The sequence below is a fragment of the Cornus florida genome, unplaced genomic scaffold (assembly GCF_030987335.1).
Source record: "Cornus florida cultivar Cherokee Brave unplaced genomic scaffold, ASM3098733v1 CherokeeBrave_3.0.0_Hap2_Chr10, whole genome shotgun sequence".
Lineage (NCBI taxonomy): Eukaryota > Viridiplantae > Streptophyta > Magnoliopsida > Cornales > Cornaceae > Cornus > Cornus florida.
The window spans coordinates 115,764,943-115,829,144 of record NW_026775580.1 but is presented as its reverse complement, the minus strand read 5'-3'; the positions used below and the strand labels follow the sequence as shown (position 1 = coordinate 115,829,144).

The 64,202-nt window shown below is 36.0% G+C and overlaps 3 protein-coding genes across 3 annotated transcripts; all 3 read right to left on the bottom strand.

The window, feature by feature from the left end:
- Positions 1-36,019: 36,019 nt before the first annotated feature.
- On the bottom strand, positions 36,020-38,199 carry LOC132277794 (coniferyl alcohol acyltransferase-like). The gene is made up of 2 exons (XM_059779641.1): positions 37,665-38,199; positions 36,020-37,131 (listed from the first exon to the last, which is right to left on the bottom strand). The coding sequence occupies exons 1-2, from the start codon at positions 38,100-38,102 to the stop codon at positions 36,175-36,177; spliced, it is 1,395 nt and encodes a 464-aa protein (XP_059635624.1). The 5' UTR covers positions 38,103-38,199; the 3' UTR covers positions 36,020-36,174.
- Positions 38,200-44,410: 6,211 nt separating this feature from the next.
- Positions 44,411-52,200, bottom strand: LOC132277793 (eukaryotic translation initiation factor 5A-like). Its single transcript, XM_059779640.1, has 5 exons — positions 51,873-52,200; positions 45,629-45,751; positions 45,444-45,500; positions 44,927-45,001; positions 44,411-44,798 (listed from the first exon to the last, which is right to left on the bottom strand). The coding sequence occupies exons 1-5, from the start codon at positions 51,993-51,995 to the stop codon at positions 44,694-44,696; spliced, it is 483 nt and encodes a 160-aa protein (XP_059635623.1). The 5' UTR covers positions 51,996-52,200; the 3' UTR covers positions 44,411-44,693.
- Positions 52,201-54,837: 2,637 nt separating this feature from the next.
- LOC132277778 (probable LRR receptor-like serine/threonine-protein kinase At2g24230) lies at positions 54,838-58,356 on the bottom strand. The gene is made up of 2 exons (XM_059779626.1): positions 58,012-58,356; positions 54,838-57,798 (listed from the first exon to the last, which is right to left on the bottom strand). Exon 2 carries the CDS (start codon positions 57,657-57,659, stop codon positions 55,080-55,082), a length of 2,580 nt encoding a protein of 859 aa, XP_059635609.1. The 5' UTR covers positions 57,660-57,798; positions 58,012-58,356; the 3' UTR covers positions 54,838-55,079.
- Between the last annotated feature and the right edge of the window lie 5,846 nt (positions 58,357-64,202).

Sequence of the window (64,202 nt, the reverse complement as noted above, 5' to 3'; positions counted from 1 at the left end):
TCTATATCATTCATGCATCTATACTTTAAGGACTTGCCATGAACTTCATGCTTAATTTGCTAACAATATATTACACGGTTTACACCATATATAAAAAGAGGCAAAAGTTGAATAGGTCAATCAGGCACGTGACTGACTGAGTGGCGACAGGGTATATATATCATCGTAAGTATATATATATATGTATAATTATAAATTTATAGTGTATTTAGGAATATTGTAATCTTTTTATTTAATTGTTTTGGTTAGAGAGTACTTTTAACCAAATTAAAGGGTACTTAAGTCATATTACATAGTATCAAAGTTAAGAACATAACAATTAAGGTGTGAGTGAAAGACGAAACAAATATTTATAGTTTGAATAATAATAATTTTAACAAAATATTTGAGTGTAGTATTTAGCAAATCAGAAGAGAGAGTGAAATTAATCTAATTATAAAATACTCAGCTGTCCGTATTAGGTAAGTTTATTAAGTATTTTTTGTTTTTGTTTTGGAGCGGGGAGTACTCGTGTGTGCGTGTGTGTGTGTGTATATATACGGTAAACTCAGATTTAGATTGATGCCATGGTTTTGCGTGAGAGCTAATGTCCACTACTTTATTTCCTGCCATATATATGCAGCTAAAAGAGTACAAATTGTATTTTAGCGGTAGCAGTTCTACATTTTTTATTTTGTTATCACAATAATCTACCCTCCGTCCCAAATTAAATATTTTTATTAAAAACTCAATTTTGAATACTTAATTTGGGACGAAGGTCCTATCGAAGACACTTAATTTGAAATCAAAGGAGTATACAGGATTTAGAGATTTTATTGAACCTCTCAATAACAGAATTCGTGGCCAGATTTTCTTGGCCCTCCACGATTTTATTTGAGAGGGCCAGATTTTCTTGACCCTCTCAGATTTTGCTGCCTTTTGTTAAAACTTGGATCTCTCAATTCCACCTTATATAAAAAAATAACTTGGCCCTCTCAGATTTTGCAGCAGGCCAGAAAAAAAATTAATTCCTTAATTTTACTTGCGTGATACTAGTTCAAATTTCAAATATGATATCTGAGTGTACACTCCTTATATTATTAATTAAAAAAAAAAACAAAAAAAAATTAATATCACACCAAGTGAACCAATTTTTTTCCTCTGGGTTGACAATAAAACCCGACCATACTATATTTAACTTTTTACTACAACTCAAATCAAGAAAATTAACAAATCAGCAATTACATGGGATTTTGTTTCATCATTTGACTATAGTCCACATTTATACGAATTTAAGATTTCCTATCCTCTTCCTGCTTTGTAATTGGACACACTGAAATGTAGCCCGCCCTTGTTTTTTTCCGGCTGTGTAAATATAACACGTTAAGCACAATATATTTTTATTTTATTCTTTTATTTGTTAGCACAAAAAATTGTGAGTAACAAAATAGGCTGTCTTCATAATTTCATATATATATAAGCACCAATGTGGTAATTAAGCCTCTTCTGGAAAATTATACTGTAATTAAGCCTCTTCTGGAAAATTATACTATTTGGATTAAGTTAATCCAAATAAAAAAGAAGAAGAAAAGACTAAGTTAATTACCCAAATATAGATACAGATTGCTGGGTCAAATACAGGGCCGGCTCGAGCCTTAGGCGACTTAGGTGGTTGCCTAAGACCCCAGCCAATAAGAAGGCCCTCAAATATTTATATCCTATATATAATTGTATAAGTGAATCGCCTATATATATATCTTGCTTTTAGATGCAACGAGAATTTTAGAAGGTTTCTTTATGTTTGATTAAGGCTCTGGCTTTTCTTTCCAAATTCTTCATTTGTCTTTATATTTTATTTTTATAAAATAATAATTTTGTTTTCTCCTTGTATAAAATATAATATATTACTGTATAGTATTATAATACAAGAACATTATTATTTTTTAAAACTCAAAGTCATATTTAGCTGTCCACGAATAATTTTATAAAATGTCAAAATAGAATAATTTACTCAAATGTAATTTTTGTAAAACGCCTCATCCTTCTTAATAGTATTCTTTATTTTATTTTATTTATTTATGGGTCAAAGTCTAACTTGTAAATTGGCATATACTTGATGGGACAAATTAAGCATCATTTGACTCGGCATTCTTTTGGCATGTCGGTCGTTTTCATAATTTGGAAGATTTTCAGATAGATACCATCATATCAACTGTCAATCAAGCAAACATTTTTCGTTGTCAAATGACTCAATGGTAATAAATCTAAACCACTATAAAACATTACATTGTTCGATTAGTGAAAATATTATCAATTTCAGTATTAATGTCCCATTTGGAAAATGCTTGACAAACAAGGAGCAAATTATTAATTTTTTTTCTTTTTTTTTTTTTTTGGGGGGGATCTATTTTATATATGAAAAGGTTCCAGTTAGAAATTTCAAGTTAAGATATTAAATCCATGCCTTGCCAATCTAATTATAACCATACATATCAAGGAAACTGACAATGGTATTTAATTCTTTTGAAAAAATACAGGTATTACAAGTTTGACTCCAAAATATCTAAACCGATAAAAAAAAAAAAGAAAAGTAAATGATATTAAAATTAACTTGTTCAATTAATATTTGATAATTAATTTTAAGAATTTTCAAGTATCCATCATTAATTAGAATTTCATATTTTACACAGTAGATTCTAGGACCTTTTTTTTTTTTTTGGGAATGATTCTAAAACTTTTAGGCATCATCGTTGTTTTATAAGAAAATCAAGTGCTTATAATTGAAACATTTCTGTGCTTGTTGGGTTAAATTAAATACGTTTGATTAAGTACAATTAATTATCATTTAATAGAAAATTTTAGTTGAAAGGGTTTTCAATTAAGTTATAAAGATTTATTTTCAATGTATTACTAGGTGAAAGGTGATTTTAAACTCTAATCCAAACCTTCAAATCTATACTTTAATTTTTAATTCTTCACATGCAGTATCTTAAAGTATTTACAACCACAAATTTTGTACTATAATTTTTTCAATATTTAATATTATGATTTATGAAAAATATTAGACAAGCATGCTCTGAATCTTTACATTATCTATAACGAACACTTTCCCTGTGTAGCAAATTGATGAAATTTCTCTATTATTTTAGAAATTTTGAACTATTAAACAAAATAAAAAATAAAAAAAAATTCCCAGTAAATAACCACTCTTTGTTGTAATTCAGATGGATATATATTTGGTGATTTTTAATGGGAAAAGTTGATGGTAGTGAGTTGATAATCAAGTTTCTACAATTTGAGATATTAACAAATGAAATGTAATTATGATTCCATTGTGAAAGATGCCAAATAGTAAAAAGATTATTTTCAACTCACACAAATCTGATCGTTTTGAATATGCAAAGATCTTGGGATGATTATTAATGAGAAAAAAACACAGAGTTGGGGACTTCTGTATGCAAAACTAAATTCATGTGAAACGAAGAATGTCGGGGCGAATGAAGAAAGATTCCTAATAAAATTGGCCATGGATTGGGTTGGAAAAATTGGCTAAGGTAGTTTCAAAAGTAACCAATAAATAATGGAGGCATTAGCAGTGTTTCTCTCCCTTGTTAGTCTACTTTGCCGGTTGGTGGTGGTGGCCAAATGAGTGGTCATCGTCCTAATAACTTCTTTTTCTTTGGTTGCCATTATCACACACACACACACAGATATATATATATATATATATATATATATATATATATATATATATATAAAAGAATGTGTTTGAAAACAATGGTGAAATTGGTCGTCTCTTTTTGGAGTCCCAATCTCTTTTTCCAATGGTCGAATAGAGAAAAATAATTACATGGTCCAGACCGGTCACTCTTTAACACCCTCCAATAAGGATTTGCACCAAGATTACCGGATAACTAATGTTCCTTTTTAACCTTTCTCAAAATTTGCACAGTTGAATCAATCTTATTGTTGGAAACGGGGAATTAAAAACATGAACTTTGGATGAGATTTGAAATAAATTCCGCTAATAATTTTTTGCGGATCTCTAAACAAGCGCGTTTCTCTTCGTAAGGAGATGAACGTGGTATATTTACTTTCTCAAATCCGTTTCCGGATAAATGAGAAATTAGCATCAAAGTGTGGTATTTTGATAAGCCTAAATGGATATGCAAATGTGGGAAGTATTTGTCCCACATGGAAAAAATGTTGAAACTAATTGAAATTTAAATAAGCCAAATTTGGGCTTGAGCTTGGGCCTAATTGTAAAGTCCAATTATTTTTTTTACTAAATGGAATATTGGATTGGGCCTTTAATTGGGCTAGGCTTATTTAAATGGATGGATAGTTTTTGAATTAAAATTAAAAGTTAGTTTTTTTTTTTTTTTTTTTTTTTTTTTTTTTTTTTTTTTTAACAAAGGATTGTATCTATTTCTAAAGGATTGCATCTGTTTTTCAAAGAGTTACATCTGTTTCTAAAGGGTTGCAACTTAAAACCAACAGACATAACTATTCATGTGAACCATTGTAACCTATTGGAGTGGATGTGTCTATTGGTGAATAGACACCATGTGAACCATTGCAACTTATTGGAGTGGATGTGTCTATTGGTGAACAGACACTATGTGAACCATTGCACCCAATCCGAAAAGGCACATTAATTAAAAACTACTTTTTAGTTTTTTTCAAAGGGTTGCACCCAATCCGAAAAGACATATTGTTGCCTATAAATACCCCCCCTTTGGATCATTTGCAAATCATTCATTTTCATTTTCTTCTATCTCCCTCTCTAGGCTTGAACCCAACCCAAGTGGGTTCAAACCATAGGTTAAGTGGTCCGAACCACTTAGACCCTAATCCAATTTCATCGAGCCATATTAAGATTGGTTCGAACCATTTGGTTCGGATTGCACTCAATTCAACATTTATATAGTATAAATGCATTTTTGAGTTAGAGAGAGTATTACACGGAGAATGTTCGCCGTATCCACGAGTTTGTAGTGCTGCTACTGGTGGATGTAAATCGTTGTATCATGGGAGATAGACGCCACTGAGTCCGTAAGCACCATAACGGGACAAATCTGTCTTAAGGACATAGTATCCAATACTAGCCTCGGTCCAGGTTCTTTCTTTATTATTATTACTTTATTACTTTATTTTGCATATTTAATTAAATATAGAGTTGCATATTTAATTAATGATTTCTTAGCATATTGTTAATTATCTCGTGACATATTAGTATAAGGTTTGTTATATCTTAAATTGTGTAAAAGGCACTGACATGCTATCACACTAAGCAAGTTATAGGTGCACAGTCCCATACCACCTACGTAAGGGAACGGTTAAGTGATGTTATGTAGTGGTGTTATCTCCAATTGGTATGAGGCATTTTGAGATAAAACCCAATAACAAAATCTTGCGGGCTTGATCCCAAAGCGGACAATATCATACTATGTGATGGAGTGGATCGTTACATAAAACCTTTGATAGGTTATGCTCATAACATCAGTGCATATCATTTTCTTGTGGGCTAGAACGTCTACATTTTTTGGTCCTGATTTTCTAGCATGTTTATTGGAGAATGAGGCACAAAGTTTTGAGAAAACAAAGTCTTCTCCTGAATATTATTATTTTTTAAATTAGTTATGTGATATAATTAATCATGTGGTATAATATTATTTATGTGAGTTCAATATTATTTATATAAGTGCTTACTTTTAATTGAGATTATAATATTACTTAATGTGCATAGTAATTTAATTTTACAATATAGTTGATTTAATGTGTGATATTATTAATTTTGTATGAGTTCATGACTGGTTTGTGTATTTAATACAACAGACAAAAATTGACTAGTCTAGCTATGTCAATTCTCCCTATAGTCAAGGGAAAAAGATCTATATTAGTGTTTAAAGACACGTATAACTGTAAATGGGCTGAATAAGATAAGATTTTTTGATAACTTTAAAGTGTTTAATGGAAATGTTATGGATACAATAAACAAGTACACTGAGACAAGCTAAATCAAGCTAGTTAGTTATAATGTACAATTTAGCTAAAAACTAAAATGTTACTGAGTTGCAAATTAGTTAGCTTAGCCATAAGTTAAAATGATTAATGAGGTGCACAGAACCTAAGAGGAAGATGAAAATCTGTTAGTTGGTTCTTGTTCTTCTACTTGCTAGTAAAAAACACGAGGGTGATGAGTAGCTATTTTAGCCATAAGCTATTTGAGCTATACATCATATCTGCTCATGTAGGAGTGAATAATACTACTTGTAAAGTGGTAGTTTTTGAAGAATATTCTTCAAAACAAATTACTCAACTACCAAGGTAGACTACTTAGATAAGTGTGTACTAAAGTTATGAACTACTAGAATTGATAGCTAAACAAACTTAACTTCAAGCTAGCGGTAATAGCTAAAAAATGGGTGCTTATCATAACCTAGTAGTGAGATATGAGAAGAGTGCACTTAATCTAAGCTAGTAATGATAACTAATAATTCACTTTTAACTAGTAATGATAGCTGAGAAGTGAGTGCTCACTCTGTGGTGATTTATCCAAAGCTTAAATAATAAGATAATTATTTACTTAAATGATTGAGTTATGTGATGTGTGACACATGAAAGGTTATGACATATTAATATGACTAACTTAACATGAACCTAAATATGAATAACTCAATTCATAAATACAAGAGATGTAGAAACAAATATTAATTTGAGCCCATTGTAATTAATATCTATAGCATTAATTCACAGTAACATCTGTGACATATTATAAGAACAAACTAGAGATGAAGTGAATACAGATGCACTAGAGACTGTTATACATGCTTGTTGAGAAGCGAATATAGAACCTTGAAAAAGTAGATGAGGTGAAATATTTAACATATGTGTAATACCCCGATAATTTTAAAAGATTTATTAATTAGGATTAATTATTTTATTTTATTTTTCAATGATTTATTTTATTTTATTGAGTGCTAGATTAATTATCTTATTTTAATTAAGTTATATTTCGTGATTATGTATGATGATTGATTGTTTGTGTGGTTGATTATTGATTGAATATTGGTGAAGACGTGGATGATTTGTCAAAACTTGGATTTTGGATATGTGATTTAAACAATTAAAATCATTATCGGGTTGGGATTAAATAGAGTATTTCTTTTATTATAATTTGTTGTTTAAATGATTAGACAACTGACTAGGATGGGATTAAGGTCAAAGGAGTTTTTATAAAATGAAATGGTAGATTGGTCTAGGTATGAATATTATTTTAATAATTATTTAATAGGTATGGAAATTTAATAAACCTATTAATGGATGTGATTAGTATAGTATATATAATTATATATAGACATGTATATCGTGTTTTATTAAAGTTAAAACTTTATTAGGTTTGGTTTTGATCAGAGATGATCTGCTTATTGGTTTTCAGAGGCCTGATAGAGTGAACTTGCTCGTAGGGTTTAACCCACGATTTATTTTTCAGGTTATTAGAGGTTCCAGTCTCGAGGTTGAGGATCCGCAGCTGGGAGACTGTCATTCGTCTATTCATCTTGTGTACTTTTAAATAGTATTGGATTATTGGATAATGTTTTAAGGGGTCCTTGGGTTATGGGATTTCCGAATTGTAATTGTTGGAGAATCATTAAGTAATATTTATTTATTAGTTTTCTTCAGCGGTTTATTTATTCTTTATTATTCATCTTTGTATTCTGTGCTTGTTAAATACTAAAATTGTTTTGATACTCCTTGATTTTGTGCGCGGACTTGATCAATCCGTGTTCCAAAATTAGGGGGTATCACAGTTGGTATCAGAGCCAGGTTCAAGTGTCCCTAGGGTGTTTTTCGTTGTGTGACTTCCGCGTTGTGTACTCTTTTACTTAGAGCTTAAGTTTAGGATTCATTGTATTCTATATTCGGTCCGTTAGTGTGTCGTAATGGTAAATCATTGAGTCTTATCAGGAAAATGGTAAGACACCGATTTAGAAGGTATTGGTAAATCGTTGAGTCTTCCCCTAATTTTGAAGTATGGGTTTTATGGATTTATGCACCAATAAAATAATATGGAGGTATTTTAGGGACGGATTAACGGAATGGTTAAGTCTTACCTATTTATTTATGAATTGTATAGTTTAATACACCGGTATGGGACGGTGGTATTTCAGGGACGGATTAACCAAAGAAGTTAAGTCCTACCTATATATTTATAAGGGAACGGATTAACCATAGCGTTAAGTCCTACTTATTCGTGTCAGGTCAACGGAATAGTTGGATGGTATGCCATTGAAATAATATGGTTGGATAGTTTACTTTTATGTGGATATAATGGATTATATATATATATATATATATATATATATATATATATATATACATACACACATACACACACACATATAAACTTTTATTTTTCAATGATTTATTTTATTTTATTGAGTGCTAGATTAATTATCTTATTTTAATTAAGTTATATTTCGTGATTATGTATGATGATTGATTGTTTGTGTGGTTGATTATTGATTGAATATTGGTGAAGACGTGGATGATTTGTCAAAACTTGGATTTTGGATATGTGATTTAAACAATTAAAATCATTATCGGGTTGGGATTAAATAGAGTATTTCTTTTATTATAATTTGTTGTTTAAATGATTAGACAACTGACTAGGATGGGATTAAGGTCAAAGGAGTTTTTATAAAATGAAATGGTAGATTGGTCTAGGTATGAATATTATTTTAATAATTATTTAATAGGTATGGAAATTTAATAAACCTATTAATGGATGTGATTAGTATAGTATATATAATTATATATAGACATGTATATCGTGTTTTATTAAAGTTAAAACTTTATTAGGTTTGGTTTTGATCAGAGATGATCTGCTTATTGGTTTTCAGAGGCCTGATAGAGTGAACTTGCTCGTAGGGTTTAACCCACGATTTATTTTTCAGGTTATTAGAGGTTCCAGTCTCGAGGTTGAGGATCCGCAGCTGGGAGACTGTCATTCGTCTATTCATCTTGTGTACTTTTAAATAGTATTGGATTATTGGATAATGTTTTAAGGGGTCCTTGGGTTATGGGATTTCCGAATTGTAATTGTTGGAGAATCATTAAGTAATATTTATTTATTAGTTTTCTTCAGCGGTTTATTTATTCTTTATTATTCATCTTTGTATTCTGTGCTTGTTAAATACTAAAATTGTTTTGATACTCCTTGATTTTGTGCGCGGACTTGATCAATCCGTGTTCCAAAATTAGGGGGTATCACAATATGGTATTTCAAGAGTTAGAAAATCATAAGAAATATATCATATATAAAATTTCAGAATTATCCTAAAGTTGTGGAAGGAAATTGTCCATAAATGAAATTTGCTACGAGTTACCTTATCAGATAAGAAATACTTATAAATGTAGGGGTTCTTAGTCCTAAGAGCTTTATGATAGAATAAAAAATCATTTATAGTATTATAACAATAGTGTATGCTGTTTCCTATGAGAAAAATATTATAGAACAGCTAGAAGAGTTCTTTTTCCAGTGAAAGAGCTGAGTTATTTGTTCTAATTGAAGAGTAAAGTATGCAAGCTTATAAGTCCTTGAGTGGATTAAAGCTGGTACCAAGACAATGACATAAATGTGATGTATAAGTCATTGTATGTCTTAAAAAATTAATGATATATTAATTAGTATATTTGATATGAAAGATTTAACATCTGATAACATAGTATATTCTCAATAGAGTGAGATTGAGATAATACTAGTTATAATAACAAAAGCCTAGCTAACTTTTGTAGATGTAAATCTCAAATATAAATACTAGTCAAAGTATATCATTGGTTGAGATTGCAAGGCATCTTAATGACTATGTTTAATTACATATTTTCAATCCAGGATAGGATTACTGAAAAGCAATAAATTGGGTAGTTGTGATACACCCCAAGTCTAATATTGCATAGATCGAGGTATCTAACTAAATTGGAGGTATAACAGTGATACAATCTGGATGAGGGATATTAAAGACTCCAAATCTAATAGTGAATATGTTTTTAATATTAAAGGTGTAGTTGTATGTTCTTTTAAAGAATCAAAGTTAAAAACTTTGACTAATCAAATAGAAAAGTTAAAAGATTTAACTTAGAGGACATTTCAAAATAAGTTTATACCTATGCCAATAATAAGCAATTTTAGGGCACAAAGTATACATTTGCTCTCAATTGGGGAAATCTCTGCAGAGTATAATATTTCTATATATAACCATGTGGCCACATATAAAATTAAGGGTTGTACTAGAGAGTAATTGTACAGATCATCGAGGGGAATGGGATTTAAAGCCGAAAGCTAACGAGTCACCTTAATGGAAACCCAACCTAGTTGACTAGGGATCCCAAGATCTAGGTTCAAAGGGACCACAGAAATTCTGAGTGACTCACCAGAAGCACTGGGAAGATATAAATCTTCTACCCATTTCTATGATGAGACAGTGCTACTTACAACGAGAATTAGGATAAACTACGCATTTAATTACTCTTATACCTTGAAAATTCAAATGGGGTATGGTAGGATACTCTTAATAAAAAGTCACCTATATGAGTGTGAAGTGGGGCCGCTTCTATGAGAACTATAAAGGCTAAGTTTTCTGGAGCACTCATTGAATACCAGGAGTTGTTCAGAGCCAAAATGAACACAACAATGAGAACCAACTTTGTGAGGAAATGTACTGTGTGTTTGTTATTGTCTTGGTTTACACAAATGGCTGAACAGTTCAAGACATCGCGTTCACTGGTTAGCCAGTAAATCCGATAGTAATACACTAGGGAAGGTTCAAAGCCAAAAGCTACCTATCCTGATGCAGTAACTTTTCGACTATATTCTCTCTAATGTCTGCATGATCATCTTTTGCATTTTACGCAAATTTCCATTCATGTGGGGGATTGTTGGAAACTGGGGCATTAAAAACATGAACTTTGGATGAGATTTGGAATATATTCCGCTAATAATTTTTTGCGGATCTCTAGACAAGCACGTTCATCTCCGTAAGGAGATGAACGTGGTATATTTACTTTCTCAATTCCGTTTTTGGGTGAATGAGAAATTAGCTCCAAAGTGTGGTATTTTGATAAGCCTAAATGGATATGCAAAATGTGGGAAGTGTTTTTCCCATATGGAAAAAATGTTGAAACTAATTGAAATTTAAATAAGTCAAATTTGGGCTTGGGCTTGAGCCTAATTGTAAAGTCCAATTATTCTTTTTACTAAATGGAATATTGGATTGGGCCTTTAATTTTGGGCTAGGCTTATTTAAATGGATGGATAGTTTTTGAATTAAAATTAAAAGTTAGTTTTTTTTTTTTACAAAGGATTGTATCTATTTCTAAAGGGTTGCATCTGTCTTTCAAAGAGTTACATCTGTTTCTAAAGGGTTGCAACTTAAAACCAACAGACATAACTATTCATGTGAACCATTGCAACCTATTAGAGTGAATGTGTCTATTGGTGAATAGACACCATGTGAACTATTGCAACCTATTGGAGTGGATGTATCTATTGGTGAACAGACACTATGTGAACCATTGCACCCAATCCGAAAAGGCACATTAATTAAAAACTACTTTTTAGTTTTTTTCAAAGGGTTGCACCCAATCCGAAAAGACACTTTGTTGCCTATAAATACCCCCCTTTGGATCATTTGCAAATCATTCATTTTCATTTTCTTCTATCTCCCTCTCTAGGCTTGAACCCAACCCAAGTGGGTTCAAACCATAGGTTAAGTAGTCCGAACCACTTAGACTCTAATCCAATTTCATCGAGTCATATTAAGATTGGTTCGAACCATTTGGTTCAGATTGCACTCAATTCAACATTTATATAGTATAGATGCATTTTTGAGTCAGAGAGAGTATTACACGAAGAATGTTCGCCGTATCCATGAGTTTGTAGTGCTGCTACTGGTGGATGTAAACCGTTGTATCCTGGGAGATAGACGCCACGGAATCCGTAAGCACCATAGCGGGACAAATTTGTCTTAAGGACATAGTATCCAATACTAGCCTGTAATACCCCTAATTTTCAAAAGGATAGTCTCGGTATTTTGATTAATTGTTTTCTTTTCATTAATTGTTTTATTTAATATTTTAATTGGTTTAATTGTAATTAGTTGTTTGGTTGACCTATTTATTGACTTTAATTATTTAATTGTTTTACTTAGTTTAATTTTATTTGCTTAATTGTGTTCTTTAATTCTTTGTTAATTGTTTTATTCAGTTTTTGGTTAATTGGTAATTAAAATAAATTAAAGTTACTTGTTTTCTTAAATTCACGTTACTGTAGGATTGGTGGTAAGTAGCAGACATGCTTATTCACTTTGATGGTGTTATGGGCTGATTAGGGCTTCAGTGAGCTTTAGGTTTTATGTAACCTTATAAATAGACGTAATAAGGCTACCTAGGGTTTTACATACAAATAAATAAAAAAACACAAAGAAAAGAAAACCAACACACGTCTATGGAAGTAGCAGAGAGAGAAACAGAGGAAGTTTACAACAATTGTGTTCGCCGGAGGTCTTAGAAGACGACGTAGAGATTTTGAACAAAGATCTCAAAGGCAAGTTCTATCCTTACTCTCTCCCTTATGTTTCGTGTTCTTTGTATTCTAAAACAATTTTAGGATTAATCGGATCAATTAAAACATTCTTTGTTTGTGCTTAAACTGAAACTGGTCTGTATGTATTTACGCTTTGTAAAACTGTTAAGAACATGTTGTTTGCTTGCATGAATCTCTGTTTGAAGCCATGTGTGTAATGTTAACTAGACTTAAGCATAAACTGGGATGTATTGGGAGTGGGTTACAGTCTCCGGAAATCATGGAGTGAGGTAGTAGAGGCGTGAAATGGAGACAGAAGGCAAAGAGACGAGATAGAGAGGGAGGGAGCCGGCTTCTTTAGGAGTGAAGCCGGATCCTCTTCAAGTGGAGGCGGCTCCAAGGCTTAAAGGAGGCAGCTCCAATTTCTGGAGACGTCTCCTTGCTCAGTTTTTATTTTTTTCTTCGTTCTAGTCAGTTTTGTATGCAATGGTTGATTCTAGAGTTTACAGTTGAGTTCAGGAGTTAAGATGGAAGGTTTAATTGATATATATGGTTGAATTAAGGCCCCAGATGTGGTGTAAATTAATCTCGTTACCTGGAATTTCTTGGACAGTAGAGGAATTAATCATACAATTACATTGTGATTAGATATGGGAAACTGGTAAAGCTTAATTCTCTGTACTAGTAATCTTTTGAGACTGTTAATATAATTGTAACATGCTTAACTGTGTACCATGATCGTGTATTTGAATTATACATAGGTGGGATATGTTAGTGTTAAATGGAACTAAGGTTTTAAATTTAACCCTAATGGAATTTTGTAGAGCAACCAAAACTAAGTATGTATTATATACATATTGTAATTCTATCTAGATGTTCGCACTATTACTGCTAGTATCAACTATTAGAGGAATGAACTTGTTGATGGTTTTTTGAATGGCTGTAGTATCAACTGCTAAGTATTGGATGACAATTTGAAATAATCCTATCACTATACCAGATTTTATGAAACAACCTAAACTGAGTATGTTTATATTTATACTGTGACTATGGTTCTTAATACTTACATTATGCCTGTTAGTATCAGTGTTGGATTTAAAACTGAATCTGTTTATGTATATAGCTGATTCTGTTTATTAATGCTTACACTATGTCTGTTAGTATCAGTAATGGAAATATGGATTTAACGGATGTTTATTTTAATTGTTGATATTATCAATTACTGGATAATTGGATAGTATACACCGGTATGGGACGGTGGTATACTAGGGATGGTTTGGTTTATGTGATACCCCTCGGATCCGAGACGCGGGTTGATCAGGTCCGAGTCCAAACCCGAGAGATATCAAACAATTAAAGTATTTTAAATCGAACACGGAATACAAAGTGAAATAAGAAATAAAATTAAATAGCTAGAAGAAACTAAATTAATAAACCTTGAAATAAAATTATTCAAATCTGATAATATAAAACTCCATAAGTTTACAACTCGAGAATCCATCCAGTGGACCCCTTATTAATATTCTCAATTCAAAACTGAAATGACTGAAATAAAGTCTAAAGCTAATATAGAGAAGATTCCTATATAGTCGGAGGAATGAATATCTGTATCTGCTCTGCACGTCCAAGCTCTAACCCTGGAACTGACGAACACCTGAAAAATAAAGGAGTGGGTTAGGCCCACATGCAAGTCCTGATCTACTACAATCCAAACAGTAATCTGATACGCAGATACATCCTAGGAAGACTCAACAATATCTAGAGTAATCCATATATGTACATAGTACACACTATAGGATGCTCGCTCGTCCAGTAGGTCTGTCTCAGCCTGAATAGAAGGCAACATGCAAATACGCACCCTAAGGTGGGCATGAGTACCTAAACCTATCAGGGAACAACACCTATGTCCAGTTATCCATCCTAGGCGATATACGCACCCTAACCATGGTCCTGAGACTCAGGCTCATACCATGGCATATAAAATAAATACATAAAGTCCGTACTTCCTATACAAAATATCAGTCATCTATGTAGTGGTCTGATATATGTAAACACTCCATCCTAAAACCGTAGTAAGTCTTTCAATTCACAATTGATATGACACATGTAGGTGATGGACTTAACCTTTATGGTTAATCCATACCTTAATCCAGTTTGGGTAGGACTTAGTATTTTGAACTAATCCATTCCCAATATAAGTAGGTCTTAGTATTTTGAACTAAGCCATCCCTAATATGACACCGTCCCATACCGATTCATATATATATATATCCATATAAGTAGGACTTAACTTTTTTTATGGTTAATCCAACTCATTCCAAATTAGGTAGGATTAGTGTTTTAACTAATCCATACCTAGTATGTCACCGTCCCATACCGGTACATACAATCCTCCAGTTAACACAGTTGACCATACCATTATTAAATAGTCATCAACCACATTCCACAATATGCACAAGATAAATTTAATGCATAGACATAAATAATAGGCATTCAATACGGGCCTAAAATCCAATTCCAATTATGTAAAGTGCTACAATAAATTTAAGCATTCACATTCTCCATCATAGTCCAAAAATTGATACAGTTAATAGAAATTTAAGTATCCACTACACCCAAGGTAAGCATAGGAAAATTCAGTTAATTCCCTATACTTCAAATACTATAGAATTATGATTTATATATATATTTAAATCATACACAACAACCTGGCCAAGCTCAGGTATATAAACCTAACAAATCTTCCAATATAGTTCACGAATTGATACCGTTAATAGAAATTTGAGTATCAATTAAACCCAAGGTAAGCATAGGGAATTCTTAGTTAATTCACTATACTTATAATACTATGGAAATATGATATATTTTTATAATTAAATCATATAGACAATCCTTGTTAAGTTTCAGTGCCAATAAAACTTATCCAACCGTGTGCAACCCCTAAGTCTTATTTACTTATATAGTCCATCCTTTAATCCATTTTTGAGTTATTATTTTCCCATGTTATTATAGGTTTATAACAGCCCATACAACACTTAGAATAAGTTAGACGAAGTCCTAATGCACTGTACAGTCCAATTAACGCATAAAAATCATACTGTTTGAGATTTCTGGGCAAGAACAGGCTCTAGAAAAATTGAGCCTGCTCTTTTATGGATTGAGCTGGCTCTAAACAGCCAAGAGCCTGCTCTAAGAATATTAGAGCTGGCTCTTTCCATTTTTGGAGCTTGCTCTTGCTCCCTTGCATGCCGTTGTCCGTTCCGGCTTTATCTTCTTCAACTCTGGTGTTTTCCTACACCCTCTGTGATGTTTTTAATCCTTGTTCTAGGTTCAATCTTAATCCTAGATACATCATAAACCTCTAACATCCAACCATAACATGTGTTGAACACAATATTTGAAACCAACGACAATAGAAAATCAGTTTACAATCTACCGCTTTCCTTAGATTTATTTTGCTCCATTCTTATGCTTAATCATGGATTAATGTTTCCCATAATATATTAAGCCTATTATAGTCCCAAGACATCAATTAAACAATTTATACGAAGTGGTAATCATCTGAACAGTCCATACAGTGCCCAAAGTCCAATTTGTGTGCATTTGGGTGAGAGTAAGCTCCATAAAATTTGAGCCTGCTCTTTTAAATGTTGGAGCCGGCTCCCTAACTTAGGGAGCCTGCTTTTTTCAGCATGGAGCCGGCTCCATGCTCCTTGGAGCCGACTCTTTGTGTGAGGGAGCTGGCTCTCTCATTTTGAGAGCCTGCTCTCTCTTTTTCCGGTGCGTTCTGCGTTTTTTCACTTCATCTTCCTCGCATCCGGCGATACCCAAGCCTCCGTAAATAATTTAATACATGTTCTAGGGTTCCATTAAATGTTCTCTATTAACCCTAAATCCATGGTATACAACCACGACATGAATTGAACACATCGTTTGAAAACTACAACAACAGAATTTTCAGTTAGAAAATTTAACCAATTTCAAAACAGATTAATTCTGTAAACTCCAACCCTATTTTAATACTGGTTCTAGGATTAAATCTTAGACCCAGACAAAATCCTAAACCATGGTTATACATCCACAACATGGATTTAATAGAATCTTTTAAACATAACGGCAACAGAAATTCGACTAGTAACTTTAAGTAAACTCAAACCCAATTATTACAATAAAATTAGATACTGTATGCTCATGCATAAAAGACGGGTTACAACATCTATTTAATCAATTTTAAACCTTATTAAATCCCTGGAGACTACCTAGGCATGCACAGAACACAAATTACAGAGGAAAGAGAAGAACAGATCTTGCCTGCAGTTTCAGATTTTGAAACTGTAAACTAACGTCTCTGGATTTCCCGTCAACGTCCTAGGCTGCCGTTCACCACCTCCGGTGCTCTTGGTTCAACCCAAAAGCACTCCACTCCTTCCTCCTTGAGCCTCTCTATATATTAGTCAGACTCACTCTCTGTTTCTTTGTCTCTCACAACTCTTTTTTTTATGTGAATAGGGTTAACAAAACCCTTGGCAATCCGTACTTATGTATTTATAGGTTTTAATTGAAACCCTAATTTAAATCCTAAACCAAACCCTAAAGTAAAGCCTAAACCAATTATATGTCGGCTCCAATCCTAGACACGATGTAAAACATGAAACCCTAATTACCAAAACAGTGAATTTACATAAGCACGCAATTAATTAAACTTGAGAAATACATTTAAATTAATGAAACAAACCAAAATACAATTTAAGCAATTAATTAAAGAAAACACAATTTAGAACGATTAATGAAAGAAAAACACAATTAATTGAATTAAAAATAAAATAAATCAAATAAGTAAATAATTAATTAATCAAAACAAACAAATAATCAATTAATTTAATAAAAATACAATAAATAATTAAATTAAATTCCAGGACTGTCCTTTTAAAATTAGGGGTATTACAGTTTCAAAATACCAAAACCTACCCACTCTGGATTATGAAATGGATTAACTAAAAGTTAAGTCCTATTAATTGTAGTGTCATGGCAACGACTAGTTGAGCGGCACTACTAGGATTCAGGAGGGACTTTAAATATATTGTTATGATACCTCGATATGAGCTTGAGTCTCAGGATCGACGGTTAGGGAGTGTATATGCATTGGGATACATAGCTGGATACGATGGTTAGAGGTGTACCCTGTTTAGGTTTAGGTACACATGCCCACTTCGTGTGCGTTTTAGCATGTTGCCTCTATTCAAGTTGAGACCGGCCTGTAGTCTAGTGAGAGTCCTTTAGTGTGACTATATATACATTTACGGACTATTAGCTATTGTTGAATTGTTTAGGATGTACATGCGTATCGGACCTCTGTTTGGATTGTAGTAGTATAGAACTTGCGCGTGGGCCTGACCCATTTCGATTTTTCAGGTACACGACAGTTCCAGGTTTAGACGTGTTCGTGCTGAGCACAGCAGAGGTCTCTATTCATTCTTCCGACGATGTAGGATTCTCTCCATAGTTTATTTCTGGATGTTTATTACAGTTGTTTTATTTCAGTCTGGATGTTTAATAGGGGTCCACTAGAGATGGATTCCCGAGTTGTAAACTGATGGAGTTTTGGAGTTTGGGTTGATGGATTTCAATAATTATAATATTTTGCGAATTCTATTTTTAGTTCCTTTCAGCTTTAATTTCATTTCTCAATTCATTTTGTATTCCGTGTTCATTATAAAATATTAATTGTTAGATATTCCCTCGAGTTTGGGTCTGGGCCTGATCAACCCGTGTTTCGGATCCGAGGGGTATCACATAGCCTCGGTCTAGGTTCTTTATTTATTATTATTATTTTATTACTTTATTTTGCATATTTAATTAAATATAGAGTTGCATATTTAATTAATGATTTCTTAGCATATTGTTAATTATCTCGTGATTTATTAATATAAGGTTTGTTATATTTTAGATGTTACATGAAGCATATATATCTTTCCAACACTTATTTGATCATTTCAAAGAGGGAGAAATTAGGATATCACCTTTTTTTTACCTTGCAATGTTTATTAGGGGAGTGGGGAAGATGGACCTAAAACAAGCTATATGGTATTTTATATTTGCAATGTCCTAACACCCCAACATTGTTTGTCTATAATTAAATGCCAACCCGTAAACCCACCCCCAACCTCCGTGTACGAAACCTAATTAGGTCAAGAACTGTCTCACTTTTATTTATTTTTTTCAATGCAAGAAGTGGTACATGTTAGATTAGTACATGCAAAAAGTTGAAACCTGACACTTCAAGATCCATATGAGACACTAATCCACTGGGTTATCGAAGCAACTGGAAGAACCATCTCACTAAATTCAAAATTTTTTTGGCTTTTCATAACTAACCCAATTAGGCAAGTTTGATCACTTCACACCTCACAATATAAGTTAAATTCGGAAAATCCAGAACTTGCTGACGTTTGGCAGTTGTCTCACATGGGTCCCAAAACCCTATGAGACACTTAATTAGATACGAAATATTTAAAACTTACTGTCACAACCCTGTAAGACACTCAACTAGTCAGGGATTGGCAAGTATATCATTGCTTGTTAGATACTTATCATTTAAGGAAAAAATGTAAAAAAAAAAATTTGTATTATGACCAAATTTGTAAATATTCCCCTTGAAGTATATTTTGTGCACAATAGCTATGACACTTTATTATAGAATACCCCTATGTTTGGACTATTTTTCATTAATTGACTACAATGTCATTTTTTTATAATTATAATTAACTTATTTTCTTATTAAAATAAATTATCAAAAAACTCATCCTAAGATGATGACATATTATCCCTTAAATATGCATAAATTTACCGTAATTCTTGAAATAAAAATCTTAAGTAGAAAATTTTAAAACAATTTAAGTTTATATTTTCATTAATGTATGGCATGTAAAGAAGGCATTTTTTGTTTAAGTAGTTTATTAATTTTTAATGAATACATTGTATGGAAAAAAAAAATAATTTTTTATGATAAAAGAATTTAAACCGAGTATATAATAAGTTTTATTATAAATAGTAAAGTTTTAATAATAAGTTAATTGTTTTAGAAAATGGTAGTTACAACTCTTTTTTTTTTCATTTTTTTTTTGATAAATGGTACTAATAATAAAATTAAGGTAAATAGTATAATTAATATTTTGATAATAAAAAGGATAATAAAAATTATTTAATAAGAAATTACAAATTTAATAAAAAAAGATAAAATAATCTTTTGTGATGAGTATGTCCTTAATTGAAACAAATAATTAGTTCAAGGGAGGCGCTTTCTAGTTCATAGGGTTATTTGCAAAAGAGCAATAGTTCAAGCTATTTTTTTTTATTTTTTACTTTAACCCATCATTTAATAATAAACTACTAAATAAGATACTTTTAGCGCTCAGGGTACATTTTATTTGGTAATAAACTATTAATTAGCATACTTTTAATATACTTTTTCATAAGTAGTATACTTACCCTATCACAAAAATTATTCTTCACTTATAATTTAATTATATTACTAAATTATTATTATATACTTAGTTATATTATAAAAAAAATTTCTTTTTATTTTTTTATTTATCAGTCTCAAAATCTTAACCTAAAAATTGGAAGTTAAGACCAAAGTCACAAGGGCAAATTATATATATGTATGTACACATATATATATTACTTTGCGGAAAAATCACACATCTATTTTTGCCTTTACAAAGATTTGAACCATTACTACATGAAAATGTATCATTAAATTACCATTGAGCTTCATTGGGCTCGAATAAAAGGTTGCATTTTATAACCGATTTAAAGCCGCAAGCCCAATACGTGAAGGAGACTGTAACTGGTACTTTGGCCACAAATGGGCTTCAATTAAAACTTGGGCCCCACCAGGTCAAGCCTAAACTGCCCGGCCCAGGGTTTCCAATTAGAATCGTATATCTTTTTCAATTGTTGACCACTCATGCAGTCCTGTCCGTTTGATAAGGAAACTTGCTTCAAACATTTGAAAAGCTATTTCAGACCACAAAAGGATATGCAGATACCTTCAGAGCCATCTTCTCCGTTACAAAGAAAGTTCGCAAATTAGGGAATTTGAAGCCCAATTTTGCAACGAGTAATCTAACAATAATCTGCCATAGAAAGAACCTAAGAAGCATGGATATGGTAACAAATAAAAAGTAAACTAGTAAAAATAATAAGAATCAAAATAATGGTTTACTTTTCAATTTTTTTCTTCTCTCTTTCTTTCATAATGCTTTCTCGATTTCAATTTAAGTGTTGTTTTTGAAGAATAGTAATTTTTAAGGAAACTTTTGGGATATGCATTGTCTCGTTAAAAAGTTACAGACTTACCCTTTTTAATTTTGAGTATTCAAATTTAAAAAACATTACATTATTCGAGATCAAATGATCTCACGCCGTGTAATAGTTTGTCGGTGCCAACCCCCCCCTTTTTTTTTTCTTTTTCTGTTTCTGTTGGCTTATGGAAGTTCCGTGCCATGGTGTTCTCCAACTTGGAATCGGACTGGTGGGTCTACAGCATTGCTTGTTATTTGAATAAAGAAAATTTAAGATAGATAATTGTGAATTTGAAGCGTTGAAAACACTCTTAAAAATTTAAAATATGTTTACAGTGTATATCACACACCTTACGTGCAAAAAATACCTATAAAGTTTCAATTTGATGCAAATATGTTCCTTTGATAAATTTAAACCCTAAATTAATTAAATTACCCTTATTGAACAATTTCATAAAATATATAAAAATAAATAATTTTGTAAAATGACCGAAAAGGACATTATTGGACGATACTTCTCACGTTCAAAAAATACTCCTAAAGTTTCAATTTGGTGCAAATAGGTCCCTCTTACAAATTTAAACCCTAAGTTGATTAAATTACCCTTACTAAACCATTTTATAAAATATATAATTTTATAAAATGACCGAAAAAGACACTATTGGAGGATACTGGCAATGGACAAGTAAAAATAATAATATAAAATAAAAATAAAAGTATAAAAGAAAAGTAAAAATAAAAATAGAAAATAGAAAATAAAATAAAGTGCAAACTAAAAAAACAAATCTGCTCCAACCGAAAAACAGTGCACACTCGATATTGGGAATTTTTTTTTATTTTTTATTTTATTATTATTATTATTTTTAACAGTGTTGGTTAGAAAAAAAAATAATAAAGAAAAAAATTAATAGAAAACAATAAACTGAAATATCAAAAAATTTAAATCCTTATTATACAAATTCTCAAAGTTTCAAAAAAAAAAAAAGTTTAGAGATATATTTAGAGAAAAAAGTTTCAAAATATATATATATAAGGTAATGTATACATACTACCCCTATCATGTAAGATTAGTAACATATATACCCTTAGGCATTTTTGGAAAAGTAAAAAGAAAAACGGGTATTACAATACTAATTTATTTCAGATTCCTGATTGAGGGGTATATTTGCACAATGTGAAAAAGGTTAGGGGTGTTTTTTGTATATTTTTTCAAAAAGAGATAAAAATACTACACGAAGTATACTTTATGGGTGATTTTGCACTTGTCCCAAATTAATTAAGACGTATTTGGTTTAGTTTTTAAAATTTTTTTTTTTTTCAAGAAGAACAGAATTGCTTCATAAAATTAGAAAAGAATATTTATTTGAAAATAAGCATTTCTTCAATTTCTTAAATCAATTTTTAAAAAACTAAATCAAACAGATTTTTTTTTTTTTTAACACTATGTGTTTTTAAGTTCTCTGAATAAATCTGAACGCAAATCTTTAGTAATCCAAACAATGTAATCAATGTGCGTAATTAGAATTCAATTAGTCGCAGAGGCTTACTGCATGAGTTTAGAATATTGCATATTTGCATCTAGCAGTGTACGAGATATATATATATATATATACACACACACACACACACCAAACAAAACCAAAAAAAAAAGTACATGATATATGTGTCTATATATGAAGATGCAAGAAACTCCTTCTATTCTTTCTCTCTCTAGAATTCTTACACCTCAACCCGAATCAAGATCCCCATCCTCTTCATTCCAACTCCTATTTATAGATACTTACCAGATATTTACAAGATATTTACAAGATATTTACTAATTGCTGGACCTGGGCCTATTCCTCAGTAAGCCCTGGTCACTTTTGATGGGCTTACTCCCGCTCGGCCCATATGGCAGTGTCTTTCTATGGGCTGACCCAGCTGTTCGGACTGAAGGTTGTGTTTTGCGAGTCGGACCTGGCCCATGTCATCCAGGGCCTCCTCAACTGCCCCCATAATTGCCCCTTATTTAATAAGGGGTAATTATTGATGGCGTCTCATCATGACGCTGACGGCTCGAGATAACCACGTGGGGGAGCGAACGGTCAGATCCAGAATCAATGTTCCGGGGTTCGAGGGATTTCTTGCCTTCCCGACGCTTCGGCCCCCGGGCCCCCTTGCCTATATAATGCTCTAGAATTCCACTTCACTTCCCTTTACCGTCTCCATCATCAGCCAAATCTCCCTCTTTCTAGAACTGTGCTAAGCCTTTTCCGGTGAAATCCTTCGAGAGTCATTCTCCCAGCGATCTTGCAGTCCTCCGAGGTTAGTTTCGTTCTTTTTACTTTCGGCAGGCTTCCATTTTCCCTCTTTTAGATTCTTCTTGCACTTCCACCATGGTTGTAGATCTGGGTGTTCTTCGTATGAGACTTAGACTTCCTGACAACATCGTAGTTAGGGTTTGCCCCCAAGACGTTAATATTACGACCGGCGCCGGCCTCCTGCCCGGCGAAGTCTTATTCACAAACCTTCAACTGAATGTTGTTAGGTTCCCTCTGCACCCTTTCTTTAGTTACGTCTTCAACAGATTGGGGATATCCCCTCTGCAGGTCAACCCCAACTTCTTTAGGATCATATCTGTTATGCTCTTATTGATGCGTGACAGAAATCTGGACCTTGACCTCATAGACCTCCTTCTGTGCTATAAGGTCAGTAAGATCCGTACTAACGAGCCCTTCTACCACCTCTACCCGTTCGAGAAGATGTCCATATGCACTGACACAATAAAATCTGAAAAGGGTTGGAGGGATAGCATAGTGGGTATTAGTGGGGCTTGGTCTTCGCCGGCTGCAGAGGATTACCCAATCCCGAGCGCCTTTGGTGTCTGCTCTGTCTCCTCCTATAAAAAATTCAAATCCCATAAACACGACTGCCCCTGTGAAACATGCGTTCCTCGTTTTTGCACTTACTTATGCCGCTCCTTGGGAATACCTTGTGATGACTTGAGCTACAGTGTTTGCAGGGATAGGATTAACTACTTGAAGAGATACGTTCTGAACGATATTCCTTCCTGCTCAGATCTCCTCACTTCAGACAACCTCTTTGCGCTCTCATCACTCGGCTATAATATGAGCAGACTGCAGATTCCCTCTTTTGGCAGGAGGAAAAATACTCCCCCAGTCATTCCTGCTGCTGGGGCGACCTCCTCTCCAGCGTCGGCTTCTTCTTCAGCCACCATATCTGACACTGTCCCGAGCGCAGTGGCTACTAACCCTGCTGCCAGCGCCCCTGCGGCCAACCAGAACGCGCCCTCCCCAGCTACCATAGCTCCTGCTACTGCGGGGGGCGGTCGGGACAAAGAGCGAGGCAAAAGGCCTCATCCTGACAGTGAAATCGATCCTGAGGAGGAGCCTCTTATTAGAAGGACCCGAGTCTCTGGGCCGGGTACTCTCTTGCACCGAGCGATCAGAGCTCCTTCTCACTCTGGGCCTCCTGCAGCTGGTGGCTCTGCTTCTGCTTCAGGCCCCCCTTCTATCCCCAGCTTGCCGCCATGGGCCCCTCGGTACACTCGAACGGATGGGACGTTCGTGAAACCGAACGAGACCATGCTGAAGGATGGCCAGACCGCTATGGCCTACTACAGAAGCATGTGGACTCCGAAGGACATTGAGGCGGCAAAGGGCCTTTCCCAGAAGGACGTGTTCAGTCGCTTTCCCCAATCTGCTATGGAGGTGACTTTTATTTTCTAACTCATGAATTCTCTTATATTACTTGGTCTTGCCTTCGCCCGTTCTGACTATTGGTTTAACCGTTCTTATTGTGCACCTATGCAGACATTGTTCGGGATGATGGCCATGCAGAAGCAGGTGGAAATGGGGAACGCCAGGGCCCGAAAGTATTCTGACAGCCTGGAGGTGGCTAATAAAGAGAACGACCTCCTTGCCATGAAGAATACCGAGGTGCTGGTTCGGCTTGACAAAGCCGAGCAAGAGAGAGATGTCCTGAAAAAGGAGAATGATTCCCTTCAGGATGAGAAGGACGCCCTCCAGCTCGAGAAGAGCGTCTGGCAGACTGAGCAGGAATCACTCAGAGAAGAGAAGGCAGAACTCCAACGTCTTCTAGCTGATGAACAGTCTGCTCGGATGGCTTTTGAAAAAAGAGCTCTGGACGAGCGTACCGCTCTGATCGACGCTATCAGCAGAGTGGGTGGTGGGATGCTGGCCCTTCATGCTCGGTTCTCCAGGGTCGGTGCTCTTCGGTATGCTCAAGGATTCCGGGAAGGTTTCGCCGACCGGGTTCTGGATGAGGGACAGACCAGCTCCACTCCGGATGAGGTAGACAAGGATCTGGGGATCGAGCCTCTGGGGGTCTATGTCGACCCAGAACCCACCGAAGCGGAGCGTATATTTGATGAGTGCCAGGACATCGCATCCTCAAGGATCATCACAGCTCCTCCTACCGCTCTGCCACTGACCGCTCCCCAATCGTCAACCGTGGCTCCCTCTGTAGCCACTGCTGACGCTGAACCCCAGCCGAACGACTCAGTTATTCACCTGGATTCCCCACCTCATGAAGGTGAGGCGGCTGATGGGGCCGAGGAGGCGAGTCGGCAGGACCAGGATGCTGTTGGTACTGAGGCGTCTAGCTAGGGCTCCTTCGAATTCTTCCAGTTCATATCTTCTTGTAATGATGGACACCTCTCTTTTGTAAACTAAATGTTCAATATTAATGAAATGGCCGAATTCTTTTTCTCTATGTGTTGTGCTCTGTTCAACTTATCTTCAGTACATATATATCTTTTCTCTCTTTTTCTTTTTATATTAGCTTTGCTGTGTGTTTGTACGGCAAGTGCCTGGCGCTCGGCTAGAATGCCACTTGCCACTTGGCTTTAAATTTTTAGCAAGTGTCTGGCGTTCGGCTTATAGTGCCAGCTGCCACTTATCTTGCTTAAGTGCCTGGCGCTCGGCTAGAATGCCACTTGCCACTTGGCTTTCAATTTTTAGCAAGTGTCTGGCGTTCGGCTTATAGTGCCAGCTGCCACTTATCTTGCTTAAGTGCCTGGCGCTCGGCTAGAATGCCACTTGCCACTTGGCTTTCAATTTTTAGCAAGTGTCTGGCGTTCGGCTTATAGTGCCAGCTGCCACTTATCTTGCTTAAGTGCCTGGCGCTCGGCTAGAATGCCACTTGCCACTTGGCTTTCAATTTTTAGCAAGTGTCTGGCGTTCGGCTTATAGTGCCAGCTGCCACTTATCTTGCTTAAGTGCCTGGCGCTCGGCTAGAATGCCACTTGCCACTTGGCTTTCAATTTTTAGCAAGTGTCTGGCGTTCGGCTTATAGTGCCAGCTGCCACTTATCTTGCTTAAGTGCCTGGCGCTCGGCTAGAATGCCACTTGCCACTTGGCTTTCAATTTTTAGCAAGTGTCTGGCGTTCGGCTTATAGTGCCAGCTGCCACTTATCTTGCTTAAGTGCCTGGCGCTCGGCTAGAATGCCACTTGCCACTTGGCCTTAAATTTTTAGCAAGTGTCTGACGTTCGGCTTATAGTGCCAGCTGCCACTTATCTTGCTTAAGTGCCTGGCGCTCGGCTAGAATGCCACTTGCCACTTGGCTTTCAATTTTTAGCAAGTGTCTGGCGTTCGGCTTATAGTGCCAGCTGCCACTTATCTTGCTTAAGTGCCTGGCGCTCGGCTAGAATGCCACTTGCCACTTGGCCTTAAATTTTTAGCAAGTGTCTGGCGTTCGGCTTATAGTGCCAGCTGCCACTTATCTTGCTTAAGTGCCTGGCGCTCGGCTAGAATGCCACTTGCCACTTGGCTTTTAATTTTTAGCAAGTGTCTGGCGTTCGGCTTATAGTGCCAGCTGCCACTTATCTTGCTTAAGTGCCTGGCGCTCGGCTAGAATGCCACTTGCCACTTGGCTTTAAATTTTTATAGTAGACCATTGGAAAAGAAAATTCTTCTCTTCTTTTTTTGTAAATTCCGGTAACTTGCTCATTCATATGTATTTGATTGACAACAAATAACATCCAATTAAAACCAGAACTTAGCTTCTATTGATAGTACCTCTTCAGAGACGTGGCGTTCCAGGGCTTGCTGACTAACTTTCCCGCCATGGTTTCCAACGTATATGCCCCTTTGCCAATGACTTCTGCAATTCTGTATGGGCCTTCCCAGGGTGGCATCATTTTTTTGACCATCCCCACCTTTCTTTTCAGAACCAGATCGCCCGGGGCAAAATCCCTGTGTTTTACTCTCTTATTGTGACTATTCGCCAGCACTTGCTGATACGATGCTAGCCTTATAGCCGCTGCGTCCCTCCTTTCGTCTATCATGTCGAGGCTCAATCTTAACATCTTGTCGTTCTGATCTCGACTCCATGCTAAGCTTCTGATAGTGGGGACTAAATGCTCAACCGGTATAACTGCTTCGGTACCATACGCCATCGCGAACGGGCTCTCCCCAGTCGGCCGCCTTGGGGTGGTTCTGTAAGCCCATAGAACGTTCGGGAGTTCATCCAACCACTTCCCCTTATGATCTTCCAGCTTCTTCTTAATGCAGGCGAAAATGGTTCTGTTTGTGATTTCTGCTTGTCCGTTAGCCTGAGGATGACTTACTGCAGCCAACTTCTGGTTGATTCCATACTCCTCCAGCAGCTTTCTTACTTGCCTGCTGTCGAGGTTTGTGCCATTGTCCATGACTATTGTTCTGGGAACACCGAAGCGGCAGATAATGTTGTTCCAGATAAATCGTCTCACCTGAGTCTGAGTCACGCTAGGATACGGTTCTGCCTCCACCCATTTAGTGAAATAATCCGTGGCCAGTAACACATATTTGTTCTGAGCTCTTGCAGTTGGCAGAGGACCGACCACATCCATCCCTCATTGCGCGAAAGGCCACGGCGAGGCCATTACGTGCAATTCTTCAGGTGGTTGGTGGATCATTGGTCCATATCGTTGGCACTTATCGCACCTTCGAGAGAACTCCTCCGCATCTCTTGACATGTTTGGCCAAAAATACCCTTGTGTCATTGCTTTATGCGCTAACGATCTTCCCCCAGAATGATTGCCACACACACCCTCATGAATAGCTCGCAATACCTGCTGCGACTCCGCGGGGGTGACACATTTCAAGTACGGGCCAGAATAGGACCTTCTGTACAGCTGGTTCCGCACGATGGCGTACTTGGCAGCATTCTTTTTGAGTTTCCTAGCTTCATCCCTTTCCATAGGCAAAACGCCATCTCGAATATAGGTAATGATTGGGTCAATCCAACTCGGTTCATACGGTATGACGTTGACTTGCCAAGGGTCCGAGACCATCGGTTCTTCGAAAATGGACGGCTGGGTCACTATTCCCACTGGAATCACCCTCGCCAATGTTTCACCGCAACTTGAAGCACTGCATGCTAAACGGTCTGCATCTGCATTCTGTTCCCTCGGCAACTGTATGAATTCAATCTTTGCAAAGTCCTTGGCTCTACGCAGAACGGCAGAACGGTATGCCCCCATCATGTCATCCTTGGTTGCGTACTCACCATTTACCTGCCGAACAATCAGCTGCGAGTCACTATACACTGTCAAACTTTTGATCTGTAGCTCTTTGGCCAACTTTAATCCATTTAGCAACGCCTCGTATTCCGCTTCATTATTGGTGGCTCGGAACTCAAGTCTGAGTGCTTGGCTCAAGGAAGTACCCTCTGGGGTTTGCAGTTTGATCCCAATCCCAGCCCCCGTCTGGTTAGAGGAGCCATCCACAAAAAGTTTCCAAGAGCCGCTTCTAAGGTCCTCTTCCGTATCTTCGGCATCACATTCTAGTAGGAAATCGGCCACCGCTTGCCCTTTAATAGCTGTTCTCGGCTCGTACGTTATGTCAAATGAACTCAACTCTATGGCCCACTTTGTCATTCTGCCCGAGAGCTCTGGCTTGTGCATGAGCGTTCTGATTGGGAAAGTTGTTAGAACAGCTATGGGGTGGGATTCAAAATAATGCCTTAACTTTCTTTTTGCATTTACAAGTGCAAGTACCACCCGTTCGGCCTTTGAGTATCTTTTTTCTGCCTCCATCAGTGTTTTGCTTACATAAAATACTGGGTATTGCACCCCTTCCTTGCAACGAATCAGAACGGCACTCGTCGCGACACCAGATACTCCAAGATATAGAAATAACTTTTCTTCCGGTTCTGGGGCTGACAGGACTGGCGGATTCTGCATATATTGCTTCAAATGAGTCAATGCCTGTCGTTGCTCATCCCCCCAGACCTGCCTTCCATGGCTCCGAATCGTGTCAAAGAATGGTTTGCAGTGGTCTGACAACTTTGAAATAAATCGACTTAATGCAGCTATTCGTCCTGTTAGGGCTTGCACCTCTCTGATCGTCTTTGGCTCGGCATTCTTAATCAAAGCCTCTGCTTGAGCGGGGCTAACTTCGATGCCCCTGCGGTTGACCACGTGTCCCAGAAACTGCCCGGAACTCACACCGAACGAGCACTTGGTCGGATTGAGCCTCATCCCATATCGCTTTAGTACATCAAATACCTCTTGCAGATGCTTCAGATGATCATCCTTTTTCCTACTTTTCACCACCATATCATCAATATAGGCTTCGACAATCTTACCCATTTGATTCTTAAAAACTTTGCTGACAAGTCGTTGATAAGTTGCTCCCGCATTCTTTAATCCAAAAGGCATAACCTTGTAGCAGTATGTTCCTCGCTCGGTGACAAAAGAGGTTTTTTCTTCATCTGCGGGGTCCATAGGAATCTGATTATAACCTGAATATGCGTCCAGAAAGGTTAAACGCTCATACCCCGTGGTGGCATCCACCATTTGATCAATCTTAGGCAACGGGAAACTGTCCTTCGGGCAGGCTTTGTTTAAATTGGTGAAATCAATGCATACGCGCCATTTCCCATTTTTCTTCTGCACCACAACGACGTTGGACAACCACTCAGGGTAGTGCACCTCTCTGATAAATCCCGCATCAAGCAGCCTATCAACTTCTTCCGTTATGATCTGATTACGTTCTGGAGCAAATCTTCGCTGCTTCTGTTTCACTGGTTTGAAATTAGGATTGACATTCAGGGAATGACAGGAGACGGAAGGACTAATTCCAGGCATGTCGAGGTGACTCCATGCAAATACGTCGACATTGTGGGATAAGAAATCCACTAGCTCTTGCTGCTCTTCTCTGGTCAGTCTTATACCCACTCTGGTAGTTCGTTCTGGCCTGGACTGATCGATCTGCACATCCAGAAGGGGCTCCTCGGTCAAGTCGGCTGACTCCTCCACCCTATTCTGCTCGAGTGGAGGTTCCTGTAATTGCTATCTGGGGCTTGTCGACCAGACGGGCGCCTTTCCCTTCCCTGCATGCTTTAGTGTGACGGAATAACACTCTTTGGCTGCGACCTGATCCCCCCGAATGTCTATCACTTTATCTCCATCGGGCCCGAGGCACCTCATGACCTGATGCAGAGTTGAGGGTACACCTCGGACTCTGTGAATCCATCCTCTTCCCATCAGGAGATTATACGAGGGGTGAATTTCCACAACCACAAAAGTTTCCATAAGAGCTCGCTCTGCAGCTTGAACTTCTACTTCCACCATCCCGACGGGTTCCACCCTCTTCCCATCGAACCCTAATAAGGGATTTCCGGTGGGCTTGAGCCTCTCTGGTTTAATGTCGAGCCTGTCAAATGTGTCCCTCGGCATAACATTCGCACTGCTCCCAGGATCGATCAGAACTCTGCGCACCAAGCACTCTGCCACTGTCAAACTGACTACCAACGGGTCGTCATGAGGCAGTTGAACACGCTGCAGGTCTGTCCAGTCGAACTTTATCTGCATTGACGGGCTCTGTTGGTGTAGAGTGGTCACATTGCCGACCCTTTTCTTCATCTGCGCCTGCCGCAGGCGCACCCGTAGCAGCTCATCTGGCTCTTCACTAGGCTCGGGTCGACCATGGATAGCATTGATTATACGAACTAGTTGCGAATTGTGGGAGCTTTGTTTATGACTCCTTTTTATTTGTTCCACTGGTCGATTCTGCTCCATCGCCGAGCCTTGAACATAACTCGCAAACTCCCCTCTAGCTATCAACATCTCCACTTGCCTCCTCAGGTTCCTGCATTCGTTAGTCTGATGTCCGAAATCAGAATGAAAAGCACAATGTTTAGTTTGATCCCTCTGTTCGAGGGGTTGTCTAATTGGCAGTGGTGGATGAAACTTGTCCTTGTTCTCCTGATACAACCTCGCCAGAGTGACCTTCAGCGGAGTAATCAACTCTTCCTCCCTGGTCCTTTTTTCGGCCTTCCAAGTGGTCTGACGTTGCGGCTGAGCCTGCTTCTGCCTGATCTTTGCCTTGGACTTTTCCTCGGTCGACACAAGCGACGTTGTCCGAGCATTAGCTGCCTCCTCTTCTTCGAGGCGCACAAAGCCATCGGCTCTCTCATTGAGTTCATCCATGGTAGCTGGCGTATTCACTACCAGACTGGTGTGAAACGGAGTTCCGCGTGTCATGGCTAACTTGAAGGCTTGAACTGCCGTAGAAGGATGGCATTCGATTACCATACTCTTAGTGAGATTAAACCTGGTAAGAAAGGCCTGGAGCCGTTCATCCTTGTGTTGCCGCATCGTGAACAGGCTCGAGATGTCCTTCGGCGGGCGTTTGTTCCCATAGTACTGGCTTATGAACCGATCGCACAGGTCCCTGAAACTGCCAATGGAGCTCCTAGGCAAGTTTTTGAACCAGCTGAGCGCCGGTCCGGCCAGACTTGTAGGGAAGCATTTGCACATTAAAGAGTCGTTTTCCGTATTCAGGGCCATTTTCAACTGGATATGATACACATGATCGATCGGATCGGTTGTTCCGTCAAACAGAATAAAGACTGGCATAGCAAACTTCCTTGGATGCGGCGCATTCAAGATCTCGTCGGTGAATGGTGAATCCACCGTCCGAGCTGCGGATCGGAGAGCTTCATTCTCTCTCTGGAGTCCAGTGGTAGCTCTGTGAGTTACGGTTCTGCCCTCCAAACCGTGATGAGTGACAGTAACCATGGAGGGCCGGTAAGACGGATCGAACGACCGTTCCTCTATGAACTCTCTCTGCCAAGGCGACGCTACTCGACGGCGATCTACCTCCATCACTTCCTCTCGGTCAAACCTTTCCCGCTGCGGATCAACGTGAGTCGAGCCTTCGTGATCTTCAACTCGACGAACATTTGGCGGCGAATTGTCCATCATCCTTTCATCACGGTGGTGAGCTGACTGATTGTTCTCGTTCTGATCGCCTTGATGCGCGATACTAGATGGAACACCTCCTTCTCCGACCGGAAGCGGATGCGAAACTGCGGGTATTTGCCGATGCTGCAATCCAGCTTTCAATTCTGCATTTTCTTTTCTGAGAGCTTCAATCAAATTCATCAACTCTTCAAGCTTTGTTTGCTGGACAGCCTCCATCGGATTGGAGCTTTCACCTATCATTATTCCCGAACGGAGTAAAGGCATTAATCTCAAGTTCGCGAGTAGATCTAAGCTTCGTGAGTAGGAATTTTTAGATCTGGCTTCTAATTCTACGAATTATGCTCACTGTTTACAAGATCTGAATTGCCTGGACTCTAAATCCGTCAGATCCTGTCACAATCGAGCAACTCGCGGTTGCGTAGATCTGAAGTCACTCCTGCCAAAGCTTCAAGAATCGTAATTCCTCCAGAGTAGGTCACAATCGCTCAGATCTGGATTCAAATCCGCAAGATCGAGTCTCGATCAACCGAATTGGTTTGAATCCATTCGATACTCCTCATTGATCAACCAAACTTTTATGCGTTTCCCACAGACGGCGCCAATTGAAGATGCAAGAAACTCCTTCTATTCTTTCTCTCTCTAGAATTCTTACACCTCAACCCGAATCAAGATCCCCATCCTCTTCATTCCAACTCCTATTTATAGATACTTACCAGATATTTACAAGATATTTACAAGATATTTACTAATTGCTGGACCTGGGCCTATTCCTCAGTAAGCCCTGGTCACTCTTGATGGGCTTACTCCCGCTCGGCCCATATGGTAGTGTCTTTCTATGGGCTGACCCAGCTGTTCGGACTGAAGGTTGTGTTTTGCGAGTCGGACCTGGCCCATGTCATCCAGGGCCTCCTCAATATATATACATATCTAAAGATAAATCTTCCTGATATTTTAAGATATTTTTTCTTGTGTGGTCAGAACAGCCTCGTGAAAATGGTGTGAGATTAAATCATGAAGGGTTAGCAGATCAAATGTCCAAGTGCATATATATGCCTTTCCATCTTCTTAATTTCCCTTTCATTTTGTCGTACTGCTTCAAGCATGTGATATTATTATGTCATACTGGTTGTCTACCTTCACACTAAAATACGAATTCAGGACCATATATATATATATATATATATATATATATATATATATATTATTCAACACTAAGATACTTTCAATCTCTAATACCTATCTATCACTAGCTAATTGATTTGGTGCTAAGACTTAAAAATTATGAAATAAATAACTAACTAACTAACATATTACTAATATGAACATTTTGTTAGATTTATAATCAAGACCGGTAGATAAAGAGACATGCAATTAATTGATGAAGAACATTTAAGAACAAATTAATAAATAAAAAGATCATTTGAAATAAGTTTGACAAAGAATTATTAATATTGTGAAAAATTTTGCCAAAAATAGTTTGGCATTTCGTGGAATTATTATTATTTTTTTTTGAAAAGTATCTCAAGGAAGCAATGAAAACATATATCATATGTCCAAACATGGTATCTCGAGGAAACAATGAAAACATATAAATATGTTAGCATTTGAAAATAAAAAAATAAAAGAAGCAAAATTTGTTTTTATGTATATGTGATTGCACTTCATATACAAGTTATCAATAGTAAATGTCTCTTATGTTATAGAGTGTAGATTTTTCCGACAATTTCAATAAAAGTAGAATAATATATTTTAGAATTTTTAAAAAAAATTGATATATGTGAAAAATACTTTTTTTTTGATGAACTTAAAAATGTAATAAAAATGAAAAATTTTGCCAAAAATAGTTTGGCATTTCGTGGAATTATTATTTTTTTTTTTTGAAAAGTATCTCAAGGAAGCAATGAAAACATATATCATATGTCCAAACATGGTATCTCGAGGAAACAATGAAAACATATAAATATGTTAGCATTTGAAAATAAAAAAATAAAAGAAGCAAAATTTGTTTTTATGTATATGTGATTGCACTTCATATACAAGTTATCAATAGTAAATGTCTCTTATGTTATAGAGTGTAGATTTTTCCGACAATTTCAATAAAAGTAAAATAATATATTTTAGAATTTTTTAAAAAAATTGATATATGTGAAAAATACTTTTTTTTTTGATGAACTTAAAAATGTAATAAAAATATATTAAACTTAATATTAATAATAGAAGAAGACAAGGATATGGCAATGGATATACAATGAAAGAAAAAAAAAAATCAAGGTATGTGTGCGAAAAAGAATACCCACACATAAACACTAACGCATTCTAAATCACTTGATTTGACTAGATATTCATTGTGCACGATTTCATTTTATATTTGGAAGAATTTCAGTTCAAGATTGGAATCATAATGTCAAATATCAAGCAAACAATTTTCACTGTCAAACATTTTTTTTGGGTAGTTTGTAGTGTAGTGACAGTGGCAGTAGCAAAATGAGTGGTCTTTGTCACAACGATTTTTATTTTGTTTTTGGTTTTCCATACTGTCATGTCAGATATGAAATGTGTGGCATTCAGATTATGATGACTTAGTCCAAAGAACAGAACTAAAGATGACAGAGTAGCAAGGGCCTAAGCAAATGAGCAGCTTTACTTTTTATCACCTCCAATTGTCCTTTCTGTTCAAGCGGAGCCCAGTGACACTTGAATAAAAGCTTTAATTCGTCAAGACCGTAGCTCGCCCAAAATAGGTAATTTGGAGCCCAATTTTGCCAAAACTAATCCAACAACATCCTAATTATGGGACTAACTACTAGATTATTGGCTATACTATCTACTTACAAAATTCAAAATGGACAACTCTATCAAATCAATCCATCTATAATTCCGGAGGAAGAATTCTTTAATTTGCACCAGGGGTGCATAAAAAAAAACCTTGGAATAGAACCGTGGCTTCAGTTCCGGTTCTCACAGTTCGGGTTCTAGACCCATGAGAACCGTTAAGAACCGAAACCGTGTGTGTGTGTATATATATATATATATATGATTATATATATTATTAATTACATTTCTACTAATCTCATTCATACCAATATACCATACATTCATCCAGCACTGCAGTAAATCAGTAACACGTGATCCACACTAAACCACAAAAACAAAAATTCATCTAAAGTTCTAAACCTAAACCTAACCATCACCTCCCCTCATCTCAAGTTTCAACTCTCAAATTAGGCGGCTTCTTCATCGCCCCTGCCTCCTCTCATCTTCAGCTCCTCATCCTCTCATCTTCTCATCATTCATTCATTCATTTTCAATCCTCGCTCCTCATCCTCTCATCTTTTCTTCAGTATCCGGAACAAGAATTGTGGAACCGAACCGGTATTCACGGTTTGGTTCGGTTCTATGCACACATGGTTCCGGTTCCGATTTCACTTTAAAGGAACTGTCCGGTTCTGGTTCCTGTCGGAACCGTATCGAACCGTTTGCACTTCTGATTTGGACTCTATAAATTTAATCATGTTAACACATTAACCGTTAGAAAACGCAAGACAAACATTACACAAAGTTGTTCCTCGCACCAAAATTTAGACCATTGCTTAATTGTGTTGGAGTCCAACCCCACAAATACGATCGAACTTATGTCAGTTTTGCTCTGGACGTGTCTTAGAATTATTTCAATTAGGGATCTGTACCAGTTTTGTTCCGGTACATGTCTTACTATTATTCAATCATCCGCCTCTATTATATGGTTGAAGATGGTAACTATATATATATATTTTTGGATGTTTATAAATTTATAACTAATAATTTCAAACTTGTCAAATCAAATAAAACCTTAAATCTTGATATATATTCTTATTTCTTTAATATGATCCGTGTATATATATATATTCTTAACAGGAGTAGCACTGTGTAGAAGAGAAGATTCAAGGAATTATTGAAAAATTAAAAGTAGTGCGTAATAAGAATCAAAATACTGGTTTATTTTTTATTTTTTTAATATTTCTTTTCTTTTCACTTTTCTTTCGTAATACAAGGTTCAAAAAGTGAGGACACATGACCATACAATCATATTATAATGACTGAGTCTAAAGATCAAAAGCAAAGATGATGACTAGCCAAGGGCCTAAACAAATGACTTGCTTGAGTTTCAATCATCTGCAATTGTCCTTTCAACAAGTGCATGTACACAACCCAATCTCCATTCCCCACTGCACTTGGCATTGGCATCACATACCCGGCATCTCCGCCCCACGGAAAATGATACGACCCAAACGCCGCCTTCCCCCACCCAAAATCCATCTTTGCCACCGGAAACCTCTGCCCTGACGACACCACCACTGCTGGCCCACAATCCTCCTCCGAGCTACCACCGGCATATATCGTTGCCATAGTTGGTTCCGGACGGTGAGCCTCCACCCAGTCTATCAAACCCAAGAAATGCTCCCCTGTCACTGCGCTCTCCAAGCAATTGTGAACCGCCTCCGCCGCCCAGCTCAACGGCCTCTCCCTCAGCTCTCCGGCCGTCTTCTCCGCAAACGGGATGGACAACACATTCCCAAAGTAAGTTTTTATTGTCTCCCCCTCCTTGCCATCTCCTCCGCTGAGCCTCGTCCGCCCGTCAACCACAATGCCCATTTTGCACCTCTTACAGCTTCCACCCTCCCCGGAGGCGATTATCTTCCACAGTAAGGCGGTAAAGGCCTCGAGCTTAGTCCTCTTCTGTCCGGATCCTCTGGCAAGAGCTTGGAGCTCACTGAGCTGCTCAGCTTCCACGTAATAGATGCGGCTTATTAGGTGATCAACTTGGTTGCATGGATTGGGAGGTTGTAGGGCGGAGATGGGCACGTACATGTAGTCCATGGAGGGGTCGTAACGGCCGGGATGTCGCGGGTTGAGAAGAGATCGCCGGAATGACGGAAAAAGAGAGAGTGGTTTGGACTGAGCCGTCTCCGCCCATGATACAAGAAACATATTGGCCGAGTAGGCGTCAGCCACCCGATGGTCGAACGTGCATGCTACCACTAGCCCTCCGCATTTGAGTTCGGTGGCCTGTCATCATATTCAATCCAAAGTCATATATCACCGGTTTTCAATGATATATATATATATATCTTAATTTGCATTGGTCACCCATTCACACATTGTTTAGTGTTCTGATATTTTTTCTTTTAAAAAACTTTTAACAAAATAAAAAATAAAAAAATGCAGCTAAATGAGTTAAATCATTTTAAATTAATTTGACTCAAAAAAAAAAAAAAAAAAAAAAAAAAAAAAACTATTTTGTATTTCTATTTCTTTTATAATATGTTTTAAATATTATATTAAGTAAATATATGAAAAAAAAAAAAAAAAAAATTATATAAAGTACATACATGTGAGTTAATATGATAACAAATGAAGTGTAAGGACCTTCCGAAAAAAAAAAAAAAAATGAAGTGTAAGAAGACAAGAATTAACATCCTATATATCATGTGTTGTGGACAAGAGAAAGTTGGAGATGAAGCCACATGAAGACGATGTGGTCTCCAGACATAGTGAACAAAGCACCTGAGAGGCGGGAATGGATTCATTGATATACTGACCTGGACAGAGAGCACCCCTTGCTTCTTCTTAGGAACCAGCTTGCCTTCGATGCTTTCATCAGGATTATATAAGTTGAGGTCTCGGAGCTCTATATTGGCGAAAGCTTCATGGAAGACAACCCCATAGTTGTTGCAGAGGAGCTCTGGCTCACCCACCGTGTTCTTCACTACCTCCCCTGCAAACGTATAGTAGGACACGAGAACTTGGGCCAAGGCCTTCTTGAGAACACACACCATGGACGTGAAGGTGAACGGAATATTGTCTTCTCCGGTGGCGGATACGGGTTTCTTGTAGCAAAAGAAAACACCCACGTCCACGGGTGGGAGGAGCAAATCCAGGTTGGAGAGTGGCAGCCGATGCTCTTTCATTGGCAACACTGCTGCCACTACTTCCTTCCTCCTCATCTCCACTGAGAAATCTCCTTTTGCTCCATCCATTTTTTAACTCGATCTCTCTTATTTATGTAATGTGTGTATGTCTCCAGTGTGTGTGTGAGAGAGGGAGAGAAGTATTTGCAATGGGTTTATGGTCGATGAAGAAGAGATGGGATAGTATTTATAAGGCCTTAGAGTGGACAATCATTAGTAAAAATTCCAGGGCCACCTTGATGCAGTCTAAGGTCAACAGCTAAATCGCCAAATTAGGCATTCCAACAGTAATTATCCTAATACAGTTCTAATAATTTTTATTTAAAATTTGTTCTATGTACTTAATTTGCAATAAGTTCAAAGAAAAATAAAAATACTATTAACTTTTTATAACTTTATTGTGATGGAAATCTACAACAAAAGCGCGCAAGTCAATAAATTACAGAGTACAAAATTTTGAACAAGAATTGATATGCAAAAGAATATAAAAATTAGAAGAAACTCAAAATATATGAAATCGTTGAGAGTTAAAAAAGAGGATAATTATAAGATAAAACTAAAAGAAGCTTGAATTGATACAAACAAAAGCACTTGTATTTAATTTGGTAATTAATAAGAAGCATAAATAATTATTTATATATATATATATACATATATATAATCAATTAGTATAAAAAAATTATATTAATTAATAAAAGAATTATTGTATTTATTGTATAAAATAATTAATTTATTAAAAGTCTTAATTGCCTTATGGTTAAATAGTGGGTTGTGGTTGAGAGTAACATGAGGAGGAAACCACCCTCCAATTTATCTTTTAACCCAAATTATAATAGGCAAAAATTCAGAATTGCAATCCCAAGATGATAGAAATTTGTTTTTTTTACCATACTTACCACTTTCATCGTCAAAAGAAAGTATTCACATAATATTAAATAATTAATGTCACACAATCGGGTTGACCGAAAGCTCCTCACTAGTCGACATGTAGCCATTTCACGTCGATTGAGTCCTATATAAATGAAGAAAAAAAAAAAAAAACTATACTTACCACCTTTACCATTAAAAGAAGGTATTCACATAGCTAGTGTTGAATAATTAATGTTACACATAGATATAGTCCAAAAAATTAAAGATATCGGTCGACACCTAAGGACCAGACGTCGACCGAAAGGCTAGTAGCAAACAAGTTAACATTCTTTACTTTTGTAATTGTCACATCAACCAAACGCGGTCTCAAGTCGTGCGAATTAAAGACCCAAGTGACCAAATGTTAGCCAAGTAAAACAAACATCAGGAACTTCATGGCAACTACACATAAGAGATTTGCTCTCATTATTTTGAGATGTGATTTGAATGAAAACCAAACAACAGAAGTAAAATGATTTATGGGCCGAACTTCAACAAGGACAACACGCACAAAGAACTGTTGGTTGTCCGAACCAGAAGTTATTGGAAGATATTTTGAGGTCGATTTGCTAGATTATTTATAAATATCAAAATATAAAAGAGTGAGACCTCAACATTCATAAGTTACAACCAAAGTAAGTGAAGTAATTCACTTTAACACTTCTAATATTCAAATATTTCAAAATTATTACACATTTAGGACCCCATATACCATTTGATCTCAAATGTATTAAGAGAAACCAGTAATTATTAGTACATGATTAGGGACCACATACACCATGTGATCGATCTTAAATGTGTTTAGAGAATGGGTGATTATCCCAATCAAAAATTATAGACCACATATACAATGTAATCTCAAATTTACGTACATGTTCCAAGTGAAAGACACAAAGAAGTGTGTAACTATTTATTTGCGTGTGATTGACTTAACGTCACATAGTTGATAATTTCCCGTTAACAAGAATCGACCCACAGTGTTATCTATAGTGGAATCGAAATGAGAGTGTGTGGGTCACAAAATATAGTTAAAAAGCCTCACTACAGGCCGCCTCGTGTAAATCGTGTGAGATCAATTTTTGGTCTTTCATTACGTCATACGGTATTAAAGCTTTTGACGTCACAAGTGGACCAACTTTTTTCTCTGGCTTGACAATTGCAGACCAACCTTTTTTTTCTACAAAATCTAAGTTATTTTTTATTTTAATTTTTTTTTTAATCTGACACATGTAAAATAAGAAATGATAAAAATATCAACAAATTTAATTAAGGATAAAGTGCATTAAACCTCCTTGAACTATTGAGGTATGTGCAAGAAACCCCCCCGAACTATAAAACTTACAAAAAAACCCATCTGAACTATTGGGGTATGTGCAAAAAACCCCCTGAACTATAAAAGTTGCAAAAAACCCCTAAACTATTGGGGTATGTGCAAGAAACCCCATTGAACTATATATTTTTTTGCAGTTTACCCCATCTGCGCGAATTGATTGACTGAAAGGGACGATGAAGCTGAGCAATTTGTTGCTGGGATCGGTGGGTCTCCTGTTATAGCTCCATCATAGCCGTTGCACCACCCGCCAGATCCGTCGGCCATATATATCGCACTTCTCTGCACCGTTGCGTCAGCCCATCGCCGTCACCGCCTTGCCCGCAGTTCAGCCACCTTGCTCGCCGGTCCATTCCACCATCCATTCCAAGCTCGCCGGCCCATTCCGCCATCTCCATAGCCTAGCATACCGCCGTCCGTGTTTCGAGCACACAGCCATCCACAGTTCCCCGCTGAGCCCCCTTGAGCTCGTTGCTGCCTCCATAGTTCATGGCCGAGTCAACCGAGCTCTCATCACAGCCGAGTCCTCCGCGCACAAGCCGCCATCATCCGAGACCCAGCCATCCCGCCGACCTCGGATTTCTTTGGGCTCTTCTCTCTCTCTCTCTCTAGCTCTCTGTTTTGGGTTATGTTGGGTGAAAAGCATCTTTTGGCAAAAAAAAAAAAAAACGTAAGAAGTGTATAAGTTAAAACGACGCTGTGTGTTATAAGGGTAAACTGGTCTTTCAAAATTTTCGGTGCCAGAAGCTGATGTCATGGGGGTAAATTGCAACAAAATCATAGTTCAGGGGGGTAAATTGCAACAATATCATAGTTCAGGGGTTTTTTTTGTAATTCAGGATGGTTTCTTGTAAATGATCAATAGTTCAAGGGGGTTTAATGTACTTTACCCTTTAATTAATTTTATATGAGTAATAATTGATATTATTATTATTATTATTATTATTATTATTTTATTATGATGTCAGGATATTAATAACCTAAATCACACAATTCTTTTCAACAGGTGTCGCGCTCTCCCGCTTTCATGCTCTGTGTGCGCTTTTACTCAAATTCTCACGGCTTATAACTTAATTCTACATCTCTTAAGTTCATGCTCCCGCTTTCGAATTCGCTCTCATTCTAACTATCGCTTTATTTGACTTAAACAATAACAACCATTTACACAAATACAGTAAATAGGAGTTATTCAATTTTGAGAGTTTAAATTATTATTTCTATATGATTATTGGATAAATTAAAGTTTTGATAAATTACACACTAAAAAGTTTGACCTTTATTTGATCTCCCTTGAAGTTTCTTGTGCGGCGGAGTAAACACATTATTGAAATGCTCTCTCCAAATCTCAGGAGTAATCAATGAAATTAATTCAATTTATTAATGATTAAACCAGATACATTACTCTACAACACTTTTTACTGCTCTGTTGAGGAAGAAAATAATAAACGTGTACATTATATCACTTCAAAAGACAAAAGGTGGCCACGTCACAGAGCAACATATTAACATTATGAAAACCAAGCACATATTTGATCTCTTTTCCATTTGGCAACTGGCATCTACTCAATTGATGGGACAAATTAAGCATCACTTGACCGAATACAATTATATATTCGAATTCGATATAATATAGGTGACGGACAACAAATAATAAAGTTATCTCATGCATGAAACATGACATCGATTGACTTCCAAAGTCATCGCAATATATGGATTAGAGTGTGTGTGTGTACAATTATATATTCGAATTCGATATAAAATAGGTGATGGACAACAAATAATAAAGCTATTTCATGCATGAAACATGACATCGATTGACTTCCAAAGTCATCGCAATATATGGATTAGAGTGTGTGTGTCGATATCATGTTTCATGCATGGGACAGCTTTATTATTTGTTATATATAAGAGAATGATGGAGTTAGATGGATCTTTGATTCTTATGATTTTTTATTGCATATCCGGTGTGTGACAAACAACTACTTAGCTAAATCACACACACACACACTCTTATCCATATATTGCGATGACTTTGGAAGTCAATCGATGTCATGTTTCATGCATGAGATAGCTTTATTATCTGTTGTCCATCACCTATTTTATATCGAATTAATTACACACACACTCTAATTCATATATTGCGATTACTTTGGAAGTCAATCGATGTCATGTTTCATGCATAGCTTTATTATTTGTTATATATAAGAGAATGATGGAGTTAGATGGATCTTTGATTCTTATGATTTTTTATTGCATATCCGGTGTGTGATAAACAACTACTTAGCTAAATGAGTTTTTTCCTTCTTTTTCGTTTTTTATTTCTTTCTTTTTTCTTTTTCTTTTAAATTGACGGAGAAGAGGAAAGAAATGGGGTAGTTTTGTTTATAAAAAAATGATTCTTTTAGTGTTTTATAAAAATAGGAAATAAGAATTTAATATAATTTAAACCACCAGGGGTGTGAAAAGACACTAAGCACTGCCCCAGCAATCCTCAATGGTGTACCATGTTTTTGAAAGAGCCAAAAAAAAAAAAAGGAGTGTGTCTAGGTGATGAACACGGAAGAATAGTATGAAAAAATAAATTGATGTGAAACATGCAAAAAAATGTTTGGCGCAAATGAAGAAAGATTCCATTCCTAGTAAAATGGGCATTGGATTGAATTAGGCTGGAAAGAATTGGGTTGGGTCACCAAGTTTCACATGTGTATATGCATGTGTGTGTGTGTGTGTGTGTGTGTGTGTGTATATATATATATATATATAATAATAATGGAGGCATCAGCCAGTAGTTTTTCTCCATTGTTGGTCCATGCCGGTTGGCCGGTGATAATGACAAAATGACTAAATGAGTGGTCTTCGTCGCAACAACTTTTTTATTATTATTTTTATGTGGTTTGGATATTGTGAGATATGAATAATGTGTTGCATGCCGTAGAAAGAGAGAGAGAGAGAGAGACAATTGGTATGGTATTTATCCAAAGACTAGTCTCAAAGTGTGATTTGTGAACGTATACTACAATACTAGTAGTTTTGAAAGGCATAGCAGAAAGAGTTTTAAAAAAAAAAGCAGCGACAAACCTCTCGTGAAAACAACCGGGGATGTTGGACATTTCCTTCCTCAGGTCCTTTACCTTTTTGTGTGGGCCCTAGATTATGGAATTTATATTTAATGTCTGTTTCAACCTTAATTTCTCAAACTTCCTACAATTAATCAATTTTATTTGGTCCCACAACTATATCATTTTTTGTCATCATTTAGTAATAAACTATTAAACAATACGTACACTTTTTACTCCTCAATCCTCAGTCCTCACTTGTAATATACTAGTATTATTATACTACTAACTAATTATAAGTAGTAGCATAAGTCCACAATACCATATCATTTCTTAAATACTAGTGTATTCATTAGTGCACTTTTAAAATACTACTAGTATTTAATTACCATTATATACTTACCTTACCATGTCCCAAAATTTAATCTTCCCTTATAATTTAGTATTATATTACTCAATCATTATATATAGTTAATTATATTAGAAATTCACACACGAGTACACCCATTTTTGCCTCCTATAGTTTTATGGATATTTGAATTCCCAAACTTTTTTTGAACCATCAGCCTTTTAATTGTAATTACACTAAAGTTGGAGAGTTGTTTATATATTAAAACATAAGGTTAAAAATTATCACTTGGATAAAGTAATCTACTCATATATATTACTGTATATATTGTGTACAAATTCAAGCCGAGCCCAATAAAGCTCGAATAAAGGGTTGAATTAAAAACTCCAAGCCAATTTCATTAAGAGGCCCATAGATCGTTGTTTGCAAGCCCCAATTGTTGATCAGGAGATTTGCTTCTAACACTAAGCCATTTCAAACATAAATATGGGATATGTTCGCCGTTCGGAGCCATCTTTTCCATTACAAACAAAGTTGGCAAATTAGCGTAATCCAACAATAATCAGCCATACTAATAATGAGCTACATTGCTAGCTTCGTACTTCATGTGGAGAGCTTTACAAATTTCACAATCCATATGCCTATAATCCTGGAGATTCGTCAGTTTCCAGTGGATTTGATCATGTATGTCAACACGTACATTAAGCATTTGAATCCTAGTTAGTGATAAACAAGTCGCTCAAGTGACCATGTCGTGTCCTAGACTTTCCGAAAAATATAATACAGTACAAGGAAAAAAAAAAAAAAAAAATGACCGACATACTACTAAATCAGTACAACCTATATAAATTTCATACTCCGGCAGCGTCCTTCCAAAGAAGCCATCCTTTCCCTCACACAAACCTGAGAATAAGTCTTGATTACATTCACAAAAGACCCATCTTACAACAAGTTTGTTGCACACCAAATAAAATTTCTACATAAAACTAGTTTTGCCTATAGCCAAGGCCAAATATTTAATTTTTAGGACCAATGTCCTTGAGGGCACAGATCTGCTCTTCTCCCATTGAAGACTGGACTGTCACAACGAGGTCCTTTCCTTCTGCAAACCCATCCTTAATCTATACAACAACAACAAAAATTTGAAACCAAAATTCAATCCATGCAGGAAACCAAAGACACACGAGATAATCTTAAGCTGTTCAAAACAAAAGCAAATTAAAGGAATGTCCCGTATCTCTACATATACCTGGGTAAGCAAATTGTCATCAGTGGGAAGCCTCAAGTCATCTTTGGTATTTCCATTTTCAGTCAAGAGACTCACCTAAGTTAGATACAAAATCAAGTTGGTTAAGGTCATTAAGATTTGACAAGCGAATTCAACCAGTTAACCACCAAATTCAAATACACAGAGACTTTTGTACGGGTAACATGAGGAATTTTTAACTATCCCCAAAAAATTGCAGACATCCTTTTCAGCATAGATGATCTGGCATACACGCGTTAAAATTTAGCTTTCTCGATATTCCAACATAGGTCGAAATGTAGTATCCAAGAGATATGCCACTCCATACCAGAGAAACTTGCACGAGCATGCATGAATGGGTTGAATTCCCCACATCAAAGTCCCATCTAACTTAAAAATCAAATACCACATGATCTTTTGACTCTTGGCGTTATGAACGGTTAGGGTGTTGGTATACAAAGTACGCTTGTCATTGCTATGAAGCCATATTTCATAGTTAAAAGGTAACAAAATGACTTACAAAACCATCTTCAGAGATATCAATCAGCTGATAGTCAGTACGAGTAACATGGGGAACCTGACCAAACATAAATGAATAATTTGACAAACAAGTCAATCAGCTGGGGAACTGGGGGATGGCATCATAAAAAATAATAATAATTAAAAAAATAGAGTTTAAATAAAAAGAAAAAGAAATAGCATTACATCGCAGTTATGAGATGAAGGAACAATATCTTCAAGTTTCTTTCCGTTAAATATATCAATTCCAACAAAGTGGCACTTTGCATGTCCATGCTTGCCTGTTTTTGAGGTAGAGACCTCCACAACCTATTTGGAGCATAGTCACCACACAAACAGTTAAAGTCTTGAACATAATTGGCTAGAGAAATTAAAAATCAGTAGCAGAATACTTGAAAAACATAGGAAAGGAAACCATATTTTGCTTTGTTATATTTTAGAGAAAAAGAAACACTACAATGACAGAATGACCAACTATTTTGGGTGGTCAATCTGCAATATCAGTAAGGATGTGTATTTCCAGAATCTAGCTAAATCACAGAGAGGTGAGGCTAATAGCAATATACTCTTCCAAGGAGTAATACATTATGTAAGCCTCGCCAGTTCTGCAGCCATAAGACAAAATATTTTCTTGTGCGACATTTTTGCAAATTCTAACACAAGAAATCAAGTCTTAATAAACAATTATAGCTGGAGAAAATTTATTCCATTCGAAATTTAAATCCTCCTATTTTCAACTGCTCTAATTTGAAACACTTAACCTTACCCACAACCTTACTTTATTTATTTATTTAACTTATTATTATTATTATTGATAGGGAAAAATATAAACCTACCCTACCCTCGATAAGATTGATTAGATTTCATTATCAAGGATAATGAAATCAAACCTGACGTGGTTCAACAGATAAGAATAATCCTACTATAACTGGAGGAGGTCAAAAGGATTAAATCATATCCCGACAAATCTGGTAATAAATCTCCTATGATTTCGCACAAGCGGAAGATAAGGTCAACCATCGACATCAGCGGAACGATCGATTTTGATTCCAATCGACAGCCATAAATAGGACATCAAACTATTAAAGAAGGTACGACGAAAAAACTATTATGAATCACTGCCTTCTTTTTAGACCTCCGTGACTAATTTGATCGTCGGAGAGCTCTTGGCAGGCACCACACCGGTGCCGTCAAGGCTCATCGATCTTCTCCTCTCTTCCTTGCAGGAAAACGGTATCGTATCGGACTGCGCGAATTTCAGCCTCAACAGTTGGCGCCGTCTATGGGAACGACGATTCCCTTGAATCAATTAATTACTCGTTGGGTATATACGTTTGCAGTCTGGTATGGTTACCGAAGGAACACCGTCGCAGAGATCTGGTTAAAGGGTAGAGTTGGGTGAAAACCTGGACGTCCCAAACGACCAGGCACGGCTTGCAGCGTTAGAACTACAGGTTCAAACTTTGAGTCAGGGTATGAACCAGTTGATCCAGCAAAATGCAACGCTCTTGCAACACCTTGTTCCACCGGCTCAACAAAACTTTCCAAGACAAGATCCCTCAAGTCCAAACGGAGGTAATGAAAATCTTAAAGAGAGGGATAATCATTCCCCCCAAAATGAGACTGAAGTGGAACAAAGCCAGGTGGGAACCCGACATAGAGAGGTGGTTCACCCATCTCTCCTACGGAGTTCCCGACCTCCGGAAAGCATAGCCTTCTGTCTTAAGGAAAAGACAAAGAAAGTTACCCATCTCGACTTGCAGATCAAGGATCTCAAGGGAAAAATGGAAGATGTAATCCAGGCTATGAAAGAGAAAGGTCCTGCCGCCGTAGATGACCTGGTACAAAGGACCAACTTGCCTTTCAGTCCCGCCGTTATGAAATGTCCACTACCTAGCAAGTTTAGGATGCCCTCGTTCGAAAGCTTCGATGGGACCAAAGATCCCCTCGATCACCTGGAAACTTTTCAAGCTCTTATGCATTTACACGTTGTGCCAGATGAAATCATGTGCCGAGCTTTTCCCACTACACTTAAGGGATCAGCGAGAGTTTGGTTTAACAAGTTGAAGCCAGGAACCATCAACACCTTCGAAGAATTGAGTAAGCAGTTTGTGAGCCACTTCATTGTAGGTCAGAGGCATAGGAGGCCGGCTACCTACTTGTTTACCGTGGAGCAACAAAAGGAAGAGTCGATTTGGGAATACATCACCCGATTCAACGCAGAGATGTTGCAGGTAGAAGAGGCGGACGACAAGGTAGCTTTGACCGCTTTCATAGGAGGACTCCAAACCTCCAGATTCTTGTTCTCCTTATCAAAAGAACCTCCCACCAGCATGATAGAGTTGCTGGTCAGAGCGCAAAAACACATCAACGCTGAAGACACCATGAGTGCACGGAAGGAAGGAGAGGACAAGAAAAGGCCAGCCCCTCTCGCCAAGGATGAAAATAATACCAAATATAAGAAATCCTTCTTCAGCCAGAGCGACAGCACATATCATGAGAATGACTCAGATGAATATACCGACTAGAAATTGTCTCGCGGCTGGAATTAGCCTTATCAAGTCATTCACAATAAAGACTGGGGCATCTTAGTTAATCATTCTAAATGAAGGGTAGCTCCATCACGTGTTATTTTGTTTTTAATAATGATGGTCTTTAATAAAATTCCTTTTAGTTTATACGTGCAGTATCCCCGTACTATAAGGGATAGTAAATGAGTGTCCTGTATTACAAGGACCCGGGCTGAATGAATCCCGTAATCCGTATCCCCGTACTATAAGGGAATAGTAAATGAGTGTCCTATATTACAATATTACAAGGACTCGGGCTGAATGAATCCCGTCATCCATATACCCGGACTACAGGGGATAAGTATCCTGTATTACAAGGACCCGGGCTGAATGAATCCCGTCATCCATATCCCCGGACTATAGGGGATAAGTATCCTGTATTATCAGGACCCGGGTTGAATGAATCCCGTAATCCATATCCCTGTAATATAAGGGATAATAAATGAATGTCCTGTACTACAAGGACCTGGGTTGGATGAATCCCATAATTAATATCCCTTTACAATAAGGGATAGTAAATAAAAATCCTTTATTAAAGAGGTGAGCTGAGTAAAACTTGTAAAGCTCAATTCCCTTATTAAGAAGTGAAATTCATATAATTTATTCCCTTATAAAAGGAAGAGTACTGTTCCCTCGGGTGCCAAAAAAAAAAATTATTATTACTATTCATGAACAATATCCGCGGGGGTACTGTTCATGCACAGTACCCAAGGGTACTGTTCCCTCGGGTGCAAAAAAAAAAAAAAAATTCCCTGAGTTACTATTTACGTGAATAGTACCCTCGGGAATAGTACCCGTACTATTCACCGGGGTTGAAAAAAAAAAAAAAAAAAAGTATTATTATTATTATTACATTCTCAAAGCTAGACGTACAAGCTTGGGAATGGGGGGCAACTGATAGGGAAAAATATAAACCTACCCTACCCTCGATAAGATTGATTAGATTTCATTATCAAGGATAATGAAATCAAATCTGACGAGGTTCAATAGGTAAGAATAATCCTACTATAACTGGAGGAGGTCAAAAGGATTAAATCATATCCCGACAAATCTGGTAATAAATCTCCTATGATTTCGCACAAGCGGAAGATAAGGTCAACCATCGACATCAGCGGAATGATCAATTTTGATTCCAATCGACAGCCATAAATAGGGCATCAAACTATTAAAGAAGGTATGACGAAAAAACTATTATGAATCCCTGCCTTCTTTTAGACCTCCGTGACTAATTTGATCGTCAGAGAGCTCTTGGCAGGCACCACACCGGTGCCGTCAAGGTTCATCGATCTTCTCCTCTCTTCCTTGTAGGAAAACGGTATCGTATCGGACTGCGCGAATTTCAGCCTCAACAATTATTATCATAATTTTTCCTGGTAGGTAAGACGGTCTCCCATGAGTGAGGAGGAGAATATACTAATTGGGCTAGGCCCTTGCAGGTTAGGTCTACAATATCGTCTAACTCATATCCACAACTTCTCTTCAACTATCACTACAGTGAAGAATTGTTAGATTACAAAATAAAAACAAAATGACAAGAAATTACATAGTTAAATACTCCCCGGTCCCACAAAAAATGCCCCTTTTTGGTCCAAAATACCCTCAGAACTCTCTCTCTCTCTCGCCACCCCAACCACCCACCACCCACAACCCACCGCCACCATGTTATTAATCGCTGCCGCCCTCCACCCGCTGGCAAATTGTTCTGGCAACCTCTACCTCCACCCCATCCACTATCTCTCTACATAATATACACATATTTAGCAAATATATATGTATGTATATACACACAAATACACACACACACATATATATATAGAGTCCTGATCTTATTCCCTATGGAGTAAGAAAATTAATCCACACTTTCTATATAGACCGTTAGATGAAATCTAACGGTCATTTTTCAAACCCACCTATGGTATTTCTTTTTAACACAAAACCACTCTCACCCTATTAGTTTGTATATTTAATTTTACCATTATCACTTATTATAACAATAAAAGGTAATTATCAAACTAAAAATAGAAACCTTTGGAAAAAAAATAATACTAGTATATTTTACTAAAAATTGTTTTTATTTAGATATTTCTTTGAAAGAAAAATAATACCTGTATCTTTCAATTTTGCAATAACAGTATGATATTATAGCATTTTCCTAAAAAACATCTTGTTGTTCTCAGTATAAGTAAATTAATATACTTCCCTAGTATAAGTAAATCTATCAAAAAATATACTGTAATATTGCATTTTGGAATATCGAATTGATTAATTGAAATTGAAATTGAAGAAAATTTCATTTAAAGTTTGAACAAAATTTCTTTCTATTTCAATTAAAGTTGGGCATTTGGTGAAATTCATTATTGAATCTGTGAATTTGTGAGTTTCATTATTGGATGATGATGATGTACTGACTATGGTAAGACTATAGAATCCACCTCAAAAACAACAAGGTAACCCAAAAAAAAATGGGTGAACCTCTTCTCACAACCTTATTCATGGAGAGTAATCATTTGTCCACACTTTTGTCCATGGATTCAAATTCAACGCACGAAAAAATGGAAAGAGAGTTGATAATTATTTTTTATTGTTACGTAAGTGGTTATGGTAAAATTAAATATAGAAACTAAAAATAGGGTGAGAGTGGTTTTGTGTTAAAAGGAAAGGCCAAAGGTGGATTTGAAAAATGACCGTTAAATTTAATCTAACGGTCTATATAAAAAGTGTGGATTAATTTTCTTACTCCATGAGAAGCAAGAGATCAGGACTATATATATATATATATATATAGATATATATATATATTATGCAACAACATAGAAGGTGGACACCGTATCAAGGCTAGGTTGGTCTTCAATGCAAAGAACAATGACTTTTTTCTTACTAAATCATTAACATATCTCCAAATTCACAACCAAACATTGAAAAATTAGTACTTTGACACTTTCTTTTCGGATATTTATCATCAATGGAGAATTAGACCGTCCTTCTTAGCTTTTGTGATGTACATAAATGGGTTTGCCGGAGTTCGATAGTTTCGGGTGGTGGGGTTGGAAGTGGCGATGGTTGGATCTGTGGTGTTGATGGTCGTGGAGCAGGAGGTGGATCAGATCCTAGGTGTCGGTCGTCGAATCAGAGAAAGATGATTGAGTCAGGGAAGTTTTCAAAAACTGGGTTCTTTGTTTTACGGGTATCGAACCGTGAAGCTTATTTCCAAACAGATAGAGAAGGGTCAAGTTCTTCAGATTGGCAAATGATGCCGGTATTTCACCGGAAAAAACATTGATTCTCTGGTGGCAGTGGCGGTGGTGCCGCTGCCGGCGATGGTTGTCTGTGTATATATATAGGTGTGTATGATAGAGAGAGATGAAGATGAGAATTAGAGAGGGAAATGTGTAAATGGAGAGAGAAAGTGGTAATGGTAATCCTTAAAAGGTCAGGGTAATTTTATCCTAATTGTATAGATAATTGTCAAATATGAATTGTTGTGTATAAGTTGTCGTATTTGTAGTTACATTGTGTTCAATGGCTTTACACACCCATTCTTTTTAAATACGCCAATACCGTCAATGGACAGGACCAGTAGGTAGAAAATATATATATATATTCATCATAATCAAATGAGCAAAAAAGATTCAATAACAAGGGACATCAATTCTTACAAAAATCACCACTCATATAACGTTTTTATGTATAAATTGCAATAAGAATCAAAAAAACCATCAGAGATCTGGAAAATTAAGTACAAACCCATATTAATTGTTTATAACCAAACACACTACTAATAAACAATCAAATTTGAAGAAATAAGACGAACTTGGTAAATTGAAAAACAAAGAGAGAGATATATAGAGAGAGAGAGTGACCTTGCAAGGTCTGTTCTTGATGACGATGTATCCGTTCTTGCGAATTGTTCCAGCCTGCTGTGGATAAGTCTTGGAAGCCCCAGCGTCGGCCTTGGACTCGAAGTGATGCTCCTCGTCGGACATCTCTCTCTAGAGCTTTCTCTGTGTAAGAGGTTTGAGGAAGGTAGGGTAAAAAACTGTTTCAGTCGATCACAAACACTTATACTGGTTAGGGTTTTTACTGCGACAGGAGATGAATTTGGGGCCGTCAGATCAATGATTCAAACTCAGGCAGTGTGGTCCATTACATGATTGTCGTCTATTTTGATGAAAGGTATATATCATATGATCATCTTTATTCCTCCCACCATTCAACATTTGTCATTTTTAGTGCATGTTGTTGTAGTCTGTGATAAATCTAGAGAGTTAAAGAACCAGTTGGATAGTGTAACCCAATAAATAAATACGAAGAAGACCGCCACTTGTTTTTCGAAAATATTGAAAAAGTGCCATTAATAGAGTAAGAGAGGGATTGAGCCTAAATTTTGAAATCTCATATTTTTGGCTTTCATTTTAATATTTATTATGGAAACCATTTAAATCTATATATTTGAGTGATGAATATTTATTCGGTAGTGTTTTTTGATTGAAATATGTTGATTTGCATAACAAAGATCTTGACTAACCCAATTTCAATAATGGTCCATTTTTATTTCTTGACTAATCCAATTTCAATAATAGTCCATTTTTATTTATTTATTTTTAATATTATACTTATCTTATGTTGCTCACTTTATATATTAAATGGAATTTAGTTCAAATTGATAGAAGTGGTAAAACGGGGAACCTTTTCTAGTCAGTAATTAAAATAAAAAATAAACATGTTGAATATATTTAGGAGAATTATATAAATTTTTCCCACGTTATCTCCTTGAACTATAGATATAACAAATCACAACTTCAATTATCAAAAAATAATGCAAGATTTGAATAGTAACTTGCGAAATTTATATATTTACATGAATATTTTGCAATTAATATCTTATTTTTTGAAATAAAAGGATCTTGCACTAAGAGGGAATGCCCCCCATACTCCACAGCAGGCTCGGGCTTGCAGAGGCCCACTAGAGACCAAAGTAAGGCCCAAGGGCCAAGGCAAATGTTGTCTCTCCAGCCTTAATATAGGGTCACCATCGTAAGATAATTTGCTGTCATGAGGCTTGCATCACCAAAATTTAGCAAAGCAATCTTAAGATTTTTAGACCTAGTTCTTCTCTTTTTCTATATGCCCCTCCCCAAACACACACGCAAACACACACACACACACACCCAACAAAACACCAGAGAGAGAGAGAGAGAGGTTCTTTAAAAATCACCCTGATACCCATAAGAAGCCAAGAAGGAGCTTATAATTAACACACTCGTCAGATGTTAAAAGGCAAAAAAAAAGTTCCAATTATGGATAAAAATTCTTTCTGATAAGCCTCTAGTAATCTTTATTATTATTGTTGTTTGTGAAGTAATTTAGCTTTGGCAATGAGCACAAGCATTTAACAAATAAATGGAAGTCTTGAACAAAATGATTGTGGCCCATATATAATATTATAGTGGGTGTGATCATTGCTTATACAATACAAATAACGATTTGAAATTCTAGACAAATCATATAGTCAAAGGAAATTCTTTTCTTTCTTTTTTTAATTAATTTATTTTCACATTAGGGCAATAGAGTATTGGCTGAAACTGTCACCACATGGAAAGAAATGAGAGGTCGTGAACTGTGTTGGTGGCCAAATTGACTGGGACTACAGAAAAATATTAACAATGCAGCCCTTTTTTGTGTTTTGAAATTGAATAGGAAATGTCATCAATCCACATATAAATATAGACTAATAAATACTATATTATACACCCACACACACACACACACACACACACACACACATATATGTAATATAGGAATGTGATTCTTTTCTTTGCAATGATGTTGAGGCTCTGAAGTCAAAACATCTAACATGGTAGACAACCAAACCGATAAATGTATTGAAAACTATTATGAACATGACCTTACCAGCTAATACAAGTCTGAATTATGTTTTCCTAGAATCTAGTGTGGTAGGAACCTCTCATGATCATAGACTCAACCCCATTTGAATATAGTCGTGAACAGGTTCTAAACACCGTTTTTAATTTTAGCTAGGTCAACATACACATACTTAGAATCTAGTGTAGCCGGAACCACCCTTTTTATATACTAGTACTTAGAATATATCATCATATCAAGTTCTTATTTCAAAGAGCTTATAAAATGTTATATGCATAGATATAGAGTATGGTGAGACACACACACAAATATACAATGTCAGCAAATCTGATGTAGAGGTTTGAATTTTCGCACAGAGGGAAATTAAGGTGGAAACATTTTCCAAAAATTTGAGTTCCAGCATGTACCTGCAAAGTTGTTCATCCTCAGACTCTCAGTAATTGCTATAGAGAGAGAGAGAGAGTACTAGTTTTTCAACATAACAAGTGCACTTCATGGATGGACTAATCAATGGACCAGCTGTGGTCCATTTTAATCACTACGGATTCCGACTCCTCAGAATTGTCATATATGGTGACCACAACTACCCTTAGCTTCCACCAAAAAATCTACTTACTAAATTCTCTCTTCAAATTAATGCATGAACAAAACATACAACAAAGTGTGCCCATCATTTAGATCCACCAACCACAAACAAACATCTCTCTCTTAGAGAGATCCAACACCATTAACAATTTATACAAGCTTTTTTCAGTGGTCCTGGTTCACATGTCTGCATAAAGAAGATGCACAAGTTTTCCTTCCAAAAGTACAAGCACCTCATACAGAAAAAAAAAAAAACACACACTTCACTATCTCACTGGCAGTAGAAGTTCAATCTAATTTGAGGGTGCTTCTATTTATATCAAAGATGGGAAATGAAAGCAAGAGAAGAAATGAAAATTTGTACAACGAACACAAACTTAAAAGATTAAACCCCATGTATACAAATTAAGCTTTTGGCCTACCACCAAGGGTAAGAAAGTAGAATGCCACATCCAGAACAGAATCTCACAACTACTGTACATTCCTCCCATGGCAGTAACACAAAAAGAACTCGTAACATAGAAAGAGAACAGATAACAGAAAATGCAAAGAACCTAATCTGGGAAATTCTCTTTTCTTTCACTTTGCTATTCTTCTCTTCACTGATGCGTAACCGGTTCAATATCCTTGAGAAGTCCAACTACCTGCTGCATACTTGGTCGTTTTGAGGGAAGGTCAGCTGTGCATAGGTATCCTATCTTCAAAGCCTCCACCAGTTGGGTCTCTGGTCCTGTTTCACGAATTTTCGGATCAATAGCTATTGATCCCTGGTTCTTCTTTACTAATCCCCTCACCCAACTCACCAAATTTCCTTCTTTTTCCTCCGGATAATCATCTTCAACAGGCTTCTTTCCAGTAATTAGCTCAAAAAGAACAACCCCAAACCCGTAAACATCAGATTTTGGTGTTGGGGTTTTGGGGGAGCCAGTTTCTGGCTGAAGAAACTCTGGGGGCACATAACCGGGTGACCCACGAGCTATCCCATCTTCTAGACCATTCCCAAAAATCTTACAAAGTCCGAAATCAGACAATCTTGGTTCCAGATTCAAATCAAGGTAAACACTACTAGCTTTGACATCTCGGTGAATTATTGGAGGTGAGCATCCGTGGTGGAGATATGCCAGTGCTCGGGCAGTGCCAACTGCAATCTTGTGTCTGAATCTCCAAGTTGTTAACAACCCTTCGGGACCAACATTTTGGATTCCATTATTGTCATCTTCTTCCCACGTGTCTGTGCTCCAATCTTCTGTGGTTTGAAGAACCCCAAGCGGCAAATCATGAAGCAAATTCTGCAAGTTCCCATTCTCCATGTAGTCATAAATGGCAATACGTTGGTCACCAGCTAAGCAGTATCCGGTCAATGGAACGAGGTTAGGGTGTTTGATACGGCCAAGATACTCAAGCTCTCTTGCAGCTTCTTGGTCTGTCATGGTGGACCCATGGACCAAAACTTTAACGGCTACATGAATCCCTCCTGGTAAAAATCCCCTATAAACAGGCCCAAATCTTCCTTCGGCCAACAATGTGCCCCGGTCAAAATTTGAAGTTGCAGCTAAGAGATCTGCAAATGTGAAATTCAGCAATGGCTTTTCGAAGATGACTACTGGAACTGACGTTGCGTGCTTAACATCAGCTACCCAAGTAGTAGAATCTGTCTGGAACGAGAAGGGCCCGGAAATATTTAGCTCTTCTTTGTAAGAAGTTTGTTTCACTGCCCACATTCTGGTTTTCCTTCGGCAACCAAAGGCTAAAAATAGCAACCCCACAAGCAAACACACCAAAGAGAGGCTTAATGCCAAAGCAAGCTTCAGCCCCCTGCTGTGTTTACGAGTGTTCCTTCTAAAGAGATCTGGATTTGCAGCAATTGGGCAACTATTTAACGACCCAATGAAAGCAGTTTGAAGGGTTTCAGGCGAGAACTCTGAAGCACAAAGGCTTAAGTTATTGAAAGAGAAGTTGAACCTCTCCATCCATGGAAGTTTTTCCAACAGAGATAACGGAATATTTCCACTTAAATTGTTGGAGGAAACATCAAGAATTTGGAGGTTTCTGATACTCAATAGAGGAATGTGGCTGTTGAGATGGTTTTTGGAAAGATCAAGTGTTTTCAAACTGGTCAATTCTAAGATTTCAGAGGGAATGAGACCAACGAGATTTGTTTCAGACAAGTTCAGATATTCTAAACCAGAGTGCATATTGATTTTGGGGAATTCTTGCTTAGAGAAATGATTGTGTGCGAGATTAAGGTGTTTCAGACTCTGGGATTCATTGAAGTTGTAAAAAATATCTCCACTGAGATGATTCTCAGATAAGTCTAGATAAACCAAATGAGACCAATTGAAACTAGAATCGATTTGTACCTGCGAAATGTGACCTCGAAACTGGTTCTGGCTCAAGTCAATGACCTCTAATGGCTCGTGAAAAACACCAATGACAGAACCCTGAAACAGATTCCTTGAAACATTCAGATAAGTCATCGATTTCAGCCCCGAAAAATCTGAAGCTCGCCCACGAATCTCATTGCCAGCAAGGTTCAAGGATTTAAGCTTAGGAAATGCAGTAGCAAAACCATGAGGAAGAGTACCAGTGAGTTGATTTGATGAAAGATCAATTGAAACCAAAGAATGACAGTTCAGAAACCCAGATGGTATGCTCCATTGGAAACCATTTTGATCAAGTTTAAGAACTTGCAAACTGACAAGGGAGCTCGTAGTTTCAGGGATATTCCCAGAGAAATTGTTGGACGAAAGGTCCAATGTTTCAAGTAGACCAAAATTGCCTATGTTGCTTTGGAGGTTCTCAGAAATATGGTTACATGAGAGATTAAGGAATTTGAGTGAACCCAAACTCCAAAAATCTGAAGGCAAGCCAGTGATTTTGTTATTGCTTAGATCTAAAGATTGAATCTTTGTGAGTTTGCCAATGGTGGTGTCAGGAATCAATCCAGACAGACCCAAACCAGAGGCTACCAACCCAATAACATTTTCTTGTTTGGCATCACAAAACACTCCTTGCCATGAACAAAAAGGGGCAGAAAAGTTGTAAACTTGAGAGGAGTTAAAACCCATCTTTAGCAAGAAATCAGAGACAAAGTAACCATCTGAATTGGGTTTTTGACAAAGTGAAGTCGTAAAGAAAAGTGCTAAAACAAGTATAAAACCGAAAAAGCCCAAACTCATTTTTGGATAAGGGTTTTAAAACTCAGGAACGAGAGAGAGAGACCGTACCAAAACCCTCCAAGGACCTCAAAACCCACCCTCTTTCAGAGCCTCAAAACCATCATTCTGAGACACCGCTTTATGGGCTTCTTCAACACTCCTAACCACCACCAACATTTTGGGTTAGAAGAACAGATAAATATTGGGTTAAAAATCAAAACTGCCAACAACCAACTATATATTTCCGGCTAGTTTGGGGGTGTTCTTGTGGAGAAACCAAACACACTGTAAAATGTCTTCTCAGTTGAAAACTACTGTTCAAGAACAACCAGTTTTTTTTTTAGTGGTTTGAAGAGAAGGAATGTGAGCTTACCTTGTCTGGCCTTGCAGGTCCAAGAAAGCCAACAAAGAAAACAACCCAATTGCAGAGTTTTTGTCGGTTTTCTCAAGAACACGAGAAGCTTAATTTATGTAATTTGTAATTGAAAAAAGGGAGGGTTGCGGAGAGAGAAAGAGAAGGGTATATTGGGAATAGAGAATTGAGAGGGTGGAGAGGTGTGAAGTTGGGCTTCATAAATGAGAAGGATTGAAGGAAATGTTATCTGGGTTGGTGAATTTATCAGAAAGCTGTTGATGGAATTCAATGATTCTGCGTTGTGTGCGTTGACTAATACTATGAATGAAAGATGTTTTTTGGTTTCTGATTCTCTCCTTATTACTAAAGAGAAATCAATTAAGTTCAACAGTACAATCACACTCTATTTGAGTGTGAATAAAAATTGATAATGACTGATTGCAAACCTTTTCTTATTTAAAATAGTAATAACAATAATAAGGACAATGATATATTTTACTACTATCTCTGTCCATATTAAAAGTCGATCCGGCAATATGAGACCGATTTTGTGAATCACGGTTATTGAGATAGACTTTTAATATGAAACGATGGAGTATATCAGATGTAAAAGTATGATTGTCAATTAATTCTGTTTTGTCTAATTATACTTTTAATTAGCATATATTATATAAACTTTTTTTATCTTATTTTTCCTTTTAAAATTATTTGTTTAGTTTGTAACTATAAAAATAGTTTTTTGTTTTTGAAGAACTGAAGACAGAAAATTATACAAAAAAATTCTAATTGATTCAGTTTTTTAAAAATTGTTTTTTGAAAACTCAGTTATAAAAATACTTATTTTTAAATAACAGTTTTTTATAGTTCTCTCAAACCTGTTTTCTATTTTCTGAATTTCTAAAGTTTTGGTTCCCCTCTTTTGCATGTTTTTTGAAATTTCAAAAATTATAGCATTTATATATTGGGATGGGTGGAAATTTTATATTATCTAGATTTTAATGGAAAAAAAAAAAACAAAAAAATATTCTTTGACAAGATTTTAAGGGATTATGTTGCAATTTGCAAGCATGAAGGCTGAAAGTAGTGAATTACACTTCAATGGTGATGCTCCTATTAACCGTTACAGAATAGGTTAAAAAAAAAAAATTATGTTTTTATATCTATAGGTAAGAATTTACACCAATAAATAGGCGAACAGTTGTACTAGTCTATGTATTTTAAAATTTTGATTGGACTAATATAAAGTAGGAAAAATTATATTGCAGTGACTAAAATTAAAAATAATAGCTATAAAGTGACCTTAAAATTAAACATAATAAGTAGTGTCTTTATTTTAATAACTATTTGATTTCTTCACTTTATTAATAACTATAAAGTGACCTTTAAAAAAAAAAAAAAAAAAAGACAAATAGTCATCAATCCTCCATTCCCTAATCAGAAGCATTTCTTATTTTTTATTTTTATTTCCTAAAAAGGTAAAACAAAAGCAAAATATATATTTAATAATGTGTCTTTATTTTTTCATATTGCAAATGTTTATCAAATTTACGAAGAAAAGAGAAAATATAAAAGTCGTTTCCTTTGTTTTCTCATTGTAGTGGCCAAAACGTTTTCATCACTGCAGGAGGTCACTTTTTGGAAATGACTTGTTTGCTTCTTTTTTTTAAGAGGGCAAAGGTAAATGTATAAATAAAAAATATGTACATACTGAATTTTTTTGAAAAGATATAAATCCAATAAAACTTTTTTCGAGAAAATAAAAATCCAATAGAATTTTTTTCGTCTCCTCTTGACTGAATTGAACTAATAAACAGTTGAAATTAACAATAAAATCAAAGAATTCAAAAAAATTGATAAAAAAACAAAGTAATGTGCCAACCATATCAATGTATAGTAAATCAATTTTAATTCCCAATAAATAAAGGTATCAACCAATATTTTAATTCTCATTGATAACAAAATTTTATCAAAAGTTAAATGGGTCGTGAAAAGTTTTCTAAAATCGAAATATTAGTTTACACTAAGTTTTTGTTTGGTAATATCAATTTAGTAAACTTTAAGTAGGGAGAAAAGTAGTTTAGGAAACTCTAAATAGGTAGAAAAATGGTTTTGATGGATTAGGAAGGTAGAAAGGTAGATTTGTAATATAGTTACTCAAAATCACTTGCATTTTATTTGATGGATATGAAAATGAGAATGTTATAGACTTGAAGAAGAAGGAGTTGGCTATTCAATCACAAATTATGACTTTAAATTGGATATATTTTACATCCATGTAAATGGTATTGTTAGAATTTGTGATTTTAAATTTGATGTTGTATTTTTTTCTCTAAATGAATTTAATGCATCTACTTCAAATGATGCCGATTAAGTAAACCATGTACTCGTAAGATTTGAAGGTAAGTTTTTAATACATAAATCCAAAATATAATAGGAACAAAAAATGTTAAACAAATGTGTTACTAAACAGTGTTTGTTGTTTTTGTTTTCAAAATTATGAGAACAAAATAATTTTAATAAACACCATTTCCTGGAAATAAAAATATAAAATGTTTCTATAAAATACTAGAAAGATAACTAGAAATGTCGATCTGTCCCTCTAAAACCTTTTACCACCACCAATCAAAATATAATTTTTTTTTAGAGCGGTGTCATTTGCATTACATTGTAAGGAAACAATTTTCATACTACAAAACAACTGAATTGTATTATTATTGTGGGTTAAACTTCTTATTAGGCTTTTTGTGCACTAATATTGGTTAAGAATCAATTTTTTTTGAGTATTTTTGGGGAGGAGTTGAGTTTGAATGAGAGCAGTGTACATGTAAAAAACAAAATCCCAGTCTGGGTAAAGTAATTTTGTCTTTTTATGTCCATGTGAAGCGTGAACCATACTATTCTGTTGATATATGTTGGAAACAGTAAAGAGTAAAGAGTAAAATGTTAAAAACCATAAAATATGCTAGTATTTGTTTGTTCAACATTGAAAAGTGTAGTGTACTTTCAAAATAACTCTTACATCAAAGTGGCATTCTATCAACAATTACTGTTCCAAAGTTATATATGTATACACACACACACACATAAATTTATTCTGTTTCATTTATGTAAGTGGGTTGCAGTACTTTGGTGACTTTTTAGCCAACCCATTCTCTCTTGACTGTGACTGTCAAATGTGAATTAAGTGCATTACTTGATTAGTTTCTTACATTTCCAATATTCAATTAAAAGTCTAAGGTGGGACCGTTCATTTGATTGGCATATTTTTTTTTTTTTGAAAAATTTGATTGGCATATTGCTAAATATATCCTAGTGTTATAATTTTTGATTATATCATCCAATACACAATTATTTTTTAAATTTGATATGTAATTTGTATTGAACAATTTATATTTATTTTGTTCGAATTTTTAATTGCGACGTGACTATAACTGTAACTACGACTGGATCCCACATAGCAACCCAATTCAATTTCATATCATAATCATGGGTTGAATTAAAGCTTTTAGCTCATTGTCATTGAGTTGTTTGGGTCCCACAACCCTTATTCCTTTTCCTTTCCATTTTCTTTTTCCTTTTCCTTTTCCTTTCTCCCTAATCTCTCCTCTCTAGGAGTGTTTGTGGATGCATAAAGCATGGCATAGTTATGATTATTTAAGTCAACGATTAGCCTTCAACCTTGATCAATAAAATAAAATCACTGATTATTGGGAACTAAAACATTTTATATCAAGGCACATAATGACTTTAAAATGTCAAGATTACCCTTTCATAGTAGCAGAAAAAGTTGGTCCATAAGGGGGTAACATGGTCTTTATAATAGTAAAGTTGTAGCTCTGGTAAACATGGCGATCAGCAACAAAGAATTTGTACTACTACTACTACCACTACGTTTTTGTGAAGTGTGAGAGAGAGAGATATACCACCCGCATATGTGTGTGTGTGTGAGAGAGAGAGAGAGAGATAGACGTGTGTGTGTGTGTGTGTGTGAGAGAGAGAGAGAGAGAGCGTGCCAAGCCGACAGCAAAAGAAGTGAGAAAGAAGCCTTACCTTGATGATTTGCATTGATGAAGGGTTGGGTGGGTTTGAGGATGAGTAAGAAGAAATCAACCGACATCATTAATTATTAGCATCCCACAATACACACACTCTATTACTAGTGTTGAATCATCTCTTGCTCGTCTCTTCATCACACCAAACTTATTCCTCAAACTATATATGTTTTATATATCCATGCAAACTTTCATAATAAACTAAGAGCAATGACCTCATAATCCTAATTACACCATTAGATTCCTCAAATATACACACAAAAACACCAACTTCACAGTCTATTATAGCTACGTATCATGTGATTGTGAAGCAATTAATTTTTTTAAAAAATGGGCCTCCATTTTTTGGAAAACATTTTTATGTTATGAAAAATTAAGTATAAAATTATTACTTCTCAAAACATAATTAAATAATTATGGGTCTCATTCTCACTATAATGGATTGGGTCGCTTTCAAAAGTTTAAGAGTCTCTTTGATTTGTAATTCTGATAACAGTTTTCTGAAAACATGATATTGTACAAAAAATTATGCTTAATTTAATTTTTTTTAACTACTTAAGAACACTCTATTTAGGTTATCAATTCAATTCAAGACTTACTATAAATGAGACTTGTACTTAATTAAATTATGTGTATAATTTGCAAGTAATTGTATGCAAACCATAGTGTCAAAACTCAAAAGTGACGTGTGATTATTGATTCTTTCTTTCTTTCTTTCTTTCTTTCTTTTCTTTTTTTTTAAAAAAATAAATAAATAAATAAGAAGAAGAAGAAAGAAACCAACATAACAATTATTTTTGATGTATTGGATTAATATAGAGAGTAATTACCAAAATAGGAATACATAGAAGATGGGATCTATAATGACAATTAGATTTGACATTGAGATGTTGTTATTATGCCTCCACGCTGATGGAGATATGGCACTGATTAAGCAATACATATATAGTATATGGCAAGTTATTAGTGTCTATTAAAAAGAAATGACACCCAATTCTTGTGTGGATTTTCTTAACAATCTATGTCGTGAACTCAAAGCCATCCATTGTTCGAATTCTGTGGGCCACATCCTATATATATATATAGATATATACATGTCAATATATATTCGGTCCGAATGAACCCCCATGTGGTTTAAGATTTAAGGCATAATTAATGTGACCTAAAAAGTAATGATTCTAATGAGAATAAAAACGGAACAGATTGATGGACTGATTAGGTGTCCCAATAATCGCAGCTGCCGATTGCTAATCCTAAAATTAAATTCAGTGCATGTTGATGACCATCATTAATAATTTAATATACATACATATCATGTTTGACCTATAACGTCTTCATTTCTTCGCCCATTAATGCTAAACATCTCTTTTAAAAAAAACATTTTAAGATACTCTTCACGAAATTCTAATCTAAATGCATTTGACCTAACACATTACATTAGTGTTTTAAATTGAAAGAATACTTTATTATTATAATTCTGCAAGTTGGGTATTGCTAATTTGCTACCAGGAAATGATTTTACTTTATAAAATGAAATCATTTTATTAAAGTTTGAAATTTTTTTTGGTTCAATATTTATATTAAAATTAAAATGCGTAAATCAAATGGTCAAATAATTTAAAATTATTTGAAATAATTGTGATAAGATAAACGAATTTTGTTTTACAATTTACCAAAAAGTTAATAATAAATTCAAAAATATTTGAGCAAATTTAAATTGATTCGAGTTGAGAAGGAAAAATAGTAATTTTAATTTTAAAATGTTCATCGGAGGTGACTTGAATTTCTGAAATTGACTTGAATCAACTAAATAAAGAATAGTATCTGTAAGTCAGTTTTTACTAATTTACTGCACAATGCCACACGACAAAATTGGGTTCGACTTCAAAATGACATGAGTTTCAACTACTCTTGGCTTGTCCAAACATGTCTAAAAATTTTAAAAATCTATATATATATATATTCAAATACGTATTCTACTTGATAGTCAATTAATGTTGATTCCGACTTTGAATTAGTGCCAAAAAATAATTAGCATACGCCATCAGCATTCTTAGTGCCTAAAATTAAATATGTTAATCTCTTAAACCTTTGACATTAACGAGGTTAGATTCCATATTTAAATTGATTCGAGCACTGTGCTTTGTGCCTTTTTCT

Bases quoted from the DNA above. Each gene is read 5' to 3' on its own strand.
- LOC132277794 (XM_059779641.1), bottom strand. From the start codon at position 38,102: ATGGATGGAGCAAAAGGAGATTTCTCAGTGGAGATGAGGAGGAAGGAA. The intron at 37,132-37,664 runs GTCAGTATATCA...ATATGATGACAG, and splicing joins AAGGGGTGCTCTCTGTCCAG to GCCACCGAACTCAAATGCGG.
- LOC132277793 (XM_059779640.1), bottom strand. From the start codon at position 51,995: ATGTCCGACGAGGAGCATCACTTCGAGTCCAAGGCCGACGCTGGGGCT. The intron at 45,752-51,872 runs GTCACTCTCTCT...TGCTCCAAATAG, and splicing joins TCAAGAACAGACCTTGCAAG to GTTGTGGAGGTCTCTACCTC. The intron at 44,799-44,926 runs GTATATGTAGAG...GTTGTTGTATAG, and splicing joins ATGACAATTTGCTTACCCAG to ATTAAGGATGGGTTTGCAGA.
- LOC132277778 (XM_059779626.1), bottom strand. From the start codon at position 57,659: ATGAGTTTGGGCTTTTTCGGTTTTATACTTGTTTTAGCACTTTTCTTT.